We start from the raw sequence: 72,089 nt of genomic DNA on the forward strand, positions 1-72,089 counted from the left end.
GAGATGAGGACATCTCGAGTTCTTTTAGTAGGGAAGGATGTAACATACCCATTGTAAATAACAATGTACTTGCTTCAGAGTCGAAAAAGATGTAACATACCCATTGTAAATAACAATGTACTTGCTTCAGAGTTGAAAAATATAACTTAGTTTGTCATTTTTACGATCAAAAAACTTCTATTTTTAGAAAATGAGCCATTTTTGCTTAGAAACTTGTAATTTTGAATCCAAATTTGGAATCTACGCGTAATTTTACGCTTAAAATAGTTTTTTCTGAACTAAAAACGGATACCCGGAATGGGTTTAATTAAGCTTTTAAGCCTTTAATCTGCGAACTACCGACCTAAAATAGTAACTATCTAGGCGTCTAATCAACGAATGAAACACGCCCCCATGGTCACCGGGCAAGGCCGGACATTTCCGTCAAAAAATATTTTTGACCCCCCCGGACGACGGCGGGCGGGCGGCGTGGGCCCCACCACGGGCGCCGCCCGTAAAAAAAACCGACAATCCGCCCGAGACACCCAAGCGTGTACACGACCTAGACGCACCCTCCAGCACACCCCTACACGTACCCCCTCCTCCCAGAACCCTCTATCCACAGGTGTCGCGCTCTCTCTCTCTTGGGGACACCTCCACCCCCATGTGTCACACTTTCTCTCTCCTCGAGACACCTCCACCCCCAGGTGTCTCACGCCCACACTCTCTCCCGAACACCTACACCACCCAGGTGTCACCTTCCCGCACCCGGACGTCCACCCTCTAGCACCTATAAAAGGACCCTCCCAGCCCCCCTTCTCCAGACAAGCCCCCAGCAAGCCCCTACGCGCAAGCCCTCTCTCAAGCTCGAGGACATGTCCTACACTCTTCTCCCCCCCGTGTGAATAGACTTAAAGTGTGCCTCTCCTCCAACCCTTGCCTTACTCTTCCCTAGGCCTCCCTAGACGTACACTCTTCTCAAGAGCTCTCCAAGTTAAGGACACCCTCTCAATTCCCTCCCCCCATATGCGGCGACTTAAACTTAGGCTAAGAGGTCGTTCCTGCCCATAAGCCCAACAAGCTTTTCCTACCCCAAACGGACTCCGTTTTCGAATCCGTTTGAACCATTAGAATTCTCTCTTTTCTCTCCACGCTCCCAACCTCTTATATTCACCTCGTTTTCTCTCTATCCTCTTAAAACTCTAGTGCTCCTATGGCGCTGAAACGCCGCCGAATTGAAGAACCACGCGCTGCCCAAGGAGGGAATGAGGCGAATCGCATCCCTGCAATCGACTTCGCCCCTCTTGAAGTGAATAGGCATGAAAACGATAACCAGGTTGGTCATTTAACAAGTTTAAGTAAAAATTCTCTCTTATGAAGCTTAATGCTAAGATTCGAAATAATAGGAAAGGAACCAAGGTTAAACCCCTAGTATAGATGGCCTAAAGTACCTTATGGTTACTCTTAAGTAAAGTTATAGGAAAATAATCTTGTTTTTGAATCATTGTCTCTCCGAAACGATGGTTTTTGTTAATGTGTGAATTCATTGAATAAAGGCTATGTCTCTTTTTATTGGATATACTGCTGGTTTATTGCTAACATGCAGGTACAGCTTCTTCCCCCCTTAGCTAACTCCGTGCTTGCCTGTGTAGTCGGGCGGAGGATATAGCGAGGCCGGGAGTCGGCCCAGGGAAATCCCCTCCTATGCCACTGGGAATTGGTTTTCACCACCAGGGTGATGTATATATGCTACCTAGTTCTGTGGGTCCAGGCTAGTGCGGTGACTTAACCCCCACCTCATGAGGAGACGTCCCCTCCGAAGAGCGAGAGGGTTTGGTACAAGCGTCAGTACCTGAGGGGGTGACAGGACGGCTTGGCCCTCATCGGCTGGCTGACGACGAGGGGAGACGGTCCGTGAGGTTTACCCAGCTGGTTGAGGCTGGAAGATCGAATTCTAGATCATCGATGTGGTTGTGGTTATGGTTATGGTTTGGACATGAAGTTTGGATTGGAATATCGGCCCGGTTTCAGGGTCTTTGTAAATATTTTTCACTGTAAGTATGTTCGTTGATTTCAATGTTGTGCTAAGGAAGATTTTCTTTAAGGAATCAAGTGTAATTAATTAACAAAGGAATTTGTTTTTAAGTGTTTCACAGTGTGGTAGGACTTAATTAGAAAATAATTGAACGGGTGAGTGCGTGGAAAGTGGGAGAATGGATGCCCTGACGGTACCATTCTAAGGATGGGTGGACCCGATCAGTCGGGTAGCTTTCTACTAGTCGTAACTTACGATACTTAGGGAATAGTAGAGCCACGAACAAGACTTGTTTTAGGGGACCGAGCCAGCGGCCGTGCCTCTTGAAATACGAGGGAAAAAGGCGTTGGCTTCCTTGAACCAAGTGTGGGTCTTGTTCCATCTCCACGCACATTCCGTGCTGGAGGTTAGAATTTCCTTTAGGATGACTACGCTTCCCCTGCGAGATAGAATTAGGTCCGTCCGTTTGCTCGTAACCTCGTATTTCTACGAGATCGAGGTGTCGTCAATCGGAAAATAACACGAGACTTAACTGCCTATCAAAAGGATTCCCCCGCCCTACGGGTTGGGGGCCTTACATGTGATTAGGGTCGTTGAGACCTAACTGATAAAGTTGCAATAGTTGACAGAGAGTCAACGGAGGACATCTCGCGTAGTAGCAAGGTCAGCTGAGGTCTTTTGACCAGCCTCGGTTCGATTTAAATGGTGAGCTTGTGATACGGTGGAAGAGGGACCAAGGAAGCGGCCTATGAGTGAAGCGCTAGGTGACCTACGAAGGATCCTAGAGGGTGCTGACCATACGGTGCTCGGGCTCTGGGTCGTCGAAGATACCCACACGTGTGTCGGGGAAGATATTGTGGAACAAGGAGTAAGTGTTGTTTTTTGAAATCGAGCATGGATCTAGTTGATTGACCTTGCTGGTCCTCAACGGATGAGTCCATGGCCTTTTTATATGGATCTGTCGGTTGATCTTGCTGATCTTCAACAGAGATTCCATCTTGATTTTTATAAGTGATTATATTGTCGGGTACTACGAGCTAGGAACTATCGAAAAGGCCCCTGAGGGACAAGTGGTGAGCGTTCTGGTTTCCAATGATGCCATAGATACACCGATGAAGGAATGATTGGAAATTAGGATTCAACCACATATTTTGGAGGATTATGATCAGTGACACTATGGTTTCATTAAATGATTGTTTTAAAGATAACTGAATCTGTGAAAAAGGTAATTTCATATTGGGCGTGTAAGTGATGTGACTGGCGTTAAATTTGCATGAATATCTGGCTAGGGGGCCTGGGAACTCTTTTCCCTAGTACCCGGAACAAAACCTAGGAACTCTTTTCCCTGGTACCCGGGACAAAACCTAACCAAATTCTTAATTGGATCCCATCACTACAATGGTTGGGGCAGTTGGCTAACCCATGGGACTAGGGTTAGGCTGGACTGATGGATCCGTAAAATGAGACTCAATTCTGTTATAGTACGATAGATGAAGTAAATCCCGGATAGTAATTGTTCTATGGAAAAAGAATCAACGGCTATGGCTCTCGATGGAAAAAAAAGCGTTGGTTTTTATGATCCAAGTGCAAGTTTCTTCCTTGATCTGACCAAGAGACTCACAGGTTCGGTCGGATTAGTTTGGTTAGTAATGACTCTGACTACGTTAGAGTAAAAATATCCTGGAGGAATCGCCCGTGTTTTCCGAGCGAGGGAAGTTTTTTCGGGTTCAGTTTTGGAAGAACCGAGGGATTAGTCTCTTGTCCGGATATCCATGGGCGAGGCCCCGAGTGAGGGACCCTGCACCGCGCAAGGAGTGCTTATTCCGCTGCTAGCACCCTCGAATCCGTTGCGCGGAGGGGACAGGGATCTTTCAGCTCTGGTATCAGAGCGAATTGACTAAAGTGGATCAACCGAGAAGCCAAAAATGTCAAAAATTTATGAAGCAACAATAAAAGGTTGGAATTGTGTGATGAAATTCATACAAATTAATATTCAGACTGAAATTCATAAATTGGTAATTGGGTCTTCAGATGGAAGTACCGCAATTGTATGGAATCCCTGACTTGCTTGAGGCCTATACATGATGGTATTTACCTTATAACTCCAAGAACCGTGACTACCCTAGTGATTGAGAAGTGAGAACATAGTACTTTTATAGTTAGGAAGCACTTAATAGGGTAAGTATAGTGGGACATATCATCAGAATATCCCCCCTCATCCTCTTTAGGTGGTGGATTTTGAGAGTTAAAAAAATGTTTCTAGGGTAGCCCACTCACTCTGATCAATATGTGTAGGATATTATAGATGCTCTAAGGTTTTAAAAATGCATTATTAAAAAATTATGGCAGTTAGATGATTATAAATGTATTGATATATCTTAAGGATGCCAGGTGGGGGATAAGGAGATCTTTCATGCAACTTAAAATATTCATTTGCGTTGTATTCCTCTAACCACCCTTGTATACTACTCAACATTGCTTGGATGATTTTAGCTTTCATGAAGCTTAAAATGTGTATTTGTGTTGTATGCCTCTTACCACCCTTGTAGACCACTCAACATTGCTTGGATGATTTTAGTTGTTGTATTCCTTCAAAGCATTCATAAGATATGTGATCATCTATTTGTGTAATTGGTTATGGTCCATAAGGTATGTTTATAGGATACCGTATTCTGCCACCCAATTTTCATTCCTCTTGTTCACTTACCCCATGAGACCCCTTCCCAGACTTCTTCTTTATCAACATGGCTATTAGGCATATCCGCATGTGTGGCTTGGCTTGCATAGATGCCATGGATAGTTAGAAGGCACATAATAGCAATAGACTCCATGATGGCAAGTATCTCATAAAAGGAAGCAGCATTGATGTAACCTCTTTTAGGGAGAAAGTTGTGTGGCTTTTAATAAAATTTTAATTTTCAAAATTTTGGTTTGATGCTCCTTTATATGTTCCAAACCCTCTCTTGTTTTTTATTATTATTTTACAAAACCTCATTAATGTTGACTCATGTTTTCCTTTTTGTGTTGGTTTTGATATGCCACACACGGAAGACAAGGCTCCTTTTTCTATTGGCTTTGATTGCTCCTCGGGGGGGTCACTATATGTAAATCCTCTATATCACGTGCGTTCAAGGCCTATTTAAAAAGTCCCTTATCTGTGAATTTTTTAGTGAATATAATGTATCCTTTCCTATTCAAATCTGTAAATTTTTTTTTAAAATACAATAAATAAATCCCCTCTGTAAATATATTTCTGTGAGTTTTAAATATTTAAAATGTCCTTCTGTTGAACCCACGTGATACTTACATATTTATACGAGTGACCCCCCCGAGGATTGCTCTCTATGTGTCTCTAGGATTATGTGCAATAGAGAGTCCATCTGGATCTTTCTTATGTGATTATATTTTCGGTAACTATGAGCTATCGAAAAGGCCCCTAAGTGAGCAGGTGGTGAGCGTTCTGGTGCCAATGATGCCATAGGTACACGGATGAAGGAATGATTGTTGGAAATTAGAATTCAAGCTAGATATTTTGGAGGATTATGATCAGTAATACTATGGCTTCATTAAAAGATTGTTTTAAAGACAGCTGAATCTGTGAAAAAGGCAATTTCATATTGGGTGTGTAAGTGGTGTGACTATCTTGAACTTTGCTTGAAGCGCTGGCTAGGGGCCTAGGAACTCTTTTCCCTGGTACCCCCGCAGGGCAAAACATAACCAAATTCCTAAATGGATCCTATCATTACAGTGGTTGGGCGGTTGGCTAACCCATGGGATTGATGGGGTTAGGCTGGACTGATGGATCCCTAAAATGAGACTCAATTCTATTAAGCTAACGATAGTTGAAGTAAATCCCGAATGACCCTTGTTCTATGGAAAAGAATCAATGGTTGTGCCTCTTGATGAGGAAAAAAGCGTTGGACTCTATGATCCAAGTGCAAGTCTCTTCCTTGATCTGACCATGAGACTTACGGGTTTGGTCGGATTAGTTTGGTTAGTGAAGACCTTGACTGCATTAGAATAAAATATCCTGGAGGAATCGCCTATGTCTGCGGGCGAGGGAAGTTTTTCGGGTTCGGTTTTGAAAGAACCGAGGGATTAGTCTCTTGTCCGGATATCCATGGCCCCGAGAGTGAGAGGCCCTACCCGGCACAAGAAGTGCTACTTCCGCTGCTAGCACCCCAGAATTCGATGCACGGAGGGGACAGGGATCTTTCAATAGTAATACCAATCTATGCTTATTTCATTTTGATTTCTTTGCCAACCTCTCTAGTTCCCCCAATCTCTAGAGTGGCCTCTTCCACCTGTATGAGACTCATTTTTGTGTAGCTATTGTTGCTTTTGGTTTTAATTTACAAATTGACCACCATCACATCCTCTAGATGATGATCTGCCTCTACCTCTACATGTATCTGTGAGTAGAAGGCCTGCTCATGTAAATTTTTAAAATATTCAGCTCCTCATGGATGAGAAGATGAATATTGCTCTCCTCACGGTGGATGAGGAGAGTAATCAGTTCCAAAAAATCATGAAAGTCTTCTTGAACTTCAATGGAGATCTGAAACTGACTATATTCCTTACCGAGACCATTTAAGGTCATCGACCCCACCATTGTTATCTACTGGTGATCCAATAGAAGCAAGGCCATCTACAGGCCCTTTAACCTTAATTGAGTAATCACTTATACTCAGCTTCCCTCTAGTCACATTATGTAGCTCCTGCTTTAGCTGCACCTTTTGAGCTTGAGAGTTTGTACTGTGTATATCTTTACCAAGGTGTCCTAAGCCTCCTTAGACATTTATGCATTCTATATATGCACAATCATAGAGTTTGTCACACTGATAGATAACCAGTACATCACCCTTCTAGCTCTTAAATAGCAAATAATTTTCTTCAGCAATCTCTAGCTCCTTTTTATCACATGTGATGATGAACTCCCAATATCCTTTTCCTATAAGGAAATTGGTCATCCTGAATTTCCAAGCTTGAAAATTATTCTTATTCTAGTGGATGCATCGTAAGGTGGACTCGAAACCTATGTCCTGGGGACGACTTTTAAATTGGTTTTTAGACATTTGAAAAAGTCATTTTCCCTCATTTTCTCCCACATTTTGTACGTTTGAGAAGTTTGAAAACAAAAAATAGTTACAAGTAGCTCGTGGTGCACTCATTTTGCCACCTCTCGCACGTCTCTCTCTCTCTCTCTCTCTCTCTCTCTCTCTCTCTCACCCACTCTGTCTCTTTCCATCTCCTCTGTATCCTAAACCTATTGCCGCCTTGTTGTTTACCTCTCTCTTTCTCTCTCTCTCTCTCTACATATTGCAGCCCCCTTACTTGTTGTTTACCTCTCTCTCTCTCTCTCTCTCTCTCTCTCTCTCTACATATTGCAGCCCCCTTACTATTGTTTCACCGACACACACACATACGCATGGGACTTTCACCCATCATAGATTCCCAAGAATTTAGAGGTTGATGTAGAAGTTCAGCACGTGTAGAGGGTTTGCGAGTCATGTGTAAAGTTTCCTACCAATGCAATCAAGGATTATCATGCAAGGAGGAAGCAATAACAACGTGCAAGGATGAAGTCTAAGGTACAAGAAGAATAGGAGCACAATGAAAGTCATGGTGCAAACAAGCACGACGTTGTTCAGTACTTTAATCAACGGACCAAGGGTCTAGACGAGAAGACCATGTTTGATATATTAGCTCAGGTTCTCTAACATTGCTCCATGAAGGAAATTTCTATTAGTTTTCCACTATGGAACGAGACAAGTCTAATAGAGGGCATACGAAATACACTTGAAAGCAGTGAAAGCAGTGAAAGTGCCTAGAAACTCTGAGGAGCTATTTATTAAAAGGTATATTCCAATGATTCTTATGAATGGTGCCACACAAATACATCCTCTTTTAACATTGTAGATGCTTCAAGGCAGTTGAACATACACAAATGTAATTTCTATGCAGCTAGAGAGCATTTGATGGTAGGCATAATCATTGATGAGGTGAAAGATCTTGTTTTCAATTTTTGGTTAAGCCATACTCGTGTTTCACCCAACAAAAAGGATGTATATCGCAAGCGCCTTGGCAGAAAATCTTTTGTTAAGCATCAAACACACCTTCTCGATCAATCTCAGGTAACAACAACAACCTGTGCTCCCAACACCTGTGCTAATTTGGTTTGCTTTTATACATTGCATATTCTTTCAGTATAGATTTAGATACTAGATTAGATGTTTCCAACCGGTACACAAACAAATGCCAAATTCTCTACTCTTCTATGATTTTATCATCCTTGTATGTGCGTTGTTTCCTTTTTTTATCATGTTCTATACGTATTAAATTTGATTGTCGGATTTCCAGCCATTCAACCTATAGCTCTTGGACTACTTGGGAAAGTTAAGGACTGAAAAATCTAGCAAATAACAAGAAACCATCCTCCCTCACAAGGCAGGGCATGGTTTAAAATAGTTTTAAACTTGGGGTGGCAATAAACAAAACCAAGAAAATCAGTAAGAGATTTGTGTTAAACTAGTAAGATACCTAATAAACTAGTAAGATACCTAATCGAAAATAACCTTTATACACTTAGGCTATAGCAAAAACAAGCTTAACAGGATTTTCACCAGTATCACACCACTCCCAAACCAATATGATACTGGTTATGGAATGATAGTTGTGTACAACTAACACTACTAATAGGGAAACGACTAGCTGCCAGTTAAACAATGCTAAAATACTGGCTTTGTTGAGATATCGAGCTCATCTAGTGAGGCGGTAGACACTGATGACCCGCTTGGGGGATAGGCCCCACACTTATACCACTGGCATGGTTGGTGAGATCATGGGTGATATGCGGCCAGTGGGATGACAGGCTGTGTGATAGCCATTCTAGAGACTGGCATAGTTATGGCGCCAGCTCATTTAGTTGGGTTCACACTATAGAGAACCCTTGTATGTATTTGGTTGAGTACCTTTCATATTGAGTGTACTCTTATCTTTGTATATGGTGTGTTGAGTGAAGGAGAAGAAGATTTTCAGCCTCTCACCTTGTGTGTTCTCTATTAGGGTTTTGTAAGTGTGTGTGTGTGCTTGCAAGAGCTCAAGCTCTCTTCCCCCCCACATCTTTTCATGGTATCAGAGCCTGGTTCATGCTAAGGGCTGAGCTGCAAGCAAGAGAACCACAGGAAGAGGTACGAGGATAAGAGCTTCAACTACTCTTCCCTTTTTGTGTTGGTGGACTACACCCTTGTCGGGAGCTCTACGGGAGGCACTGGCAAACAATCTCTAATTGAGAAGCTTTCTTTGCGGGAGTAAAGCTATAGGGCAACTATTTCGTCCTATTGGACAAACTTTTCTTGGCCGAAAACGCGTTTCGGGCACGTCAGGACCTCCATTTTTCAGAAAGTAGGCAATTTCATAGCATTTACTGTTACCTCCTTTGTAGTATCTTTGAGTCGTTTCTTGACTCGTCTTTGTGGTCATGGATTCTCTGCAGAACTCTGCTTTAAGAACTGCAGGAAGACAGATTGGCTGTGCAGACACAGTGTGTGCGCTGCAAAGAGGTCAACAATTGCCATTGGGTGTATGTATCCATATTGAAGTCACTGGTTGTGACATTTGAGAGTACTACAGTACCGCTGCAGAAAATACAGCAGTTTGTGCAGGACAAACCAGAGTGTTGTTTCTGGTAAAATTGTGTGTCTGGCAAGATGTCAAATGATGGCATAACATAGATTGTGGGGCTGAGAAGCTTGATAAGAATAACTTCCATGCTTGGAGGTTCAGGTTGACGAATTTCCTGATGGGAAAGGGCTATTGGGACTACATAGAAGGTGAGCATGAAGAGGCACCAGAGATACCATACATAAATTTGATTGCTGCAGATGTGAAAGAGTTTAAAGACTGGAACCAAGGAAAGTTATGTATTGGCTCTCCATTAGTATACAGGACACCATGATTGGGCACATTCAGGATGCCAAGTCCCCCAAGGAGGCGTGGGACACCTTGAATAAAACTCTATGAAATAAATACCAAGGCACGTAAGATACAGTTGAAGAATGAACTTCATACTGTGGAGAAAAAGAGCATGTCTGTGAATGACTATGCATTGAAAATAAAGGGTATTGTGGAATCCCTTGCATCTATTGGTGTGTCAGTAGATGATGATGATAAGGTGGAAGTCTGTCTACGTGGTCTCGGGCCACAATACAAGGCATTCAAGACGTATATTTAGACTCGGGAAAACATTCCCAACTTTACAGATTTTTTGTCTATGCTGATTATAGAAGAGAAGAGCTTGGGTGAAGACCAACAATCTTCACAAAACAAAAACAGTTCAGAGCAACAGGCCTTCTACACAAGTTCACGAAGAGGACGAGGTAGAGGAGGCCGTGGATGCGGTCAAGGAGGTGGCCGAACAGGTAATCAGAATTATGGCCAGCAGCACAGCAACAACAACAGTCCCAGAATACACAACAACAATATCAACAACACATAAGTGGAAGAGGCAAATTCAGAGGCAGGGAGAGTCAAAGAGGCCGTGGAAATTGGCAAAGGCAGTATAATGATGCACGTGTGCTTTTATTGTGGTAAGCCTGGACATGTGCAGGCAGAATGTTATAAGAAGCAGGCTGACATGTAAAATGGGAAAGTGCAGCAGAACAACTATGCATCCTCAAGCAGAAACAATGAGGATAATGAAAGGTTGTTTGTTATGCAGCATGTCGTGAATGCCATGTCTGAAAATGATGAAGTAGCACAAAAAGATGTTGTATGGTATGTGGATTCAGGTGCTTTGAACCACATGACAAGTCATGGGGAGTGGTTCAAGGAGATGAAAAACCTTGAAAGACCAGGTTTTATGGAAACACAGGATGACACTACTCATCCAATTGCCCATGTTGGAGATGTGCCATTGTCTATGCAGCAGGATGGAAAAGTGAAGTACCTTGCAGATGTACTTCACGTTCCGAACATAACAAAGAATCTGGTTTCAGTTGGCCAGATGATTGAGCAGGGTTTGTTGTAGGTTCGGTTTAACCCTGATGGTTGTTATGTTGAAGACTTTAAAGACAAGTGCTGGTTGGTTGCAAAAGGCAACAGAGTGGGCAGAATGTTTACGTTGAATGTAGACATGCCTGAAATGAGTGCTGCGATGTTTGCAAATGGTTCAGGAATTGTTGCAGACACAGACATTTGGCATAAAAGAATTGGACATGTGAATGTGCAGAGAATGAAGTCTATGCAGACTAAAGGAATTGTGACAGGGCTGCCAAAGTTTAAAGTGGAAGGTATGCAGAGAATATGTGAAGCATGCCAATTTGGAAAGCAAACAGAGCATTTATTTCCATGTATCAGATATGTGAGTAGAAATGCACTAGATGTTGTGCATTCAGATGTATGGGGTCCTACGAAGACCATGTCTATGGGAGGCTGCAGGTATTATGTGACATTCATTGATGACCACACAAGGAAAGTGTGGGTATATTTCATGAAGGAGAAGAGTGAGGTGTTCACTCACTTTCAGAATTTCAGAGTTTTGGTTAAAAAGAAAACAGGGAAATATGTAAAGTGCCTAAGGTTAGATGGAGGGGGAGAGTACTTCTCCAATGAGTTCTCTGAATTTTTGAAGAAGAATGGTATTCGGAGACAGTTTACATGCAGATACACTCCGTAACAAAATGGAGTTACTGAGCAAAAAAACAGGCACATTGCTGAGATTGCGCGAGCATTGATGGAAGAGAAGAATATGCCACATAACTATTGGGCTGAGGCTGTTTCTACAGTAGTTTACATCATGAACAGGACTCCAACTGCATCCATACATGATGTAACTCCACCCAGAGTAGAGGTTTACTGGCAAAACACCTGTTTGTCTCATTTGAAAGTCTTTGGATGCATTGCATATGTGCATGTGCCAGATGAGCTAAGAACTAAGCTAGATCCAAAAGCTGAAAAATGTGTGTTTATTGGATATTCCCTTGAGCAAAAGGGATACAGGTGTTATAACCCTGCTACACATGAGTTGAGGGTAAGCAAAGATGTTGTCTTTGATGAGATGAGCAACTGGTATGTTGCTAAAAAAGAAGCTATTGGGGCTGATGTGAGTGGAAGTGTGGTTGCACAGAATGCAAGTCAGCAATCACAGTCTTTGAGTGGACCAGGAGAGTCCTCATCTAGTGGGTCTGTTGATAGACCATGGAGTGGCAGGCTGCGTCATAATACCAGTCCTGCAAATGTGATTAGTACATCACGTAAAGGAAAAGAGAAAGTGGTTGAGCCCCTTGGTATGCCTGACATTTCTGCAGGGCATTCTCATGTTGATGGAGAGTCTAGTGGCTCAGAGATGAGCCTTGATGAGGAGCTTGGGATCCCAGCTATGAGAACACCTGGTGTAAAGAAGGCTATGGAAGCCATGAATGAAAAGCTGCGAAGATCTGGGAGAGTGAAAAACCATGTGCAGAGATTTACATATGATGGTTATGTGGCACATCACTATGCATATATGGCAAAGGTTGTGCAGGTTGTAGAGCCCACATGCATTGATGAGGCTGTTGGAAATGTGTGTTGGGAGAGAGCTATGGATGAGGAGATGGATGCACTATATGGAAATGAGACTTGGGATTTAGTGAAATTACTTGAAGGCAATAAAGCCATTGGATGCAAGTGGGTGTACAAAGTAAAACATAACAGTGATGGAAGCATAAACAGGTACAAGGCTAGATTGGTAGCCAAAGGATATGCGCAGACATATGGCATTGATTATGAGGAAACTTTTAGCCCAGTTGCCAAGATGGCAACAGTGAGAGTTGTGATAGCAGTGGCTGCATCAAAGCAATGGTCTTTACATCAGATAGATGTAAAGAATGCATTCTTGCATGGGGATTTGCAAGAAGAGGTGTATATGCTGTAGCCACCTGGTTATGAGGATGTGAGTCACCCCGAGCATGTTTGCAAGTTGAAGAAAGCCTTGTATGGCTCAAAACAAGCACCAAGAGCATGGTCTGACAAGACTTCTGAATATCTTATCACTATTGGCTTTCATGTAGCCAATGCAGATTTCTCGCTGTATGTGAGACATGGTGATAGAGAGGTTGTGCTTGTTGTCATCTATGTAGATGACTTGATCATTACGGGGGACCATGATGCAGAGATCTTTGATGTAAAGATCTTGCTTTTGAGATGAAGGATCTGGGAGAGCTTAGATATTTCTTGGGCATTGAGGTGATTAGGTCACCACACATGGTATTGGATTACTGCAGAGACAGTATGGATTGGACATGTTGTCCAAGTATGGTATGACAGGTTGTAAGCCTATTTCCGTGCCATTGGATCAAAATGGCAAGTTGAGTGTAGATTCAGGAGAGATTTTGAAGGATCCTACTATGTATAGGCGCATAGTAGGAAGCCTGATCTATATGACGATCACCAGACCAGATTTGAGCTATGCTGTTGGGTTGGTGAGTTAGTTTATGCAGGTTCCACAGAAACTGCATTTGGATGCATTGAGACGCATACTGAGGTATGTGAGGTCTACTTTGCATTGTGGACTATTCTATGAGACTGGGACAGAGATATGCGTACATGGGTACACAGATGCTGATTGGGCAGGTAGTATCTCAGATAGAAGATCTACCAGTGGCTTCATGTTTTCTTTGGGGAGTGCTGCTGTGACTTGGAGCACCAAGAAGCAGCCTACGGTTTCTCTATCCAGTACTGAGGCCAAGTATAGAGGAGCTGCTATAGCATGTGAGGTAGCTTGGTTGAGAAAGCTACTTGCAAATTTGGGTCTATCAGTGGATAGACAAGTTGTCATTTTTTGTGACAACATTAGTAGTATACAGTTGGCCAGGAACCCAGTCTTTCATGCTCGCACGAAGCATATAGAGATCCACTACCATTTTGTCAGAGAGAAGGTCTTGGCAGGAGACCTTGACCTTGTTTATGTCAGCACACAGGATCAAGTAGCTGACATCTTCACCAAAGCATTGGGTACAAAGAAGCTGACATCTTCACCAAAGCATTGGGTACAAAGAAGCTCCACAGATTCAGGGTGTCGCTTGGTGTACATGAGATGGAGTTGAGCTCGAGGGGGAGTGTTGAGATATCGAGCTCATCTAGTGAGACGGTGGACACTGATGACCCGCCTGGGGGATAGGCCCCACACTTATACCACTGGCATGGTTGGTGAGATCATGGGTGATATGCGGCTAGTGGGATGACAGGCTGTGTGACAGCCATTCTAGAGACTGGCATAGTTATAGTGCCAGCTCATTTAGTTGGGTTCATACTATAGAGAACCCTAGTATGTATTTGGTTGAGTACCTTTCATATTGCATGTACTCTTATCTTTGTATATGGTGTGTTGAGTGAAGGAGAAGAAGATTTTTAGCCTCTCACCTTGTGTGTTCTCTATTAGGGTTTTGTAAGTGTGTGTGTGTGCTTGCAAGAGCTCAAGCTCTCTTCCCCCCTGCATCTTTTCAGGCTTAAGAGCTTGGTCTCCTCTAATGTACTATGTATTTATGTACTCTTATCTTTGTATATGGTGTGTTGAGTGTTGAGTGAAGGAGAAGAAGATTTTCAGCCTCTCACCTTGTGTGTTCTCTATTAGGGTTTTGTAAGTGTGTGTGTGTGCTTGCAAGAGCTCAAGCTCTCTTCCCCCCTGCATCTTTTCAGGCTTAAGTGCTTGAGCTCAAGAGAGCTCAAGCTCTCTTCCCCCCTGCATCTTTTCAGGCTTAAGAGCATGGTCTCCTCTAATGTACTATGTATTTAGCAAATTTTCTAAGCAGTATTATACTGGTTGAACATTGGTATGATATCGGATAAAGACCGGAAGGAGAACTTGGGGTGGCCATATAATACTAGTGTTTTGTACTGGTGTGATACCGTTTGGAACATTAGCTCTATGCAACATGCATTAGATATAAGGTAAAGATTAGCTTTTCTTTAGACAACACCAGTTTTGAAACAATATGATACCGGTGTTAAACCAATAAGATACCAGTTGGTGAACCAGGAACACCTAGGAACCTATAACTACAAACCAGTTTCAAACCAAATGTTTAACTTGCTACGATGGTTTTGTGTTGCAGGTTGAACTATATTTGTTGTTTAAGGAGGTGCATCCATAGGTCCAGCTCATCAACGAGCTTTTGAGAAATTAAAACCATACTTTGTGCACAAGCTTATGAATCGACACACTTGTTGCTACATAACACATGTTCAGATGTCATTCTTAAAAGATGCCTTGAACTAGATTAGAGGATCTACTTTTGTGTTGTGTAAGATTCCTCCCTCCAGCCTTTGAGATATAAAGATATACGAATCTTCCCTTTAGTGTCTTGTAATCATTCCCCCCCTTCAGAATGGATGTAAGGTTCTTCCTCAGCCCCAAAAAGATGTATAAGTTCTCCTCTCAGTCCCCTGTAATCATCCCCTATTTCAGAATGTAAGAAAACATTGTTTTCCTTTGTTTTTGGCCTAGAGAGAGATAATACAGTTTTAATATATTTTTGGATATAAAGTTATCTCTTTTATTTAAGATGAATTCCCCTGAAATAGAAGTTCAAAAAGAGTTTTCTAATATGCATTAGAATTTAATTGAATATGTGCATTAGACACCTTAGCCTAAGGGTCCACATTTTCAGAAAATTATGGATTAAGGTCTAAAGAGTGTTCTAAAGGGCCAATGGGGTCAATCCAAGTGTTGAATAAGAAAAATGCAAGACTAAAAGAAAATCCCCCAAAAAGGAGTAAATTCTCACATAAGATAAAGAGTTGAGTACATGACTTAATAGTAAAAAAATGGAGATTTATTAGTAAAAAATGGGGATTTATTAGTAAAAATATAGAATTTTGACACCTCAGGAGGGTGAGTGGAGATCATGAAGGAGGCGCCTAGAATCCTCATGATTACTCCAAATTTTTAATCAAAAAAATGAGATTTTTCATCTCTTCTCTCACCTCTTTCAAACTAGATCAGAAAAGTGGGTCTAACTTGTCCAAATTGGATCAAACTGAAGCTAGAAACCTCTAGATTCTAGTTGGACTTGGTTGGTGGCCTCCCTCACCTATAAATAGATCCCTATTCCTTTGTATTTTCATCTTAGAGTAATTCTATACTAGTGTAATTTTTAATTTAGTGTATTTTCCTCTTCCCTCTTCATTGGCCCTCCATTGTGAAGCTTTGGTGCTTCACTAAACCTCTTCTTCTCTTGAAGATTACCCTTTCCCCTTGGTGGCCAAGCCTTTTCTTTGAGGACTACATAACTTTTGCAAGGTAAAGAATCAAGAAAACCAAGGGTAAGCCTAAACAATGATGTTTATGCTCTCTTTTTAATGCTAATCTTCTTCCCAACCTCCCTCATGCTTGGGAAGCATTTTATTTTGTGGTTTTTCTCTTAAAACCATGCTTTTCTTGAATTATGATGAATTAATGTTTATGTTTAAGCTTAGGTTTATGCATAAACTAATGCTTTGGTCACCTAGTAGGACCAACATAAAATTCGGATGAAAGTGTCCGATTGGGTTAAAAAGTAGTAGGCCAAAGAGGCATTGCGGAAAGAGGAGCCGAAAAAGTTCATGCAGAGCTGTCGACAAGAATCACAATTGAGTGTCCTGGAAATAAACCCAGAAGAGGCAGGCAAAATATCCTCGCGAACAACGAGTGAAGATGCAAAGGCCAAAACAAGGTGCGAAGACACCATGGCCAAAAGGATGTGCGGAAGGACACCAATGGGCAGCTTGCTCGAGTAGGCTCACAGAACTCAGAACCCAACAGTACGATCTATGGGAAGATCTGAAGTGACAAGCGCTTCACATGTCCTTGTTGGAGCAGCTCCTCACATTAGTACCAAGTTTTCGGGAGCAACTAATGGGTTTCTTGAAACCTCAGGAGGAAGAGAAGACTCCGCCCTTGCAAACAACCACTAGAAGCCTTGAATATTGAGAAGGCAGATACCCCAGCACGGGAAGCCCATGTCTATGATGAAGCCATCCACGTCAAGTTGGCTGGAGTGGATATAGCAAAAGTTCTACTAGATGACAGATCCAGAGTCAACATCCTATCGAATGCAACATACCGCATGCTCGGATTGAGCAGACAAAAACCCGCACCATTCGCTGTCAAGATGGTAGATCAGTCGTGCAAGTGCAACCACTCGGATTGATCCATGAGCTCACACTTAAAGTATCCGTACAGCAATAGTGGTACTCCAAATGGAAGATATTGAAAGCACTTACTCGATGCTTCTCGGGCAGACCCTAGCTCCGACAAGCACATATAAAGCAAGATTGGGCTGCGAATATGATCGCTATGGAAAGAAGAAATTAAGGATCTCTGTCTCACCAGTAGACGGAAGGGTGGAGAAACTGTCCCGACTGAAAGTAGCCGAGGGAGCCAACATGCCGCAAGGATTAGACCTCGATGAGAAGGAAGATTATCTCCAGAAAAACACAAACGTGATCATCCTGTTCGAGGTTGACGTAGTCCAGATAATGGACAGATACTGCCCAAGTTCTCCACACAAGGATGAAGTCACCAAGGATTGGTCTAATTTGCAATGCATAGGGCAAAGTCTAGAAGAAGCTGAAGATTTCTATGAGGCTCTGGCCGATGATGGCCGTACCTGGAGCCTACAAAACAAATCATTGCAGTAGAAAAAGCTTTTGGACAAGTACCTGAAACACTCCAAGTAGGTCAAGGAAGATGAGTTGATGAAGATGAATCTAGGAACTGTTGATGACCCCAAAATGGTCCGGGGGTCAACCAGACTGGATGCTGAGTTCCAAGAGGAAGTCTAGTTGTTGCTCACATCCTTCAAGGATGTGAGCAACACCGAGATGAAAGGCATTTATTCTAGGTTGTTCTACCAACATCGGATCAACCTGAAGGAGGATGTCATCCCTATCCGGCAACAGAGGTACCGGATGAATCCCAACTATGCCAAAAGGTAGAAAGAGGAACTGGACAAGTTGCTTCAAGTCAGATTCATATAGATAATTGATCGAGTGACCTGGTTGTCCCCAATAGTGATTGTTTTGATGAAAAATTAAAAGTTATGGATCTGTGTGGATTACCAAAAACTGAATGCCGCAACCATCTTAGATCCTTTTCCTTTACCGTTCACGGATTCCTTGCTTGATGTTGTGGCTAGCCATTCATGGATGGGTTTAGTGGATATAATCAAGTTTGAATGGCCCCGGAAGATTGGCAAAAAACTACTTTTATCACAAAATGGGGAGCCTTTGCATCCAACGTCATAACCTTTGTGCACAAGAATGCTCCTGCAACATTTCAGTGCATTGTCTAGGAAATTTTTGTTGATTTTTTGACCACTTTCATGTGGGTATTAATTACTGATTTCAGTGTTTCTGGGAAATCATCTCAACATTTGATGCACTTGCAGTTGTGATGGAAAAGTGCCGAGTTTCCAAATTAAGCATGAATCCGGCTAAGTGTGCCTTTGTCGTCCAAGTGGTATGCTTATGGACCACATCGTCTCCAAGGAAGGAATTACAGTCCATCCAGCTAAGGTAGAGGTAATCCGAAAAGCTCCAATTCCAACAAATGGGAAAGAATTGATAAGGTTTTTGGGATAGACCAGATGGCAGAGCCACATGCTCCGATATCTGGCTCACATAGCAGTTCCCTTGAACCAGCAGATGATGCAGATCAAAGCGTCGTTGACCCAACAACTGTGCAGGGAGATTTCCACTGGACCGAAGAATGCAACATTGCATTCCGGCATCTCAAACTCATGCTGTCCAAAGCACCTGTTGTTTGCAAGCACCGAATTGGGAATTTCCCTTTCATGTCTTCGTGGATGCCTCTGATGTGGCCATTGGCAGTGTTTTAATGCCTATCGGATGCTAAAATGTTCACAGGTGCAGCAATCATCCCAACTCCCAATACTTGTTGTTATGATCAAATACTAACATTTTTTGCCATAGGTCTGCTGGAGGACAATCTTCCCAGACACGAGCAGAAGTGGGTAGATAGAATCTTCCTAGCTTACGGCACATAGGCTATCGTACCGATAGAATTCCTAGTGCCAAGCCTTAGAATTACCATTGCAGAAAAGTTAAGCCCAAAGGAGTCCTTGCAACATCGCTTAGACCAGCTTGAGCTGGATGAAGAACGCTTCCCTGGTTTCCTTGGTGGGGGTAGCTGTTGTGTGACGGTGGGTGCTGCTACTTGTGTTGGCCTATTAGGTTGTGCTTGTTCTTGGAACTCTCTGTTATATAGCTGGATGAAGCGTTCTTCATCTAGCTCCTTGAGCTGGATGAAGAACGCTTCCCTGGTTTCCTTGGTGGGGGGTAGCTGTTGTGTGACGGTGGGTGCTGCTACTTGTGTTGGCCTATTAGGTTGTGCTTGTTCTTGGAACTCTCTGTTATATACCTGGCCCTCCTCGATAGGTCGCATGTTGGAAACAAAGGGGCATGGATTGAGGTAAGCCATTGGAGGATTGTCCTCTAGTTGATCTTAGCATTCTCAGACCAACTCTTGGGATGCCATTAGACTCTCCTTTTTTTCAATGGGATTAGGTTATTCCGCTAGCTTTCTGGGAAGTTGATTAAGTTCAATTGGCTCCCTAGAATGGGTGGCTGAAGGTAGTAGTTGTTCCTCTTTAGTTGAAGAGGTTGACACATGGGTGGTTGTGCCATCTTCCGAACCACTTTTAATGACTCCTGGCTATCCCCTTTTCCAATCTTTGTAGCCTTCTTTGGCGACAAGCATCTAGTCGTGCGTATTTGTTCCAAGAAATTCTTTTGAGATAAAACTTTTGTGTGTCCCTAGTTTTGCGAGGTCGATGCCTCCGCTGCCCTTTGTCTATTATTTAGTTTGGTTGCTATGTTAAGAGGGACTGTGTGGATGATGAAGCCATGTCTTACACTTAGCAAGTTAATGCAGGTGATGGGATTAGTTTCACGAGTGTTTCTTGCTATGCTTGCTCTCAATGGACAGTCCTTATACATGTAGTCAATTCCACACCTGATGCATAAAGGGCAAGCACTTGCCATTTTTTGATTGGACACTCAGCTACTCGATAAGGTCCTGCACAATGGTAACATTGCATGGGTGGTAATTTAGCCAAAGTGTTCATGTCCCATCCCCATGGAGTTGAGGTGGCTAAGTATACAAGGTACATCTGGTCACCCTCCATCACGTAGTGGCTTAAAATCTGGGAGGGTGGACTGTTTGGTTCAAGAGGCTCATAAGTGGGTCCTTCAACCATCCCCCTAATCCCCTTCTTTGAAAATTTCCATCCAGGTTAGCTGACGAACATGGGTGACTCATGGTAATGGGGGTTGAGGTGGAAGTACAAGGGGTGGTAAGGGCATATCTGGTACCTTAAGGATTCCTCTTTGGGTCTCTTCCTAGCCTGGTTGAGGTGCGTTATGAAGTGAAGGTGCTGGCAAGGCAACCGGTTGCTTGGGGCTTGAGACAGGGCTTGGGCTTGTTGAGCTGCTTTTGGCTGATAGCAATTTGTAATTTCATGACTGCCCCATCTTTGCAATATGGCGGTAGAGGGTTGGACAGGGTCGTAAATGTGGACACTTCGTGCTACTATGGTTAGCTTGATAAATCGGGCACCACACTAGCTCCCTCGTGGGGTAGATATGGGGTTGACCAACTTTATCCCAACCTTGGCTGGTTCTCCAATGTTGGGTCATTTGCTACATTAATGAGGTGGCCAGCTATTCGACTTGTTGTCCTGAGGTGGACTCCTTTCTTTTTCTCTCAAATTTGGTGTTGGTTATTTTGAAGGAGGCCTCAGATGTACCCTCGTGAAGTTCTTGTGAACGTGTTTCCTTGAAGTTATCCTTGAAGTCCATAGTACTCCTACAACATTCCTCAACGGAGGTATTGGCCAAGGCATAGAAAGAATTATATAGGGGTACATCGTCTAGGCCTTCTAGAAATCTCCCAATTAGCCTTTTGTTAGAGAGCTTATCTCTGGCACTACAACGAGAGTGGGGATACCCTACCCTATCGGATGGTTTCGCCATGCTTTTGTTTGACGTTGTGTAATTGCTTAACGAGACTCCATCAGATTCCTTGACGGGAGTATCTAACTTTGAAGGCATCTTTTAAGGCGTTGAAAGTGGCCTTATCTTCTATCTTCAAGGAACTAAACCATTGGCTAGCTTTGCCATCTAGGGTGAGACCAAAGACACTCACCTTGAGTTGATTGTCCACATGGCCAAATGGTTCGCAGATCTAATTAAACATCTCTAAGTGCGGTATGGGATCTCCAGTTCCATTAAACTTGGTGATCTTCTTAGAGATGTTAGTAGGATTGTTCCACTCCTATTTGGACCCTTGTGTAGGCTGAGCTGGTGTTGGTGGGGGCATGATGCTGCCAGCAGAGCTACCCCCTCCCTATTGTGCTTAGAGATGTTAGCGGGTTTGTTCCACTCCTATCTCGGCCTTCTGCAGGCTGAGCTGGTGTTGGGGGCATGATGCCGGCAGCTACCCCCTCCCTATTTCATGGCTATCCTTAACATTTCAAGGGTTAGCCCTGCCATGGCTAAAGAGGGTGTTGTTTGAGGAGTAATAGGTGGGGGAGCTAGGCCGGGTGGATAATAGACCATAGGGGATCCTTGTCTTATGGGAGGACCATGTTGTGCTTCATATGGCCCTATATGGTACCCTAAGTATGCCCCTCGAGGCAGGTATTGCTGGTACATTGGTGCCCTAGGCTGATATGATGGGGCTAGGTAGGCCATCTCTCTTTGATAGGACGTCTTAGGCCCCTGGAGAGATGGTTCATGTCTTGGATTTAGCACTGGTCTTTGGACTTAGTATGAATCGACAATTCATGTGGCGGGCATGGCTCTCTAGAGACTGGTGGGTTTGGGATGATTCTAGGTTTGGTTACTTTCACTTTTCCCTATCTCCATTCTAGGATCTAGAGGCGACGTGGGCTCTCTTTTAGGTTGTTTTTCCATACCTCTATCCCTAGGATGTGGCTCATCTGATTGTGTGTTTTCCCAGGATAAAGCTTCGAGGTCTCGAAGCAAGGCTTCTTTTTGAATGGGTAGGGGATGTTGGGTCTTTCTCCAGGACAGGTGGTCTGTCCATGCACTTAGCCTCTGGTCCTCTTGTCTCTAGGTCAAGAGTAACTCATCCTGTGCTGGGATGCTCCTCACTCTCATTAGTGCTATCAAAGACTAACACCATGTGGCTCCAAGCTTTGTTGACTGATGGGTTTGATCTTATGAGTGAGGGAATGCGAGGAGAATTTATATCATCGAATAGAGTTTCACACCAATTTTCTGGAGTGTAAGTGCATGAATGTGGAATAGTAGTGCTAGACCCCTTGTGGATAGTGTCTCTATCTATTGTTTTTTTTTGTGTGTGTAGAAGGTACAGACGTACACTTTCAAAAGAAGGTATAGGTGTACGCTCAAATGAGGACACACGAGCGTACGCTACCTAGCAAGATAATGGAATGGGCGTGGCAAAGAAGACACAGGTGTATTGTTAGCTCATGTGCGTGCACTACATGTGAACCACCCTTAGCTACCATAAACCTTCACCTACCCTTAACGGCCACCCTTCACCTAAGGTAGGCGAAGGGCAGCCGTTAAGGTTAGGTGAAGGTTTATGGTAGGTGAAGGACGGCCATTATGGGTAGGTGAAGGTGTATGGTGGCTAAGGGTGGTTCACATGCAATGCATGCACATGAGCTAACATGTATGCTTCCAAGAACAAGGGCAGCGCTATAGGAAGGGTACCGATGTGCGCTTGTGGAAACTAAAGGAACGGGCGTACGCACTGATGAGGACGCGAATATGTCTTGAGGGAAAGAAACGGGCATGCACTTGTAGAATAGGAAGACTTGGCCATGGCAGGAAATAAGGAACAAGCATGTCTACAAGAAGGAACGGGCGTATTCTCCGGATGGTACGACCGTACGCTCTTCAATTCAAAGAGATCTTTAATTGTGCAGGTGTTGATGACAACCCCCCACTGAAATTACTTGATAGTACAATTGTTCCCAACTTGTACCCCTTGTTGAATGCTCTTTATGCTTAGTCAATGCAATTTATTCCTTTTTAAATGCCCTCTGCTCAATTTAATACAGTAGATATAGTAGATACTTGAAGATATGCTCTATGGAATAGGCATGGCAAAGAAGACACAGCCATGGCACTGAGAAGGGTACAGTCATGTGGTTCTTAGAAAACAATCGAGAGTGAGAATTTTGCCTCTTCTCGTCCTCAGATTTTTGATGATTTAAGCTCTTCCCTTATTATTTTTTGAGTTTTTCTTTTGTAGGAGGCTAGAGCTCTAGCTACCCAATGATGCCTAGAATGCCTAAGAAAACTTAATTACTTGAGATTAATTAGAGAATTAAGCTAATTGTGCAAAACTTAACAAATGTTGAATAAAACCAAAAATTACATGAATCTCAAGAGCAAGGTTTAAGTGCCTACTTGTGTCCTCCTGCATTCGATGAAGACTTTGATGCTCCTCATGCTCCATTGATCTCCATTGCTCCATGGCAAGAGTAAACAAAATCAAACAACAAAAGCAATCAAACACTGGTGGATTTGCACTCCAACCGGGCAATGTGATGGCTCTAGCAAGTGAAATGTATGGGGAGGACCCTAAGCTAAATCAAACACATCCAACATTCAACACTGGTGGATTTGCACTCCAACCGGGCAATGTGATGGCTCTAGCAAGTGAAATGTATGGGGAGGACCCTAAGCTAAATGCTAATCCCTGGCAAAGGCACCAAAGATGTTAACCAAAACATACTACATTGCACAAGAGAAGGAGAGAATGATGCCATGCAAGGGTCGATTTGGAGACTTGCATTTAGCCAACACTAATGAGGGTTAACTCCCCTATGTGAGGCCGCTAGAGGGGCTCACTCCACCTCCATCTGTGTCACTCAAATGGAGATCCACAAGTTAGGTAATGAGCAAGGAAGAAGGAAGCTATGGAAAGCTCTACCTCCACTCAATGCCAATGTGCATGCAAGTGCGATCTTGAGAGGAAGACAAGAGAAGGGAGAAGAGAAGAGAATCTTAGACTAACACCATCCAGTCCATACACATACCACAATCAATCAAGCCAGAATTCACAAACACAAGCATGCAACCATAAACGAGAGAGAGAGAGAGAGAGAGAGAGAGAGAGAGAGAGAGAGAGAGAGAGAGAGCAAGTCTCAATTGTGAGACAAATGGGATTGTTCCCTTTTTATATTCCACTTTTTACAATGGCCAGCTTCCCATTTACAATTGGAGGCCCAAAATTGGCTTCCTAGCTCTATGTACATCTAGCTCATTCCTACGACCGACATTACACAAGCCATAAGCTTGGTTATCCCCCATATATATCTTTTCTCAATTAGAGCTTACTGCGGTTACATAATGATGAATTACAAGAAGCATAACCATGCTTGAAAAATGATGTTAACCAGTGTGGTTAATAGAATGCTCATGTGCCTCTACACCACATGAATGGTAGCATCTCCAACATGAGTCATCTTGGATTGTAAGGGCATGCTCATGTGCCTCTATGCCACATGATGACATCTCCAAAAAGAGTCATCTCTGATTGTAAAGGCATGCTTATGCACCTCTACACCACATGATTCATCTCTCATTGTAAGGGCATGCTCATGTGCCTCTACATTACATGAATGGTTTGAATGGTGGCGTCTCCAACATGCTCATGGTATAAAGATAATATTTGATATTCATGCTAGTATGATGTCCTTGGTTGGTTGTTGAGAATGTGGCATAATTGGTGGTAGTAGGTTGACTTCACTCCTTGCCAAATGAGCATCTTCAAAGCTTACCCAAGGTGGAGGGATAAGACCTTTGTTGATAGGGTAGTTGAGGCCGGTAGGTGGTGCCATGAGTTTGAGGTAGTGCTTTTTCTTAGTAAAAATTGTGTAGTTGACAAAAAAGTGGCACCAAGTGGCAAGGTTGGACACGACCAAGTGGGATTCAAGATGGTGGAAGACTAAGTGGGATATGAGATGGTGGAGTAGAGGAGGGTGGTGTCCAACAAGGATACATAGAAGAAGAGGGTCACGAGCATTAATTTTTGCAAGGTGTTAATATAGCCAAGGGTGTTGGAGAAGGTGGGGGTGGAAGGTTGGTTCAAATAAAAGGAGGAGAGGGAAAGGGTGTAAATGGAAGTAAGAGTGTTTATGGGGTATCAACAATTTCTACTCTTGGTAAGGGAGTAAGAGTATCGATGGGCGACTAACAATCTCTACTATTGGCAAGGTAGTCACCCAAGAGAATAGTATATCCATATTTTTTTGGTCACATAAAAGGATTTTGTTGCCTCCCTATTGTCATGGAGGTCTTGTTCACATTCTTTTGTGTAAACTGATTAGTAGCTTGGATTGCTTGGGCTTCTTCTTCTTTTTCTTTCTCGACCTCTTCCACGAGAATTTCCTTGTGACCATGTCTACCTCATCCTTAGCTACTTTCCAATTCCTTGTATTATAGCTAAAAGGCATCTATGTTCTATTTGTGAGAGTTGGTTGTGTGGCCTCAGTGTTGCTAGAAGGTCATTCTCAAGCTTGCAGAATTCTTCTTTCACTTCTTTGCGCTCAACTTCTAACTTGCCAACCTTCTCATTAGCCTCATAAGGTAGTTGTTTATAATGATTGAACTTCCTGACCTCCTCCTAGATAAACTCATCGTCGTAGCACTAGAGTTCATATTATTCCAAAGTATGTGTGTTGGATGGCAGCTAAGGGATCCTTAGGGCATGTGTTAGCTTTAGAGGTGTCTAGGTGAGCCTCCATGAGATCCTCGGTTCCTACATCTCATAGGATGATAAAATTAGAGGGAATACCAACAGCTTCCTTGAGAATTTTTTAGGGGATGATCCTAATGGTAGGAGGACCAAGTAATGAAAAAGTTGTTGGAAGTTAGCATGATGTGGAAATGGGTGAGGGATTTGTAGAGGGTGGATCCTGCTCTTTAAATTTATCGGTGGTTGGCGTCCTTGACCACACTAGCCTCTCCTTGGGGTGATCCCTATGTAAAGCATTCATGTGGTTGAAACATATCAACACCCAAACTGGGTCTCCTTCTTAAACGGGTTGCAAACATGGGACTACTTCTATTGTGGCATCTCCTAGATGTTTTTCCATGGGCACCTTGGTTAACCATGGTTATAGCCTTTGAAAGGGTCGTGGGGCCGTGGCTTATCTCTAGCTTATGAATTTTGGGGGGATTATTGAGCTTGGTCAAAGAGATTAAGCTTCTCAAGGTCATTAATGTCTGGCCAAGGAAATTAGGTGGTGGCTACTCTTTGAGGGCTCTTTCCTTGCCACTCTGGGGGGAGGTGGCCAATTGCATGACAAAAGATTCTTGTGAGCATGTAGCCTAATTTGCTAGTCTGTCAGTATGTAGGGATCAAACCTTTATTGATAGGGTAGGTGGTGCCATGAGTTTGAGGTAGTGGTTTTTCTTAGTAAAAAGTGTGGATTTGACAAACAAGTGGAACCAAGTAGAAAGGTTGGACACGACCAACTGGTATTCAAGATGGTGGAGTAGAGGAGGGTGAAAGACTAAGTGGGAATTGAGATGGTGGATAAGAGGAGGGTGGTGTCCAAAAAGGAGATGTAGAAGAAGATGGGTGGCGAGGATTAATTTTTGCAAGGTGTTGATGCAGCTAAGGGTGGTGGAGAAGGTGGGGGTGGAAGGTTGGTTCAAATAAAAGGAATTAGAGGGAAAGGGTGTAAATGGAAGTAAGAGTATCGATGGGGTATCAACTATTTCTACTCTTGGTAGTAAGGGAGTAAGAGTATGGATGGGGGACTAACAACCTCCACTAGTGGAAAGGTGTCAAGGTTAGTCACCAAAAAGAAGAGCATTTTTTGGTCACACACAAGGTCTTTGTTGGCTATCTCATCCTTAGTTACTTTCCAATTTCTTGTATTGTAGTTGAAAGGCATCCATGCTCTATTTGGTTGTGTGGCTTTGGCTAGGAGCTCATTCCTACGGAATTCTTCTTTCACTTCTTTCGACTGAGCTTCTTATTTTCCAACCTTCTCATTAGCCTTATAAGGTAGTTGTTTGTAACAGTTGAACTTCTTAACCTCATCCTAGATAAACTTTTCATCGCTCATAGCACTGGAGTTCATCTTATTCCAAAGTATGTGCCTTGGATGGCAGCCATGGGATCCTTGGTGCATGTGTTAGTTTTAGAGGTGTCTGGGTGAGCTTCCATGAGATTCTTGGTGCCTGCATCTCATGGGATGCTAAAATTAGAGGGAATAACAACAACTTCCTTGTTGAGAGTGTGTCAGCAGATGATCTTAATGGTAGGAGGCCCAAGTGATGAAAAATCTGTTGGAAGTTAGCATGATGTGGGAATGGGTGAGGATTTGTAGAGGGTGGATCTTGATTGTTAAATTTCCTGGTGGTGGGTGGCCTAGACTGCACTAGCCTCTCCTTGGGGCGCTCCCTATGTGAAGCATTCATGTGGTTGAAACATATCAACACCCAAGCCCGGTCTTCTTATTGAGCGGGTTGCAAATGTGGGACTACTTCTTCTATTGTGGCATCTCCTAGACAATGGGCTAGTGGGGAGTCAGTTGTGTCAATCCTTAATGTTTTGGTGGGTGAGGAAACTTAGTACCCTAGATGGGGGTATTAAATATAGAATAATGATATCATTGCACCATTGGCAAGAGTCGATACTTATTTTTGGCCATGGCACCTTTCCTATTATGGAATCTACATGGGATGGTGGAAGGTAGAGAGCTTTTGTGATGAGATCCTCATTGAGAGTGATCCTCATTGAGAGTGATCCTTTTGTGATCCATTTGACATCTCTACCTCCTCTATGTTATCATGATTATTGTAGTAGGACTCTATGAAGTGAAATTATGGTAAGAGGGAGATCTAGGCCCCCAATGGTGGTGGGTCACTCTTCGAAAGTCTTTGATGCTGACTTTGTCAAGGCAGGGGGCTACTTCTGGTAACAAAAGGACCTCAAGACAACACGTCGATGGGTAGTTTACCTTGTAGTGGTTCACTCTTCGAAAGTCTGATGCCGACTTTGTCAAGGTAGGGGGATACTTCTGGCCCGGTGGGTCACTCTTCAAAAGCCTAAAGTTTATGCCGACTTTGTCAAGGCAGGGGGCTACTTTTGGTAACCGAAGGACCTCAAGACAACACATCGATGGTGGGTAGTTTACCTTGTAGTGGTTCCTGGGGTTGGTATTGACCTAGACCTATTGGATTATGGTGGGGAATCAGTGAAGTAAAGGGTAAGAGGGAGATCTGGGCCTAATAGTGGTGGTTGTGTTTGGAAGTCTTTGATGTAGACTTTGTCGATATAGGGGGCTACTTCTAGTAAAACCGAAGGACCGTGCCAATGGGTAGGTTACCTTCTTCTAGTGATTCCCAAGGTTAGTATTGACCTCTTGCACCTTTGGATGATGGTTCCCCCTAGATCTTTGTGCATTGTGTTTGTGTAGGGAGCAAGAGTCTTCTTTAGTAGTGACCTTGGTTTTGGCAAATTGATTAAGAGGATTCTCAAGATTCTTCTTGGACTCCTTCTTGATCTCGCTTCTTGGCCTCCCATTGCTTAATGGGATAAGATGGAGGTAGCACCTTTTCGGCTATGGTTGGAGATCCTAATTTTCCTTGTGCAAGGGTTAAGTTCTTAATCTTGGTAAGTGTTAGCTTAGAAAATAGCCCATAGTATTACATTTTAGTTTATATATTTATACCCTACTTGCAGTCTATTTCATTCATTCTAGTCTAGATACCAACTGCAACACCAAATAAGTGATGATGCTTTGTATCACAACTAATGTAATCTTCAATGTAGCTACGACGAAAGTGAGAGCTAATCCTACGTAACTGTATGGAGGAGAGAAAAGATCATCAATCCTCTGGTCTTCGAATCACTCAAGAGGGCTCCTAAGTGCTTGATTTGTAAATAGCTACCCTCCCACGCTAACAAGTTACCAAACTAGGCGTGCAAGTATAGAATCGACCGATGCGAGAGAGTAAGGGAGAGGGAGAGACCTCGCAACTTGATTCACAAGGGGGAGAGAAACATGTGGACCATAAGAATAATGAGCTGAAAGCTCTTCAAAATGACTTACATACCAAGGAGGTATTTTCATACTATAGCTGATGATCGGTTATATCTTAAAAATGCTTCTCGATTTTATTGTACTAGCTCCTCAAGCTCTTTTATATGTGTGGTTACAACAAAGTCTAACATGACTTCCCCATTGGCCATTAGCTCAATGAGATGACTAGTCATTATTTCAGTAACAGTGCGCTAGGATACAAAACAAATGGTCAAGTACAAAACTAGTGGCTTACAAAAAGTGGAAGACAATGTTAACAAGAGTGGTTAACATTGTGTGCACGCACGCATGCAGCTAGAGTGTTTGACGAAAACCAAGTGACTGACTAGAAACTTGTTGTCCAATGAGAAAAACCATGTGCAAAGGCGCGGCAAAGTGCTAATTTTGCCTCAGTCCTCCATTTATTGCTAAATTTTACGCATTTTTAGGAATTTTGTGCAACGATTCAAATAATGAAGCACAATTCTTTTGATGTCATCACACTCGAGAATGCGCGTTCGAATGCAACTAGAGTGTTTCACAAAAACCAAGTGACTGACTGGAAACTCGTTGTTCGAATGCGCGTTCGAATGCAACTAGAGTGTTTCACAAAAACCAAGTGACTGACTGGAAACTCGTTGTTCGAATGAGCAAAACCGTGTGCAAAGCATGGACTGAGGCAAAGTGCTAATTTTGTCTCAGTCCTCCACTTATTGCTAAATTTTGAGCATTTTCAGGAATTTTGGGCAACGATTCAAATAATGAAGCACAATTCTTTTGATGTCATCACACTCCGAAATGCGCATTCGATAAAATGTGGTGTACTTAAAATAATAATGTGGGGTACATTTAAAATAATAATGTGGTCTACCATATTCTAAAGTACTGCGGATCATTCGGCACACTACAAGCAGGAGACGCAGTGAGCGCCTATGGAACGCCTACCGTATTGCTGCTGCTTCCATCTTCATCCTCGTCTGCAGGGGGTGTCTTGCCCAGGGGCAGTGAGAAGAGGGGGTCGTGTTGGCTGTCGAGGAGCTCGGCGAGGGCGTTGTACCAGGCGGCGGCGGAGGTGAGAATGCCCACGAAGCCGCCTGCACGGTGCACGCGGCTGAACTGGCCAAACTCGGCCGTGGTGAGGAGTGTCAGTGTGAAGGCCACCAGGCAGAAGAGGAGGCAGAGGGCAGTGGAGGTGCGGGCGCTACCCACCAGCATGATGAAGGTGAAGATGGTCCAGCCTAGAAGATAGGTGGCTTTGGCGAGGGAGAAGACGTGGGCGGCATCGGCCAGGCTATTGTAGCCGTCGGCCACGCCGAACCAGGGGATGAAGAGGGCGCCGTAGGAGAGCCAGAAGGCGCCATAGGAGGCGAAAGCGGTGGCGGCGAACGTGTCACCGTAGGCGAACTCCCACATGCCGGCCAGGGCCTGGGCGGCACCGCCGTAGAACACCGCCAATGTTACCGCCACGTTGATAGGGTCGGCGGCGCCCACTCCCAGCACGCCCGCATTGTAGCAGGACAGCACAAACGTGGTGAGAGCAAAGGCGAAGAGACCCAAGGGGGCCGGATTGGCCATCCGGCAGCACGCAGCGCGGCTGCGCTGGCGGCGGGGAGCCATGAGTAGTGCGAATGTCTACTAGTCTATCTAGGTAGTGATATCAGCGTGTGTGTGTGTGTGTGTGTGTGTGTGTGTACTTGGGTGATGCGTCGGCGGCAGAGAAGGTAAGCAAAAAAGGAAGGTCGAAGGAAGGATATCCAAGTGGCAAAGAAGAAGAACTCAGAAACGAAGGCAGAGAGTGTCGGGGCTGACTCGTTTCTTTTGTAGCTCCATAGGGAGTGGGGCCGGGTGTTCTTCTTTTCTGTGGGCGCAATGCAAGAAAAGAGTTCTATATATCGCATTCCGCCTACCGCCAGCAGTTGCATACAGCCCATTAAAAAAATGATATTATTTCATTTATTTTGACAGGAAGTTCAGCCCTTGTATGGAGTGAGGGGGATGGGGAATAGAACCCAATCCACCATTATTTATTCAGGGACGACTCCCTACTATAGCTAGTGCCTTCTCCCACGCTGATGGCTGATATATCACACATGCAAGCCATCTATTTGTTGTTAACACTATTGGGGTGTCTCTCTCTCTCTCTCTCTCTCTCTCTCTCTCTCTCTCTCTCTAAGGGGTTGGTGTTTGCTACTCGGTCAGTCTCCCCGCTAGAAACATGCGTGAGTTATGTATGGGGGGGTCTTATGGGCCAGTTGATTGGCTATACGAGCGATAGTAAGAATGTACAAATCTACCTTCCCTTGCTTTTTAGGGTCCGGCGATTGAGCGTCTATAGAGAATGATGCTCCCATCTCAGTTTCCTATGCATCCTCGTACCTACACGACACGGAGACTCAAATAAAACGTAAACAAGCATCACATTACACACTTCAAAAACATCTGAACTGGGCATGCTTAGTAGTGTGATCGGATCACCATGCTTGTAAAAGATGTTAATAAGTGAACCATTTCTTAAAAACATAATTTGTTGGGTGAAACATCGATCCTCATCTATCAATCCTCGCATGCCTTTGTTGACAACTAGTCTCAAATGAAATGCCATTTGTTTACGAAAATTTGATAAGGGGTCTAGATACAACGAAGCAAAACAACCATAAAAACTTCCTTTAAATCATATTACTCTCTTTATGTGTCCATAGAGTCCACAAGACACCAAGGAATAAACAAATTGGATTTCCATCCCCACACAGCATTCGTTGTTTATACTTTTTAGCTCTACATTTTTCGAAGCCACAAAATCAAACCCTTACCATTCTAGAACGTCAAACCTGCCCTTTTGCAACAATGACACTATTTCACGTAATGACTTAGGGGGTGGTGACGTTCATCAAGATCCCCCCTCTTACATTTGTACCCATTTTCAAGGAATATTTTAAAGAAGTATGGTGAAGTTCTAGATGTTATGCTAGTAAGCTTGCATCATGTGTATCCACAAAATATTCTTGAAGAAGTTGTTGTAAATGGTATGGTGAAGCTCTAGGAGTTCCACTGATGGTGGGCATCATCGAGAGAATTCACAATGTGGCTCAATACATTTCTAAGTGGCCTACAAAGATTTTATTTGAAGGCTTCAGATGATTCATTCTCCGTTCATATAGAACTATCTTCATAATAAGGCAAACTTTTACAATGTTGATTATGCATCCTTGGGAGTATAAGCTTTGTAAGGTTCAATATTTGGCCATATATATATGTACACCTTTCCGTTCGTATACTTATCTTCATAATAACACAAATCGTTTTATTACGTGATCGTTAGAGCCTTTGCATCCTTGGGAGTATAAGCCTTATAAGGTTCAATATTGGCCAGATATATATGCACACCACATATTTACTATGTTGTGAATATAGCTTCTCATTGAGGAATTCAGCTACTTTCAAATTCAAAGTTCTAAATAAGCAGTTACTCATTGAGGATTATTATAGTTTAGTATTCAAATTTGTTGGTTTTAATGTAGCTTATCAATTTTAACATTGAGAAGCCAAACAATATTCAAATTTGTTGGTTTTGATGTAGCTTATCAATTTTAGCATTGAGAACCCAAACAAGCTTGACGTGCAAAAGTAGCTTTGGTTTAAAACTAACACTAATGTAAACATGTTAAGAGTTACATAAGTAAGCCAAGAATTTATGGCAACACCATAGGTTCAACACTATAACCAATAAGATCAAAGCCACACAGTGAATTCTCAAGGTCTGGTTAGATTTAGAGTGAAAGTGATTTATTTGAGCTGAATTCATGTCAACTAATTGTAATTGAATACTAAAGTAGTTAGAAGGGTGTCTCTTAAAAAAACCTTGGCTATCTACGCTTACATAGCACCTATAAAGATGTTTTCCCTGCCATAAGCCTTCTACCGGCCTACTATCATTTAGAACAAGCTTAAAAGTATGGGTGGTATTTAAAACATCCTACACTTGTACAATTAGCACCATGCAATGAAAATTTTCTCAAGATTTTACAGCTTTGATTATGACATGATAAAACACTTGAAAATACAAGTCAAAGAACAGGATGAGAGGAACTACAAACATCGCAACCTAAAATAATTTGTAAATACAAAGAATAAGATGAGAGGAGCTACAAACATTTTTAGGTTCCTCGTTTATTACTGACAAAAATTGGACGCTATTTTTCATCACTTGCAACCTAAAATAATTTGTAAATACAAAGAAAGGAGTATACACCCTATTGAATATCGAGGCTAATAGATTACGTTTTATAAAATGGATTCAAAAAGGTGAAAGTTAATGTCCTCAAGCAAGGTGCACTTGCTCCTTTGAGAGAGTATGCATGCAAACTCTCTCTCTCTCTCTCTCTCTCTCTCTCTATATATATATATATATATATATATATATAGAGAGAGAGAGAGAGAGAGAGAGAGTATGCATGCAAACTCTCTCTCTCTCTCTCTCTATATATATATATATATATATATATATATATTCTTTCTCTCTCTCTCTCTCTCTCTCTCTCTCTCTATATATATATATAGAGAGAGAGAGAGAGAGAGAAAGAATATATATATATATATATAGAGAGAGAGAGAGAGAGAGAGAGAGAGAGAAATTGCATACATACTCTCTCAAAGGAGAAAGTGCACCTTGCTTGAGGAAAATAACTTTCCCCTTTTTGAATCCATTTGGGGAAAGTTAATTTCCTCAAGCAAGGTGCACTTGCTCCTTTGAGAGAGTATGTATGCAAACTCTCTCTCTCTCTCTCTCTCTCTCTCTCTCTATATATATATATATATATATATATATATATATGTATATATATATTATGGGTTAGATAAAATTCAAAACTACAACATTCCATAATATATAGTAGTTAATTACTTAATAAATAGCTATACATTTTACACACGAAAAAGTAAATGAAAATTAGCATGACTTTCTTCCCCGTTCTCCTACACTCACCCTCCTTAAAATGCATCAAACACCATATTAGAGAATTTGGGAATCTCCCAATTCCCATTTTTTAATACTAAAAAAGGGGGGACATGGATAACATGTTTGTAAGTTTCTCAAAGCCCTATCATGTGACCTATCATTGGAAAGCGCTTGAAAAATGGGATCTAAAGAGCCATAAACCACTCATTTTGGATTAATGGTGTTCAAGTTATGGAAAATCCAAAGTTTTGACCACATGTCCCAAACTTGTGGGAAATTCCCATATTCCCCAATATGGTGTTATCAGACCTCCCTTGCACCCTTACAACATTTCGAAAGGTAGCAACCCCCCATGCTCAATCACTATATTGGGTTAGCATATAGGAGAACCAAAACTTTGACCTTTTGCACATCAAACTTTGATGGTCAAACTGTTATGCTAGAAGTAACATGAAATATAGAGTAGGTTAGTATACATAAATAATAGTATCCCAAAAAATTAAGCATATGAATTTTGAGATTACCACATTCCATAATTATGGAAATTGTTTTTTTAAAAGCAATATTTTAGACACAATTTGTCATGTGTATGGGCTATTTTGCTTCCTTTGTGCCATCGGCATGAGTGCATTACTAGTGTTTGATGACATGATGGTGGATCAATATTGATTTAAAAGACATAAGACTATGGGTGAATCGTTTTAACATTGAGCCTTATCCCATGTTACCGTTGGAAAATGCTAATGTAGCAAACATAACCAAATTCCTAAATGGATCCTATCATTACAGTGGTTGGGCGGTTGGCTAACCCATGGGATTGGATGGGGTTAGGCTGTACTGATGGATCCCTAAAATGAGACTCAATTCTATTAAGCTACGATAGTTGAAGTAAATCCCGAATGACCCTTGTTCTATGGAAAAGAATCAATGGTTGTGCCTCTTGATGAGGAAAAAGCGTTGGAATCTATGATCCAAGTGCAAGTCTCTTCCTTGATCTGCTGACCATGAGACTTACGGGTTTGGTCGGATTAGTTTGGTTAGTGAAGACCTTGACTGCATTAGAATAAAATATCTTGGAGGAATCGCCTATGTTTGCTGGGTGAGGGAAGTTTTCCAGGCTCGGTTTTGGAAGAACCGAGGGATTAGTGTCTTGTCCGGATATCCGTGGCCCCGAGAGTGAGAGGCCCTACCCGGCACAAGAAGTGCTACTTCCGCTGCTAGCACCCCAAAATTCGATGCACAGAGGGGGCAGGGATCTTTCAATAGTAATACCAATCTATGCTTATTTCATTTTGATTTCTTTGCCAACCTCTCTAGTTCCCCCAATCTCTAGAGTGGCCTCTTCCACCTGTATGAGACTCATTTTTGTGTTGCTATTGTTGCTTTTGGTTTTAATTTACAAATTGACCACCATCACATCCTCTAGATGTTGATCTGCCTCTACCTCTACATGTATCTGTGAGTAGAAGACCTGCTCATGTAAATTTTTAAAATATTCAGCTCCTCATGGATGAGAAGATGAATATTGCTCTCCTCACGGTGGATGAGGAGAGTAATCAGTTCCTAAAAATCATGAAAGTCTTCTTGAACTTCAATGGAGATCTGAAAACTGACTATATTCCTTACCGAGACCATTTAATGTCACCGACCCCACCATTGTTATCTACTGGTGATCCAATAGAAGCAAGGCCATCTACACGCCCTTTAACCTTAATTGAGTAATCATTTATACTCAGCTTCCCTCTAGTCACATTATGTAGCTCCTGCTTTAGCTGCACCTTTTGAGCTTGAGAGTTTGTATTGTGTATATCTTCACACCAAGGTGTCCTAAGCCTTAGACATTTATGCATCCTATATATGCACAATCATAGAGTTTGTCACACTGATAGATAACCAGTACATCACCCTTCTAGCTCTTAAATAGCAAATAATTTTCTTTAGCAATCTCTAGCTCCTTTTTATCACATGTGATGATGAACTCCCAATATCCTTTTCCTATAAGGAAATTGGTCATCCTGAATTTACAAGCTTGAAATTATTCTTATTCTAGTGGATGCATGGTAAGGTGGACTCGAAACCTATGTCCTGGGGACATGGCTTTTAAATTGTTTTTTAGACATTTGAAAAAGTCATTTTCCCTCATTTTCTCCCACATTTTGTACGTTTGAGAAGTTTGAAAACAAAAAATAGTTACAAGTAGCTCGTGGTGCACTCATTTTGCCACCTCTCGCACGTCTCTCTCTCTCTCTCTCTCTCTCTCTCTCTCTCTCTCTCTCTCTCTCTCTCTCTCTCTCTCTCTCTCTCTCTCTCTCTCTCTCTCTTACCCACTCTGTCTCTTTCCATCTCCTCTGTACCCTAAACCTGTTGCCGCCTTGTTGTTTACCTCTCTCTCTCTCTCTCTCTCTCTCTCTCTCTCTCTCTCTACATATTGCAGCCCCCTTACTTGTTGTTTACCTCTCTCTCTCTCTCTCTCTCTCTCTCTACATATTGCAGCCCCCTTACTGTTGTTTCACCGACACACACACATACGCATGGGACTTTCACCCATCATAGATTCCCAAGAATTTAGAAGCTGATGTAGAAGTTCAGCACATGTGTAGAGGGTTTGCGAGTCATGTGTAAAGTTTCCTGCTAATGCAATCAAGGATTATCATGCACAGAGGAAGCAATAACAACGTTCTAAGGTACAAGAAGAATAGGAGCACAATGAAAGTCATGGTGCAAACAAGCATGATGTTGTTCAGTACTTTAATCAACGGACCAAGGGTCTAGACGAGAAGACCATGTTTGATATATTACCTCAGGTTCTCTAACATTGCTCCATGAAGGAAATTTCCAGTAGTTTTCCACTATGGAACGAGACAAGTCTAATAGAGGGCATACGAAATACACTTGAAAGCAGTGAAAGCAGTGAAAGTGCCTAGAAACTCTGAGGAGCTATTTATTAAAAGGTATATTCCAATGATTCTTATGAATGGTGCCGCACAAATACATCCTCTTTTAACATTGCAGATGCTTCAAGGCAGTTGAACATACACAAACGTAATTTCTATGCAGCTAGAGAGCATTTGCAAACCTCTACTGATGGTATTTTTCCATTATCTTCATGCCATCGGCAAGCCCGTGGAGTAGGCATAATCATTGATGAGGTGAAAGATCTTGTTTTCAATTTTTGGTTAAGCCATACTCGTGTTTCACCCAACAAAAAGGATGTATATCGCAAGCGCCTTGGTAGAAAATGTTATGTTAAGCATCAGACACACCTTCTCGATCAATCTCAGGTAACAACAACAACCTGTGCTCCCAACACCTGTGCTAATTTGGTTTGGTTTTATACATTGCATATTCTTTCAGTATAGATTTAGATACTAGATTAGATGTTTCCAACCGGTATACAAAGAAATGCCAAATTCTCTACTCTTCTATGATTCTATCATCCTTGTATGTGCGTTCTTTCCTTTTTTAATCATGTGTCTGTATGTATTAAGTTTGATTGTCGGATTTCCAGCCATTCAACCTATAGCTCTTGGAATACTTGGGGAAGTTAAGGACTGGAAAATCTAGCAAATAACAAGAAACTATCCTCCCTCAGAAGGCAAGGCATGGTTCAAAATAGTTTTAAACTTGGGGTGGCAATAAACAAAACCAAGAAAATCGGTAAGAGATTGGTGTTAAACTAGTAAGATACCTGATCGAAAATAACCTTTATACAGAAAAAACAAGCTTAACAGGATTTTCACCAGTATCACACCGCTCCCAAAAACCAATATGATACCGGTTATATGGAATGATAGTTGTGTACAACTAACACTACTAATAGGGAAAAGACCAACTGTGCCAGTTAAACAATGCTAAAATACTGGCTTTGTTGAGATATCGAGCTCATCTAGTGAGGCGGTGGACACTGATGACCCGCCTGGGGGATAGGCCCCACACTTATACCACTGGCATGGTTGGTGAGATCATGGGTGATATGCAACCAGTGGGATGATAGGCTATGTGACAGCCATTCTAGAGACTGGCATAGTTATAACGCCAGCTCATTTAGTTGGGTTCACACTATAGAGAACCCTTGTATGTATTTGGTTGAGTATCTTTCATATTGAGTGTACTCTTATCTTTGTATATGGTGTGTTGAGTGTTGAGTGAAGGAGAAGAAGATTTTCAGCCTCTCACCTTGTGTGTTCTCTATTAGGGTTTTGTAAGTGTGTGTGTGTGCTTGCAAGAGCTCAAGCTCTCTTCCCCCCTGTATATTTTCATGGTATCAGAGCCTGGTTCATGCTAAGGGTTGAGCTGCAAGCAAGAGAACCACAGGAAGCAGTACAAGGGTAAGAGCTTCAACTACTCTTCCCTATTTGTGTTGGTGACTACACCCTTGTCGGGAGCTCTATGGGAGGCACCGGCAAACAATCTCTGATTGAGGAGCTTTCTTTGCGGGAGTAAAGCTATAGGGTAACTATTCCATCCTATTGGACAAACTTTTCTTGGCTGAAAACGTGTTTCGGGGGCGTCAGGACCTTCGTTTTTTAGAATGCAGGTGATTTCGAGCACTGCAGGTAAGTCATCGATTCTCTATAGAACTCTGTTTTAAGAACTGCAAGAAGACAGATTGGCTGTGCAGACACAACAGTGTGCGCTGCAAAGAGGTCAACAGTTGCCATTGGGTGTATGTATGCATATTGAAGTCATTTATTGTGACATTTGAGAGTACTACAGTACCGCTGCAGAAAATACAGCAGTTTGTGCAGGATAAACCAGAGTGCTGTTTCTGGTAAAATTGTGTGTCTGGCAAGATGTCAAATGATGGCATAACACAGATTGTGGCTGAGAAGCTTGATAAGAATAACTTCCATGCTTGGAGGTTTAGGTTGACGAATTTCCTGATGGGAAAGGGCTATTGGGACTACATAGAAGGTGAGCATGAAGAGGCACTAGAGATATCAGTCATAAATCCGACTGCTATTGCAGATATGAAAGAGTTTAAAGACTGGAACCAAGGAGCCAGGAAAGTTATGTATTGGCTCTCCATTAGTATACAGGACACCATGATTGGGCACATTCAGGATGCAAGTCCCCCAAGGAGGCATGGGACACCTTGGTAAAACTCTATGAAACAAATACCAAGGCACGTAAGATACAGTTGAAGAATGAACTTCATACTGTGGAGAAAAAGAGCATGTCTGTGAATGACTATGCATTGAAAATAAAGGGTATTGTGGAATCCCTTGCATCTATTGGTATTGTGGAATCCCTTGCATCTATTGGTGTGTCAGTAGATGATGATGATAATGTGGAAGTCTATCTACGTGGTGTCGGGCCACAATACAAGGCGTTCAAGATGTCTATTCAGACTCGGGAAAACATTCCCAACTTTATAGATTTGGTGTCTATGCTGATTATAGAAGAGAAGAGCTTGGGTGAAGACCAACAGTCTTCACAAAACAAAAGCAGTTCAGAGCAACAGGCCTTCTACACAAGTTCAAGAAGAGGACGAGGTAGAGGAGGCTATGGACACAATCAAGGAGGTGGCCGAACAGGGAATCAGAATTATGGCCAGCAGCAACAACAACAACAGTCCCAGAATACACAACAACAACATCAACACATCAACAACACATAGGTGGAAGAGGCAAATTTAGAGGCAGGGGGAGTCAAAGAGGCCGTGGAAATTGGCAAAGGCAGTATAATGATGCACGTGAATGCTTTTATTATGGTAAGCGTGGACATATGCAGGCAGAATGTTATAAGAAGTAGGCTGACATGCAAAATGGGAAAGTGCAGCAGAACAACTATGCATCCTCAAGCAGAAACAATGAGGATAATGAAAGGTTGTTTGTTATGCAGCATGTCGTAAATGCCATGTCTGAAAATATTGAAGCTCAGCACAAAAAGATGATATATGGTATGTGGATTCAGGTGCTTCGAACCACATGACAAGTCATGGGGAGTGGTTCAAGGAGATGAAAAACCTTGAAAGACCAGGTTTTGTGGAAACACGGGATGACACTGCTCATCCAATTGCCCATGTTGGAGATGTGCCATTATCTATGCAGGATGGCAAAGTGAAGTATCTTGTAGATGTACTTCACGTTTCGAACATAACAAAGAATCTGGTTTCAGTTGGCCAGATGATTGAGTAGGGTTTGTTGCAGGTTCGGTTATGTTGTTATGTTGAAGACTTTAAAGACAAGTGCAGGTTGGTTGCAAAAGGCAACAGAGTCAGAATGTTTACTTTGAATGTAGACATGCCTGAAATGAGTGCTGCGATGTTTGCAAATGGTTCAGGAATTGTTGCAGACACAGACATTTGGCATAAAAGAATTGGACATGTGAATGTGCAGAGAATGAAGTCTATGCAGACTAAAGGAATTGTGACAGGGCTACCAAAGTTTAAAGTGGAAGGTATGCAGAGAATATGTGAAGCATGCCAATTTGGAAAGCAAACAAAGCATGTATTTCCACGTAACAGATATGTGAGCAGAAATGCACTAGATGTTATGCATTCAGATGTATGGGTCCTACAAAGACCATGTCTATGGGAGGCTACTGCTGCAGGTATTATGTGACATTCATTGATGACCACACAAGGAAAGTGTGGGTATATTTCATGAAGGAGAAGAGTGAGGTGTTCACTCACTTTCAGAATTTCAGAGTTTTGGTTGAAAAGCAAACAGAGAAATATGTAAAGTGCCTAAGGTCAGATGGAGGAGGAGAGTACTTCTCCAATGAGTTCTCTAAATTTTTGAAGAAGAATGGTATTCGAAGACAGTTTACATGCAGATACACTTCGCAGCAAAATGGAGTTGCTGAGCGGAAAAACAGGCACATTGCTGAGATTGTGCGAGCATTGATGGAAGAGAAGAATATGCCGCATAGCTATTGGGCTGAGGCTGTTTCTACAGCAGTTTATATCATGAACAGGACTCCAACTGTAGCCTTTGTTTGCTTTTGTTGTTTGATTTTGTTTACTCTTGCCATGGAGCAATGGAGATCAATGGAGCATGAGGAGCATCAAAGTCTTCATCGGATGCAGGAGACACAAGTAAGCACTTAAACCTTGCTCTTAAGATTCATGTAATTTTTGGTTTTATACAACATTTGTTAAGTTTTACACAATTAGCTTAATCCTCTAATTAATCTCAGGTAATTAAGTTTTCTTAGGCATTCTAGGCATCATTGGGTAGCTAGAGACTAGCTCTAGCCTCCTGCAAAAGAAAAACTCCAAAAATCACAAGGGAAGAGCTTAAATCATCAGAAATCTGAGGAGGAGGAGAGGCGAAATTCTCACTCTCGATTGTTTTCTGAGAACCACATGGCTGTACCCTTCTCAGTGCCATGGCCGTGTCTTCTTTGCCATGCCTGTTCCGTTCCCCAGAGCATATGTTCTAGTATCTACTGTATTAAATTGAGCAGAGGGCATTTAAAAAGGAATAAATTGCAATAACTAAGCATAAAGAGCATTCAATAAGGGGTACAAGCTGGGAACAACTGTACTATATCAAGGAATTTTAGTGGGGAGTTGTCAACACCTGCACAATTAAAGATCTCTTTGAATTGAAGAGCGTATGGTCGTACCATCAGAAACATACAATCGTACCATCCGGAGAATATGCCCATTCCTTCTTGTAGCCATGCCTATTCCTTATTTCCTGCCATGGCCACGTCTTCCTTTTCTACAAGTGCATGCCCGTTTCTTTCCCTCAAGACATATTTGTGTCCTCATCAATGCGTACGCCCGTTCCTTCATTTTCCACAAGTGCACATCGGTACCCTTCCTATAGCCATGCCCTTGTTCCTGGAAGCATACATGTTATCTTGTGTGCATGCATTGCATGTGAACCACCCTTAGCCACCATACACCTTCACCTACCCATAACGGCCGCCCTTCACCTACCATAAACCTTCACCTAATCTTAACAGTTGCCCTTCACCACCTTAGGAGGTGAAGGGCGGCTGTTAAGGGTAGGTGAAGGTTTATGGCAGCTAAGGGTGGTTCACATGTAGTGCAAGCACATGAGCTAATAGTACACCTGTGTCTTCTTTGCCACACCCATTCCATTATCTTGCTGGGTAGCGTACGTTCGTGTCCTCATTTGAGCGTACACTTGTACCTTCTTGAAAGTGTATGTCTGTACCTTCCACACACAAAAAAAACAATAGATAGAGACACTGTCCACCACAGGGGGTCTAGCACTACTATTCCACACATTCATGCACTTACACTCGAGAAAATTGGTGTGAAACAACCCTCTATTCGATGATATAAATTCTCCTCGCATTCCCTCGCTCGACAGTTTACATGCAGATACACTCCGCAGCAAAATGGAGTTGCTGAGCGGAAAAACAGGCACATTGCTGAGATTGCGCGAGCATTGATGGAAGAGAAAAATATGCCGCATTGCTATTGGGCTGAGGCTGTTTCTACAGCAGTATACATCATGAACAGGACTCCAACTGCAGCCATACATGATGTAACTCCAGAGGAGAGGTTTACTGGCAGAAAACCAGATTTGTCTCATCTGAAAGTTTTTGGATCCCTTTTGCTCAAGGGAATATCCAATAAACACACATTTTTCAGATTTTGGATCCAGCTTAGTTCTTAGCTCATCTGGCACATGCACATATGCAATGCATCCAAAGACTTTTAGATGAGATAAATCAGGTTTTCTGCCAGTAAACCTCTCCTCTGGAGTTACATCATTTAAATGGTCAAGTACAAAACTAGTAGCTTACAAAAAGCGGAAGACAATGTTAACAAGAGTGGTTAACATTGTGTGCACGCACGCATGCAGCTAGAGTGTTTGACGAAAACCAAGTGACTGACTAGAAACTTGTTGTCTAATGAGCAAAACCATGTGCAAAGCCTGGACTCAGGCGCGGCAAAGTGCTAATTTTGCCTACACATTTTTAGGAATTTTGTGCAACGATTCAAATAATGAAGCACAATTCTTTTGATGTCATCACACTCGAGAATGCGCGTTCGAATGCAACTAGAGTGTTTCACAAAAACCAAGTGACTGACTGGAAACTCGTTGTTCGAATGAGCAAAACCGTGTGCAAAGCGTGGACTGAGGCAAAGTGCTAATTTTGTCTCAGTCCTCCACTTATTGCTAAATTTTGAGCATTTTCAAGAATTTTGGGCAACGATTCAATAATGAAGCACAATTCTTTTGATGTCATCACACTCCGGAATGCGCATTCGATAAAATGTGGTGTACTTAAAATAATAATGTGGGGTACATTTAAAATAATAATGTGGTCTACCATATTCTAAAGTACTGCGGATCATTCGGCACACTACAAGCTAGAGCCCAGTGAGCGCCTATGGAACGCCTACCGTATTGCTGCTGCTTCCATCTTCATCCTCGTCTGCAGGGGGTGTCTTGCCCAGGGGCAGTGAGAAGAGGGGGTCGTGTTGGCTGTCGAGGAGCTCGGCGAGGGCGTTGTACCAGGCGGCGGCGGAGGTGAGAATGCCCACGAAGCCGCCTGCACGGTGCACGCGGCTGAACTGGCCAAACTCGGCCGTGGTGAGGAGTGTCAGTGTGAAGGCCACCAGGCAGAAGAGGAGGCAGAGGGCAGTGGAGGTGCGGGCGCTACCCACCAGCATGATGAAGGTGAAGATGGTCCAGCCTAGAAGATAGGTGGCTTTGGCGAGGGAGAAGACGTGGGCGGCATCGGCCAGGCTATTGTAGCCGTCGGCCACGCCGAACCAGGGGATGAAGAGGGCGCCGTAGGAGAGCCAGAAGGCGCCATAGGAGGCGAAAGCGGTGGCGGCGAACGTGTCACCGTAGGCGAACTCCCACATGCCGGCCAGGGCCTGGGCGGCACCGCCGTAGAACACCGCCAATGTTACCGCCACGTTGATAGGGTCGGCGGCGCCCACTCCCAGCACGCCCGCATTGTAGCAGGACAGCACAAACGTGGTGAGAGCAAAGGCGAAGAGACCCAAGGGGGCCGGATTGGCCATCCGGCAGCACGCAGCGCGGCTGCGCTGGCGGCGGGGAGCCATGAGTAGTGCGAATGTCTACTAGTCTATCTAGGTAGTGATATCAGCGTGTGTGTGTGTGCGCGCGCGCGCTTGGGTGATGCGTCGGCGGCAGAGAAGGTAAGCAAAAAAGGAAGGTCGAAGGAAGGATATCCAAGTGGCAAAGAAGAAGAACTCAGAAACGAAGGCAGAGAGTGTAGGGGCTGACTCGTTTCTTTTGTAGCTCCATAGGGAGTGGGGCCGGGTGTTCTTCTTTTCTGTGGGCGCAATGCAAGAAAAGAGTTCTATGGGCGGGTTCACATTGGAGCGGCGGAAAACATACTCTCAAACACACTTTTCCAGGTGGAACTCTTACAAAATGCACACTTCCGCCGTCCAAGTGTTCACATAGGGAGGGGGAAGTAAAAGGGAGCCTGACTTCTTCCGCCGCCCACTGTGAACATTGGGGGGCGGCGGAAGAAAGAGTAAACACCATACCAAAAACCATAGAACAAAGCTATATTATGTCCACAAAGCATAGTGTAACTACAAAAATAAAGAAGCCACACTACAAACCACAATAAGCCAGACAAAAGACTTGTATTACAAAGGCTTAATCGGAGTTGGTAGGTGAGTCCAGCTCCTCTAAAGCCGCCCTTCCAAAAACTTGTAGGACATTCATCCTTGCTTGCTCTCTATACATTGTTCGGGCAAGACTATCTCGCCGCTCCAAGCCAACTCCAAGGTCACTCGCACCCCCTTCATTGCCTCCTTGAGCGCGCTCCATTGCATCCTCTATGTCAACTTCACGTATTGCTTGAAGCTCCCTCATGGAGGTAGCTATTGCTCTTCGATCCTCTTCTACACGTCCAGAGCATGCTGACAATTCTGCTTCCGCCTCACGTACCCACTCCATATCAAAAGACTCTCCATGTTGGATACAAATGTTGTGTAGCACAAGACAAGCCGCAACAAGATCTGGGACATGACGTAGATTCATGTCACATCTTTTTAGCAAGATGCGAAACCTTGCCTTGAGCATACCAACCGCTCTCTCAACTGGCATCCTTGTGCTCGATTGAATGAAATTCCAATGGTACTTTAGACGTGTCAACCCTTCCTTGCATCCTTTGAAAGGCACTAACATGTATGGCCGTGCGGGGTAAGCACAGTCGCCAACCAAACAATAGTTACCCAGCTCGCCCCTTGCACATGCTTGCCCTATATCACTTCTGGAGGAGTCATGCGGCGCTGATCCGGCCCAACCGACATCATAATTCCATACTGAGCAATTGGCTACTGTTAGTTATAGCAAAATAGAGTGGAACCCTTTCCGATTGAAGTAGTCAACATGGTTGTCACGGGGTGCAATGATGGGGATGTGAGAACCATCTATCGCACCAACGACGTAGGGAATTCCCCTAAGTGCCTCAAACTCTCGTGCTAAAGTTGCAAGCCGAGATCTTGAAGGCCATCTTATGTACATATTCCGGAGACCCGATTTCACAATTGCCTTGGAAAATGCAAGGATTATTTCACAACATGTGCTCTTAGCGCAACCATAGGTGTCACCAAGGCCCAGTAGTCCATCTCCTGTAGCAAGTCTGCTTAGAGCAATGGCTACCCTATCTTGAATAGACACAGGCACACGGAAGTTTGTGGTTTTCTTTTGCATGAATGGTGCTAGACTCCCACAAAGGTAATGAAAGGTTTCTTTGCTAACCCTAAGACGCCGCTTGAACATGGTAGCACTATAAGCACTTTGGAGATAACATTTTACAAAGCCTTGAGGCCGTGGATATGCCCACGCTTGTCTGTGTTCATGACCCCTCCTACGGTTCGCAATCTTCCTCAACCTCACAGATCGTGCCATGCATTCGGTAACATGCAACCAAGTCTGCACTATGCACTCAGCATTGTGCATGCTTGGTTCTTTAAGCAATTCATAGATCGCTATAGAACACAACCACGCACAATAGAGTGCAATGTCTTTGGACATGCCCATTGTCACCTGCAAATCCAAAACAAGTTGATACATATTAAATTCTCCCCTTGCAAAAGTTATGTAGTCCTCAAAGAAAAGGCTTGGCCACCAAGGGGAAAGGGTAATCTTCAAGAGAAGAAGAGGTTTAGTGAAGCACCAAAGCTTCACAATGGAGGGCCAATGAAGAGGGAAGAGGAAAATACACTAAATTAAAAATTACACTAGCATAGAATTACTCTAAGATGAAAATACAAAGGAATAGGGATCTATTTATAGGTGAGGGAGGCCACCAACCAAGTCCAACTAGAATCTAGAGGTTTCTAGCTTCAGTTTGATCCAATTTGGACAAGTTAGTAGACCCACTTTTCTGATCTAGTTTGAAAGAGGTGAGAGAAGAGATGAAAAATCTCATTTTTTTGATTAAAAATTTGGAGTAATCATGAGGATTCTAGGCGCCTCCTTCATGATCTCCACTCACCCTCCTGAGGTGTCAAAATTCTATATTTTTACTAATAAATCTCCATTTTTTACTAATAAATCTCCATTTTTTTACTATTAAGTCATGTACTCAACTCTTTATCTTATGTGAGAATTTACTCCTTTTTGGGGGATTTTCTTTTAGTCTTGCATTTTTCTTATGCAACACTTGGATTAACCCCATTGGCCCTTTAGAACACTCTTTAGACCTTAATCCATAATTTTCTGAAAATGTGGACCCTTAGGCTAAGGTGTCTAATGCACATATTCAATTAAATTCTAATGCATATTAGAAAACTCTTTTTGAACTTCTATTTCAGGGGAATTCATCTTAAATAAAAGGGATAACTTTATATCCAAAAATATATTAAAACTGTATTATCTCTCTCTAGGCCAAAAACAAAGGAAAACAATGTTTTCTTACATTCTGAAATAGGGGATGATTACAGGGGACTGAGAGGAGAACTTATACATCTTTTTGGGGCTGAGGAAGAACCTTACATCCATTATGAAGGGGGGGAATGATTACAAGACACTAAAGGGAAGATTCGTATATCTTTACATCTCAAAGGCTAGAGGGAGGAATCTTACACAACACAAAAGTAGATCCTCTAATCTAGTTCAAGGCATCTTTTAAGAATGACATCTGAACATGTGTTATGTAGCAACAAGTGTGTCGATTCTTAAGCTTGTGCACAAAGTATGGTTTTAATTTCTCAAAAGCTCGTTGATGAGCTGGACCTATGGATGCACCTCCTTAAACAACAAATATAGTTCAACCTGCAACACAAAACCATCGTAGCAAGTTAAACATTTGGTTTGAAACTGGTTTGTAGTTATAGGTTCCTAGGTGTTCCTAGTTCACCAACTGGTATCTTATTGGTTTAACACCGATATCATATTGTTTCAAAACTGGTGTTGTCTAAAGAAAAGCTAATCTTTACCTTATATCTAATGCATGTTGCATAGAGCTAATGTTCCAAACGGTATCACACCGGTACAAAACACTAGTATTATATGGCCACCCCAAGTTCTCCTTCCGGTCTTTATCCGATATCATACCAATGTTCAACCAGTATAATACTGCTTAGAAAATTTGCTAAATACATAGTACATTAGAGGAGACCATGCTCTTAAGCCTGAAAAGATGCAGGGGGAAAGAGAGCTTGAGCTCTCTTGAGCTCAAGCACTTAAGCCTGAAAAGATGCAGGGGGGAAGAGAGCTTGAGCTCTTGCAAGCACACACACACACTTACAAAACCCTAATAGAGAACACACAAGGTGAGAGGCTGAAAATCTTCTTCTCCTTCACTCAACACTCAACACACCATATACAAAGATAATAGTACATAAATACATAGTATATTAGAGGAGACCAAGCTCTTAAGCCTGAAAAGATGCAGGGGGGAAGAGAGCTTGAGCTCTTGCAAGCACACACACACACTTACAAAACCCTAATAGAGAACACACAAGGTGAGAGGCTGAAAATCTTCTTCTCCTTCACTCAACACTCAACACACCATATACAAAGATAAGAGTACATGCAATATGAAAGGTACTCAACCAAATACATACTAGGGTTCTCTATAGTATGAACCCAACTAAATGAGCTGGCACTTTAACTATGCCAGTCTCTAGAATGGCTGTCACACACAGCCTGTCATCCCACTAGCCGCATATCACCCATGATCTCACCAACCATGCCAGTGGTTTGGTAGGAAGTCCTCTTTTAGCATTATGCATAAAAATAAAATATGTATTATTTTTTAAAAATTTTACCATAGCTTCGCTGCTATTATTGATAATTTTTAATATTTCTAGAAAGAATAAGACTTTGTAATACAATTATGATAGAAGATCTATCCATAAACTTAAATCCAATTTACGGAATTAAAACATAAATTTAGCCATAATCATAATCTTAATTATGATTAATCTACTAGATTAGGCTATTTCTACTATTCTTCTTTTCCCACAATGATAGGAATATCTCTTTTACATTTAGAATCACTTAAAGTAGTTTTTTAACAAATTATAAGAATTTACTATAATTTTATTATCATAAAAGCATAAAAAGCCATTTTCTTAACCTCTAGCTTGACAAGCTTAGAGTATGGTTTTGAATTAAGAATTTATCAATGAGAAGCATTCATTTGCTAAATAATTAGTCATAGGAATGACTATTCTTTTGGGAGAGAGAGATATACATAAAAAGCATTGCTTCTTTATCTTAGAAGGAAGCCCCCAACCAATCAATTGGTTTAGTATGTTGAGAAGAAAGCTCCAAGGATTGTTGAAGCAAGAGAGAAGCTCCAATCTCTCCAAAAGTAGAGGATTTTTAAGGGATAATAGGAAATATCATTATTTTAATGTAATACTGGCAGGTATAGTTCACAGATTTTTTAACAAAAGAATAAGGATCTATTTATAGGTGAGGGAGGCCACTAACCAAGTCCAACTGGGTTCTAGAATTTTCCAGGTTCAGTTTGACTCAATTTGGACAAGATTTGGACCAGTTTGGCTCTCTTTTTTATTTGGTTTGATCCAGGAGAGAGGAGAGATAAAAATATCACAATCTTTTTGAATTAAAAACCCATCCACATGTGTGAATTAGACGCCTACCTCAAGAGTCCCCCTCTCCTTACCAAGGTGTCAAAAATGCATCATAATTCCAAAATATCTCATTTTTTTAGTAATATCTCATAGTTTTTAACTAATAAACCTTGTTCTTAGTCAACTCCATCTTATGTGAGAATTTAGTCATTTTTGGGTTTTTTTGTTATTCTTTGGATTTATCTCATCCCATTGGATTAATCCAATTGGCCCATTGGAACCTTAATTGGACTATAATCCAAAAATTTCTGAAAATGTAGACCCTTAGGCTAAGGTCCTTTATACACATTTTCAATTAATTCCAAATGCACATTGGAAAGTTCTTTTTGAATTTCTGTTTCAGGGGAATAAGAGGATTTTTATATCCAAGGATATCTCAATTTCTGTTTCAGGGGAATAAGAGGATTTTTATATCCAAGGATATCTCAATTTTGGATTATCTCTCTCTAGACGGACAAAACAGGGTAAAACAAGATCTTTCTTCTATTTCAGAGAGGGGAATAATTACAAGAACAGAAGGAGAGGTTTTTACTCCTTTACACCTCAAAAGCTGGAGGGAGGAATCTTACATTGACCATGTAAACCATAGCTAACCCTTCCTTCTCAATGGTTGTATAATTTCATTCTGCCTTGTTGAGTTGGCGGACTAGCAAAGCTGATAGGGAAATCCATCTTATGTTCACTTGGTTGATCTAGCACACACCCAACTGTACAAAGGCGGAGGCGTCAATGTGGACATAAAATATGATGTCCCAGTTGGGGGACCTCAAAATACGAGCACGTGCCAAGGCTTTCTTTAGGGTGTTATTCGCATGTTGGCATTCCTCTGCCCACTCAAAGAGGATTAGGAGTCCAGGGGTGTGCTATATCAGCATACATGAAAATGAAACGCCGATAGTACCCAATGTGTCCCATGAAGCGCTGGACTCCCTTAAAGTTGGGTGGTGGTGGCAGCTCAAGGATGAGCCGCACCTTGCTATCATTAGAGGAGATTCCTTTTTTGGAGACAATATGTACTAAGATGAATCTATTATAAACCCAAAATTAGCATTTGAGAGGGTTCAAGGAAATATGGTAGAGCCTACCTCTTTCTATCACCCTTCATAAACATTTGAGGTGTGCTTTACACGTGGAACTTACAGAGAGGTCATCCATAAAGACTTCAAGGTATTTTCAGAGATACTCCTTGTAGTAGGCGCTGTGCACATCAGACGTGTGCTTTCTACGTGGAATTGACAAAGAGGTAATTTATAAATACTTCAAGGAATTTTCAGAGATACTCCTTGTAGGCTGTGCACATCAGATGTTGGAAGGTGTCGAAGGCATTGGTTAGCCCAAAAGGCATGACACGATATATGCATAAGTTCTCCACTCGATAATAAATGTTGCTTTGTGTTTATCTTTTGGATCAATCAATACCTTATTGTATCCAGACAACCCATCGAGGAAGCTGTAGACTTCCTTACCTACAACTCTTTTGTGAGCACATGCTCTATGAAGATTAAGGGGGGATAGTGATCCTCTATAGTGGTGGCATTAACCTTTTTGAGGTCCACGCACACTCACACCTTCTGGGATCACTGACACCCCCATGGTTCAAGTAAGCAAACTTGGACAATATTTGAAAGGTGATGAACTTAATGAGTCATTATCCATAACCTTCCATGACCTTCAGGCCACTACCATCTTGGATGGGGGGCAGGAGTAAGCATTGTCACCAAACAATGTTGGGAGAAAAGGGGGTCACCAACCGTGGGTGGATGACACGACCTTGTTTGTGAAACTCGCTGATGGATCCACCGCTAGGCCCATAGGTCTTTTTTGAAGGATTTAAAAATCAAGATCCTTGGGACCACCTTCTGCCACACCTTTGTGGGACAAACTTCAATAGATTAGCCAGTTTTGTACGATTGCATCCTTGGACAACCCTTTATGATGGAGGAAAAAATGATCCATGACTAGGATACCAACCATATCTATATTTAGAGAAAAGACCAAATAGTCAAGATCAACCTACGCACTTGGAAGGTTCATCCCATTAGAAGCCGACCCTTCGTAAAGGACTCAATAATAACCACTCGATCTACTGCAGTCCACCTGTGCCAAATCTACCATAAAACAATAGATGAAGAAAAGGATAGTGAGGAATGTGCACACCTCTCGAAGCCAGAAGACTCTAAGAATCGGATGCATATCCTTGCTACCTTGGACATACTTCCAAGGCACACAGGAACCTGGTTCGCAACATCCAATGGGCAAGAGATTACATCTCTATACATGCTTAGCACTACATACTTGCTCAAAGTCACCACTCATGAGCCCAATAAGACCAATACTGCGGAATCATCATCACGGGGAACACGCTCACATAGAACTCGCAAACCTGATGGATTCCCCGGACAAGAATGCTATGTCTTCTCTACTGACTCAGACACCCATTGGCTTAAATACATAGGGACAGTTGAAGCACATGAATACTTCAACCAAGTTTGGAAAAAAGAGTTCACCAATAACTCCCTCCTGGTCCACACGACCACCCTCAAACCAATGGAATCCGTTGATCCCCAAATCGAATCCCAAAAGCTTTACCTCTCTACGCGCAAAAGCACGTAACAAGAAGTTAGCACTTGTTGAGAAAGAGGTCAAAATTTTACAAAAGAGGAAAGCGCTAATATAGAGGAGACTAAGCAACACTTCAAAACCTTTAAGATGTCCGTCGATCGATTTGTACAATATGACTCGGCCCAAAGGTCTCAAAACGGAGAGCCAGGGACCTCGTATGATGGTCCAACAAAGGTGAAGGAAGTTAACTTAGTAGGTCGGGGCAGAGACCCGAGGCTAATTTACATTGGGAATGACCTCTTGACCAAGGAAGAAATCGAAATCATCACTCTCCTCACTCAATTCCAGGATTGCTTTGCCTAGAAGTACACAAATAGGAAGGTTGTACCTCCCGAAGTGGTCAACAAACACACAATTCCTATGGTTGATGGAGCAAGACCAGTCAAGCAAAGAGCTTACCCTAACCATGAATCAAAAGTACTCCAAGATGGTCTGGGAAGAAATTGATCAACTCATAGACGCCGGATTCATCTATGAAATTGAGCACATAGAATGGGTCTCGCCCATAGTAATAGTGTCCAAAAAGAATGGTGGGGTTAAATGAGTTCATCTTTCTCAATCTCATTAGAGCTATCTAACTCCATGGATTCTTGTGTCCCTGCTCTAAAGCGTCCTTGCTCCAAAGCGTCCGTCCCTCCCTCCAATCTTTTAGATCCTTCCATAAGCTTGAGCTGCCTTAAAGTAAGGTGCCAATGGGGATCTGGATCTGAGAAGAGAGGAAGGAAGAGAGACCTGCAATGTGTCTCTAAGAGTAGATGTGGTTCCTTGAGGAAGGTCACCTTGGCTTGTCCTCAAGCTCTTGTTCGTATAGGGTATTGGGATTTGGACTTTTGTGTCTATCCTTTTGTGGCAATCATCCCCCAAGTTTTTGAGGTTCGTCACCATAGTTGTTCAAAAAAGAAGAAAGAAGTGGGTTGACCGCCACTCTAAGTTTTGCTTATTCAAGGATAATGATCCGATTTTGTTATTTCACTCTTGCATGGGTCCGCATCATCCCAAAAACTAAAGCTCCGGTGGATGAGACCATTCTAGATAGTGGAAAAATTCTACGATGATACTTTCTTACTCGACACGCTCAATGGAGAACGGTTCCAGAAGCCCATCAAGGCCTACTGCCTCCGACCCTACCACGCGTGAATGCCACCAAATCCCTTCATTAATGATGCGACAGCACCACTAACCCACTACCTAAGTATCCATCACCTTGATGAGATGGCACCTCTCCAAACCATCATGAAAGATTCGTCTCGAGAGTGTCGAGCGATGTGATGGCAGCCCCATCAAGAATTGTCAACCCCTACGTGCCAGGTAACTCATTTTAAATCCTTGCACACTCCAGTTATTTATTGTGTCTCTATATGTTTGCATGCAAAACCTCTTCTTGCTCAAAGCATCAACCTTTCGACTACAACTACCTTCTACATTTCCTCTCAACAACCACCTGCTCTGCACACCCAACCATGGTGACCTTTACACCTTTCAACAATGCCGACGCACCACAATGGTGGGACACCACCAATAACCTCTGCTTCGAGTAGAGCAACACACATGAGAAGAAGGACCAGCTACTAACCCAAGAAAACCTCACCCCAACTGTCGAAGCCGAAGTACCGACCGTTTGTACACTTGCACCGCATGAGGCATATCACAATCTAAATGTCCCAAAGAGCTGAGTTCCTCTTTCTAGTTCTAGGTACAACAACAGAGGTTTCCATTACCCTAAGGAGGAAGGTGGCACCTATGGTGGCTTCCAAGGTCCTTGGACGATTTTCTACTCAGTGCATTTTCTTTACTAATTTTGTCTATGTATATTCATCTCCGTTCATATACTATTGAGTAAGGTTGTCTATTAAGTCATCGTGTCTTTGTATTTCTTTTAGTAGGTGATCAATGTAGCCTATGAGGAGTGCCTGTTTTATGTTGTGTTTGTATTTGCCTTGTTTGTATGCTGTGCGCATAACCAAAGACTCTGAGCAGGTTGCTCAAGGGAATAAGCGGTCAATTCCCTTGCAAACAACTGAATAGGGTTTGGCAGCAGCCAAGGATTAGGGCAAGAAATTTTAATGGCAGAAGACTAGTTCAAACAAAACTTCTATGGCTAAGGGTGATTCGAATAGCCAAGAAGGTGACTTGCCAGTATTGCTGCAAAGAAGCCCGATCATGCAATTGAAAATTGCTTTAAACTTCAAACAAGGAAAAACAGAAAAAGAAATCCAATAAAGGTTTAGGTAGTTTTGCTTCTAACAATTAGAGTTCAAAGAAAGAGGACTCTACTAATGTCATTATCTCTAAAGACTTCTCACTAATGGACTATTTGCAATTATAATGATGAATAGGATACATGTCTCAATGCAACTATCTCTAACAATTGGTTTCTCGATAGTGGTTCTTCTAAGCACATAACTTCTCAAAGAAGTTTATTTTTTAATATATGGAGATTATGCAAGGTGGTCACACTGTTAGGTGTGCTAGCCTCTTACCCCATTAAAGGTATTGGTAAAATAGTTGTCACTACTATTAGTGGTAAGGATCTTTGTCTTCAAAATGTACTTTTTGTTCCAAAAATTTAAAAGAATATGCTTTTTGTGCCGTTATAGAGGGGGAGGTCTTAATGTTAAATTTGCAGATAATAAATACATTATCCATGAACAAAGAACATGAAAAATAGATTTTTCTTTCTTGATCTTTAACCACCAATGGTTTGCATGAATGTATGACAAGTGGGATGTTGCTTATTCTAATATAATAAAAGATGCCCAGTTGTGGTATGCCTAGGTTTGGTTGCACTTCTATTGGTGATTTAATGCTTTTGCAAAAACTTGAGATGTTAGAGGATCTTCCTCAACTTGATCCAGCTGTGGTATGCCTAGGTTTGGTTGCACTTCTATTGGTGGTTTGATGCTTTTGCAAAAACTTGAGATGTTAGAGGATCTTCCTCAACTTGATCCAGTGCTAAGATATATTTTTGAAGAACACATCCTTGGCTGAATTTCTTGCCAACCTTTCCCCAAGAATGCAATAGATACAAATTGCATCTCATACACAGTGATATGTGTGGTCAAATCGGGACTATACTTTTGGGAAGAGACTTATATTTTGCTACAGTCATTGATGATTACAACAATTTCTACTAGCCTTACCTCATGAAAGAAAAATCAGAGGTATTTTTTGATTTTCAATACTTTGTTGCTATGGTTGAAAATGAAACTGGCTTAAACGTTTAAACTCTTTGTTCCAAAAAAGGGAGGGAATATATGTCTAATGTATTTAAAGTTTTTCTAGCACAAAAAGGCATTAAGAATCAGCACCACGACAAGTCCTTATACACCATAGAAAAATGATGTTGTTGAGAGACGAAACATGACTCTTATGGAGATGGTTAGATGCATGGTTACAGATCAACAACTTCCACATAAGTTTTAGATAAAAGTAATTTTTTGTGCTACGTATGTGCTAAACAAGTGCCCCACTAAAGCTTTAAAGAGGATCACTCCTTATGAATCTTGGTTCAATTAAAAACCTAAGGTTGAATACATGCATATTTTCTGTTGTTTGGCATATGCACATGTGCCAAACATGCATATGCACATGTATGTTTTTGGTTTTTTGGCATATGCACATGTTCTTGCAAAAAGATGACAAGGCCGTGAAATGCATTCTCATTGGTTGTAGTGCTGAAATCAAAGATTATGATCTCTACAATCCTTTCACTAAGAATATTATTGTTAGTAAGGATGTCATTTTTATTGAAGATTCTAACTATCCAATGATGGAATTAAAGAAGCATGCAATTCCAATTTTCTAGACATGTTTGATGGGTTATTACCTATGTCAGTATTTATTGATTCTGAAAAGATTTTATCTATTGATCCGTATTTGTTTACAAGGGAAAAATGCTCAAGAATTTGATGCACCAACTTTAGATAAGCTGGAAGATGCAATAAATGCTAAAAGATCAGCAATCAATGAGTCTAGGCTTATGTTAGAAGCACCTTGCAGGATAGCAAACTGTTTGTTCCAAAGTATAACAAGATCTGGTGCTAGAATCAATTGCCAAGTATGCATTTCTTAGTTCTCTTGAACCTGAGTTTTTTGAAGAGGCTTAAAAAGATCCAAATTGGATGAAAGCCATATAGGATGAAATTCATACCATTCAAAAAAATGGTACTTGGGATTTAGTGGATCTACCACTTAGCAAGAAAGTTATTAGTACTAAGTGGATTTTCAAAGTTGAGAGAAATGCAAATGGATCTATTGATAGAACCAAGGTCAAACTTATTACAAAAGGTTATTCCTAGTAGAAAGGGATTGATTATGATGAAACTTTTTCTCCCACTTCCCGTATGACTACTATCTAATTTGTTATTATTTTGGTAACCCATCATGGATGGAAAGTGCATTAATTAGATATCAAAACATCATTCTCGAATGGTAATTTTCTAGAAGAATTTTATGTGAGTCAACCAACTGGATTTGCCCAACCTGGTCAAGAACAGAAGGTATGCAAGCTTAATAAAGCTTTATATGATTTGAAAAACAAGCTCCCAAAGCTTGGTACCAAAAGATTCATGCCTATTTGACTAGATAGGGATTTCAAAAGAGTCCTATGGAAAAGCATTTTATATGTGAAAAAGACAAGTAGGATTGTTGTTATTCTCTATGTAGATGACATGCTAGTGGTGGCAGGCACTAGTGAGGATTTCATTACAACTTTCAAAGCTGAACTTGCCTCAAATTTTGAGATGATAGATCTTGACCTTTTTCACTAGCACTTGGGTATGCAATTATATAGCAAGATAATGGAATAGTCATTTAGTAGTCATAGTACATCAAGGCACTGTTAAATAAAGAGGTTCATTGTATAAAGTGTAAACCAATCTCTACACCGATGGAACCTGGTGTAAAATCGAGTTTGTAGGATGCTAGTGAACCACTTACGATCAAGTTGTAAAGGCTACCTACTCTATTTGTGTAGCTCACAACAAAACATCCAGTATGGCTATGAGCTGCACAAAGTTTATGCAGCATTGCCCAAGCACTAAGCATTGGTGGGCAATTAAATGTATCTTCAAATACTTGCAAGGCAACTCGAGATCTTGGATTGTTCTATGCTAAGGGGGTGATTTATAACTACACGTCTTCAATGATTTCGATTGTTGGGCTGATTACGAAACACAACAGTCCATATCTAGGAACTATTTCTTTCTTGGCAATTCATGCATATCTTGGCTAAGCAAGAAACAACCAATTGTGGCAACGTCATCCTGTGAAGCTAAATACATAGTAGCATTCACTATTATAGTTGAATGTGTATGGTTAAGAAGATTGATGGAGGAATTTGTGTCCCTTCAAACACCCCTACTCCTATTCTGACTGACAACAGTCAGAGTGTACTGGCAGTAGCCAAGAATCATGTCTTCCATGCCAATACTAAAAGCACATTAAAGTGCCACTAAGTTAAAGAGAGGTTCCATGTACAGGAGAGATAAATCTGATCTATTGTGGCACATCTTTTCACTAAAGCCTTATCCCATGAAAAGTTTGATGTGTTCCACAAAGCATTGGGCCTCTTCCCTTTTAAAGACTAGTCTGTAATGTCTATAAACCTCACATTTTTACTATAGGGGGGTTTACTAAATATTTGGTAGTACTACACTGTGAGGTCATGCACTTATGCCATGGGCACTTTTATCCCACTGGGTGTCCCCCATGCCCATCCAGGTGTAAACGAGCACCTGTTACTAGGATTTCTTGCTCATTTGTACTTTTTATTTGTACTTGTAGAGAGCTTTATCTCTCCCTTGTGAGTTAGCCATTCTATCTCATGCTTTACACATGTGGTCTTGTGAGTTAGCCATTCTCTCTCACACTAGACACCCTTGTGTTCTTGTCTTTGATTATTGTGTGTGTGAGAGTCTAACTCTCCATTCTATGTGAGAGTTGGTAGCACACACACACACACATATTTGGCACATCAACATGTAAGCTTTCCTTCCTATAATATTTTAATAAATTTTACATTTGCATTCTACGTGAGAGCTAGTAACACACATATACACATATTTGGCACATCAATATGTAAGCTTTCCTTCCTATAATGTTTAAATAAATTTTACATTTCCATTTTTAGTACATTAATAGTTGGTATTTTTTTCAAAGATGTGCATGGTAGTTTCTCTTTTGCAAAATCCTCTTGTAATCCATGAGTTATTATCCACTAGCCTTGTAATAACACTTTAGTACAAAGTATTGTCACTATTTCATCAATTATACATATTTTAAAACCTAAACCTTTACATTGGAAAATTTTCACCAAACCCTATGCATTCCATAAATAACTTAATTCTCTAAAATACTCCTTGTAAGTGGTATTTTTATTTAAGATTTATTGTTAATAAAGGTGTCCTACATTAGCATTTTCCAACGGTAACATGGGATAAGGCTCAATGTTAAAATGATTCACCCATGGTCTTATGTCTTTTAAATCAATATTGATCCACCATCATGTCATCAAACACTAGTAATGCACTCATGCCGATGGCACAAAGGAAGCAAAATAGCCCATACACATGACAAATTGTGTCTAAAATATTGCTTTTAAAAAAACGATTTCCATAATTATGGAATGTGGTAATCTCAAAATTCATATGCTTAATTTTTTGGGATACTATTATTTATGTATACTAACCTACTCTATATTTCATGTTACTTCTAGCATAATAGTTTGACCATCAAAGTTTGATGTGCAAAAGGTCAAAGTTTTGGTTCTCCTATTGCTAACCCAATATAGTGATTGAGCATGGGGGGTTGCTACCTTTCGAAATGTTGTAAGGGTGCAAGGGAGGTCTAATGCATTTTAAGGAGGGTGAGTGTAGAAGAACGAGGAAGAAAGTCATGCTAATTTTCATTTACTTTTTCGTGTGTAAAATGTATAGCTATTTATTAAGTAATTAACTACTATATATTATGGAATGTTGTAGTTTTGAATTTTATCTAACCCATAATATATATATATATATATATATATATATATATATATATAGAGAGAGAGAGAGAGAGAGAGAGAGAGAGAGAGAGAGTTTGCATACATACTCTCTCAAAGGAGAAAGTGCACCTTGCTTGAGGAAATTAACTTTCCCCAGATGGATTCAAAAAGGGGAAAGTTATTTTCCTCAAGCAAGGTGCACTTTCTCCTTTGAGAGAGTATGTATGCAATTTCTTTCTCTCTCTCTCTCTCTCTCTCTCTCTCTCTCTCTCTCTATATATATATATATATATATATTCTCTCTCTCTCTCTCTCTCTATCTCTCTCCCTCTCTCTCTCTCTCCCTCTCTCTTTCTTTCTTTCTCTCTCTCTTTCTTTCTCTCCCTCTCTCTCTCTCTCTCTCTCCATCTCTCTCTCTCTCTCCCTCTCTCTCTCTCTATATATATATATATAGAGAGAGAGAGAGAGGGAGAGAGATAGAGAGAGAGGGAGAATATATATATATATAGAGAGAGAGTATATATATATATATAGAGAGAGAGAGAGAGAATATATATACTCTCTCTCTTTCTCTCTCTCTGTCTCTCTCTCTCTATATATATATTCTCTCTCTCTCTCTCTCTCTCCCTCTCCCCCTCTCTCCCTCTCTCTCTCTCAGAGAGAGAGAGGGAGAGAGAGAGAGAGAGAGGGAGAGAGGGAGAGAGAGAGAGGGAGAGAGAGAGAGGGAGAGAGGGGGAGAGGGAGAGAGAGAGAGAGAGAGAGAATATATATATATATATTCTCCCTCTCTCTCTCTCTCTCCCCCTCTCTCCCTCTCTCTCTCTCTCTCTCCCTCTCTCTCTCTCTGAGAGAGAGAGAGGGAGAGAGAGAGAGAGAGAGGGAGAGAGGGGGAGAGAGAGAGAGAGAGAGAGAATATATATATATATAGAGAGAGAGAGAGTATATATATATATATATATATAGAGAGAGAGAGAGAGAGAGAGAATATATATATATAGAGAGAGAGAGAGAGAGAGTATATATATATATATATATATAATATATATATATATATATATATATATAGAGAGAGAGAGAGAAAGAGAGAGAGAGAGAGAGTTTGCATGCATACTCTCTCAAAGGAGCAAGTGTACCTTGCTTAAGGACATTAACTTTCACCTTTTTGAATCCATTTTATAAAATGTAATCTATTAGCCTCGATATTCAATAGGGTGTATACTCCTTTCTTTGTATTTACAAATTATTTTAGGTTGCAAGTGATGAAAAATAGCGTCCAATTTTTGTCAGTAATAAACGAGGAACCTAAAAATGTTTGTAGTTCCTCTCATCCTGTTCTTTGTATTTACAAATTATTTTAGGTTGCAAGTGATGAAAAATAGCGTCCAATTTTTGTCAGTAATAAACGAGGAACCTAAAAATGTTTGTAGTTCCTCTCATCCTGTTCTTTGACTTGTATTTTCAAGTGTTTTATCATGTCATAATCAAAGCTGTAAAATCTTGAGAAAATTTTCATTGCAATTGTACAAGTGTAGGATGTTTTAAATACCACCCATACTTTTAAGCCTGTTCTAAATGATAGTAGGCGGATAGAAGGCTTATGGCAGGGAAAACATCTTTATAGGTGCTATGTGAGTGTAGATAGCCAAGGTTTTTTTAAGAGACACCCTTCTAACTACTTTATTATTCAATTACAATTAGTTGACATGAATTCAACTCAAATAAATCACTTTCACTATAAATCTAACCAGACCTTGAGAATTCACTGTGTGGCTTTGATCTTATTGGTTATAGTGTTGAACCTATGGTGTTGCCATAAATTCTTGGCTTACTTATGTAACTCTTAACATGTTTACATTAGTGTTAGTTTTAAACCAAAGCTACTTTTGCACGTCAAGCTTGTTTGGGTTCTCAATGCTAAAATTGATAAGCTACATCAAAACCAACAAATTTGAATATTGTTTGGCTTCTCAATGTTAAAATTGATAAGCTACATTAAAACCAACAAATTTGAATACTAAACTACAGTAATCCTCAATGAGTAAATGCTTATTTAGAACTTTGAATTTGAAAGTAGCTGAATTCCTCAATGAGAAGCTATATTCACAACATAGTAAATATGTGGTGTGCATATATATCTGGCCAATATTGAACCTTATAAGGCTTATAGTCCCAAGGATGCAAAGGCTCTAACGATCACGTAATAAAACGGTTTGTGTTATTATGAAGATAAGTATACGAACGGGAAGGTGTACATATATATATGGCCAAATATTGAACCTTACAAAGCTTATACTCCCAAGGATGCATAATCAACATAGTAAAAGTTTGCCTTATTATGAAGATAGTTCTATATGAACGGAGAATGAATCATTTGAAGCCTTCAAATAAAATCTTTGTAGGCCACTTAGAAATGTATTGAGCCACATTGTGAATTCTCTCGATGATGCCCACCATTAGTGGAACTCCTAGAGCTTCACCATACCATTTACAACAACTTCTTCAAGAATATTTTGTGGATACACATGCAAGCTTACTAGCATAACATCTAGAACTTCACCATACTTCTATAAAATATTCCTTGAAAATGGGTACAAATGTAAGAGGGGGGATCTTGATGAACGTCACCACCCCCTAAGTCATTACGTGAAATAGTGTCATTGCAAAAGGGCAGGTTTGACGTTCTAGAATGGTAAGGGTTTGATTTTGTGGCTTCGAAAAATGTAGAGCTAAAAAGTATAAACAACGAATGCTGTGTGGGGATGGAAATCCAATTTGTTTATTCCTTGGTGTCTTGTGGACTCTATGGACACATAAAGAGAGTAATATGATTTAAAGGAAGTTTTTATGGTTGTTTTGCTTCGTTGTATCTAGACCCCTTATCAAATTTTCGTAAACAAATGGCATTTCATTTGAGACTAGTTGTCAACAAAGGCATGCGAGGATTGATAGATGAGGATCGATGTTTCACCCAACAAATTATGTTTTTAAGAAATGGTTCACTTATTAACATCTTTTAAAAGCATGGTGATCCGATCACACTACTAAGCATGCCCACCACTTAGTTCAGATGTTTTTGAAATGTGTAATGTGATGTTTGTTTACGTTTTATTTGAGTCTCCGTGTGGTGTAGGTACGAGGATGCATAGGAAACTGAGATGGGAGCATCATTCTCTATAGACACTCAATCGCCGGACCCTAAAAAGCAAGGGAAGGTAGATTTGTACATTCTTACTATCGCTCGTATAGCCAATCAACTGGCCCATAAGACCCCCCCCATACATAACTCACGCATGTTTCTAGCGGGGAGACTGACCGAGTAGCAAACACCAACCCCTTAGAGAGAGAGAGAGAGAGAGAGAGAGAGAGAGAGAGAGAGAGAGAGACCCCAATAGTGTTAACAACAAATAGATGGCTTCCATGTGTGATATATCAGCCATCAGCGTGGGAGAAGGCACTAGCTATAGTAGGGAGTCGTCCCTGAATAAATAATGGTGGATTGGGTTCTATTCCCCATCCCCCTCACTCCATACAAGGGCTGAACTTCCTGTCAAAATAAATGAAATAATATCATTTTTTTAATGGGCTGTATGCAACTGCTGGCGGTAGGCGGAATGCGATATATAGGGCGGGTTCAGATAAGGCGGCAGCCAAGCTGCCGCCAGCCTGCGATGCAATCGCAGAGTGCCCCATGGCACTCTGCGTTCACAGTGGGCGGTGGAAATCCACCCCCCCCTTGCCACGTGATGGAAGAAGGGGGTTGATATTGTGCCGACCCCCCCCCCTCGCCCAAAACGGATTCCACCCTCCACGTGCAGGAGGAGCCCACGAATTTCCCAACGGCCATTTTTCCCAACGGCCATTTTCCAACGTTCATTTTCGAACGTTCATTTTCCAACGTACAAACCCCCCCTCCCCCCCCCAACACCCTTCAATTTCCTATAAATTAAAGGGTTTAGGGTGAGATTTTGTACCCTCTAGAATTTCTAGAGAACATAATAAGCTTCATAAGTTCCATTCTCCAAGGTGCTTTTACATGCACTTCAATCATGCTTTCTTTTTATCCACCCATTTACCTTTCTTTTAATGTTTTTGTGGTACACTTGCCATGCCTTTGACATTGTGTGCTTTTGTTTCTCTTTTAGGGGTGTGCGAAAAGGGCGGGAGGCAACGTGAAGCGAGCGCATAAGGTGACCCCTCACAAACCGCATTTCCATTATCATGACTTATCTATGTGTTTTTAATTTATGTGGTGCTAATATTCTCTTCGTGTTTGATGTAGGTACTATGGATTCCAACACGAGCCATGAATTTGATTCATCGCAACAACGAGGCGACGATGATCCTATTTTCTCCCAAACTTCTCTCCCGCACTCTAATTTCTATTCATTTCCCCATCCTCCTTTTCATGTGCCACCTCATGGCTTCCAAGCCATGCTCAATTCTCCTTCCTTTTCTCCAAACTCTCCCTTCATGTTTCGCCCCCCCCATTCACCTATGGTAGCGCAACCTCCTAATCGATCATCCCCCCTAGGTATCCCAAACATGGGTTCCATTCCCAATTCCCCAGGAAGCCAACCATCACCCAACTCACTCAATAACCCCCCTTTATCTTCTCAACCAAAGCGAGTTCGTGGCATGAGGAAGGAGCCTAGCAATGAGGAGATTGTGTCAGAGACCCAACCTGCGCCAAAGAAACCCAGGAACTCCAAAAAGAAGGTGGTGGTGGACTTGGGGGAAGATGGCGACAACGACAATAAGAAAAGCAAGTGGCAAGACTTTTGGGTTGACCAACTCATTCATGTCAGGGGGGGCATGAGTGAGGAGTTCAACAATCTTGGGAAACAAGGGGTCAACTTGTGGGCAAAGGTGGCCACAAAGCTAGCCGGCATTTACTCTGATTTCAATAAGGATAGTGAAAGTTGTCGCAAGAAGTGGCAAGCGGTGCTAGCAAAATATAGAGTGGACAAAGCTCACAACTCGGTATCTGGCAATGACAGGAGGCACACATGTAAATGGTTCGATGTGGTGGATGAGTATTACCACGATAGAGCCACGGTCACTCCTCTTAGCCACGCTTCTTCATCAACAATGGATGATGCTACTTTCCCCGGCCATGACAAGGATGAAGTAACTCTAGCACTAGATGACGAGAAGCCACAAGCACCCATGTCCTCAAGTCGTCGAGTGACTCCCAAGTATGAGGAATCTTTGGCCACAATGGCCGATACTGGGAAACATCTATTGGACCATCTCAAGGAGACCTCTAGCCAAAATGTTGCCTTGGAGAGGGAGCGACTGAAGATATTGGCAGGATTGCATGCCACAATGAGTGAATTCCTTAAGGAAGGAAGGGGGGGCAACAAGTAGCCTTGGCGGAGGAAATTCTTGTTATTATTCTTGTATGAGTTTATAAAGTTTGGGATCTCGACGTTGCTTTGTTCCTATGCGTTGTATGGATTTATGAATGTTTCTAAGCTCCTAAGAAGCTAGATGTTTATGCTCTCTTTTTAATGCTAATCTTCTTCCCAACCTCCCTCATGCTTGGGAAGCATTTTATTTTGTGGTTTTTCTCTTAAAACCATGCTTTTCTTGAATTATGATGAATTAATGTTTATGTTTAAGCTTAGGTTTATACATAAACTAATTCTTATTTTAAAAGTGTGATTTTGAACTGATGCGGATGCTCACATCCTACTTTTTGACATTGCATGGCACGTGAATGTATCCGGCTTGGTGGACCAACACCTCAAAAAGGCCGCGTTTGTCCCAACACTCCACAAGAGTGCTGCTCTCTGGGTTGCACGATATGAGTACAACCATTTTCCCACTTATGATACGGTCCGTGATGCCTTCCTTCAATGGTTCAAGGAAGACAAGACCTCCGTGCATGTGCAGGATAAGCTATACTAGCTGTGCAAGATGAAGCAAACAAGCCTCATAGTAGAAGATTATGCTACCAAATTCCGAAAGCATCTCTGCCTCGGCCAGCGAAAGAAATCATTGATTCTTGCTTCATGAAGGGTCTCAGCAAGCAACTCAAGTGCTCCTACCTAACTAAAATAACTCTAGAGTAGCTCATTGACTCGGCCCTTAGAGTAGAGCGATTGTTGGTAGGCTACGACAAAGGAAAAGGCAAGTCCAAGAGTAAAAGGAAGTCTAAAAAGTACTCATCTGAATCTTCAGATGAGGAGGATGATTCCGATGATTCCACAACAAGTGAGTAGGAGGAGGAAGATTGCAACGAAGAGCAAGAAGGTAGGAAAGACAACCAAGGAAATGGCTGCAGTCATGGCTAGATGACCATCAAAGGTGCGAAGCCCACTCTAACCATCCGGCCAGGCACTTAGTATGCAAGGTGTCGTGCGATCATGGACATAGAGCCAAAGAATGCAGCTTAAATGAACTCTGGTGCCCCATTTGCAGAACGACCACACATACAACTGAAGCCCACTGCTACAATGGCAAGAGAGCCCCTCCGCCAACTAGTGATCTCAGCTCCCATAGTGGCCGTTGTCAAACTTGCCCAGCTAATGGCTCTATTGGATCCATACCGCAAACCCCAGCTCTGCCTACGCAGAAATTTCCCTCTCTGGGAAGGTGTTTGTGCTCTAAGGATTACCTTCACATGCTTCTATTGCCATCATGGGCAAGGCCACCGGAAGTTAGACTTTGAAATCTAGAGGAAGCACAAGGCAGAAGTCAAAGGAGCCCAGGCCTCAGTATCCATCCCACTAGCCGTAAATGCCGTAGAAATCAAAGCTCTAGATGAGAACGCAGTAACCCGGTCGTCAACCACACAGGAGACCGAGTCATCCGCCATGGCAGTGACAAGATCCAAGCAACCCAAGACTCCAGAGGTGATAAAGGAACCGACCTTAGATATACGAAGGGGAAGTAGAACATGGTCACCTAGTAGGACCAACATAAAATTCGGATGAAAGTGTCCGATTGGGTTAAAAAGTAGTAGGCCAAAGAGGCATTGCGGAAAGAGGAGCCGAAAAAGTTCATGCAGAGCTGTCAACAAGAATCACAATTGAGTGTCCTGGAAATAAACCCAGAAGAGGCAGGCGAAATATCCTCGCGAACGACGAGTGAAGATGCAAAGGCCAAAACAAGGTGCGAAGACACCATGGCCAAAAGGATGTGCGGAAGGACACCAATGGGTAGCTTGCTTGAGTAGGCTCACAGAACTCAGAACGCAACAGTACGATCTATGGGAAGATCTGAAGTGACAAGCGCTTCACATGTCCTTGTTGGAGCAGCTCCTCACATTAGTACCAAGTTTTCGGGAGCAACTAATGGGTTTCTTGAAACCTCAGGAGGAAGAGAAGACTCCGCCCTTGCAAACAACCACTAGAAGCCTTGAATATTGAGAAGGCAGATACCCCACCCCACGGGAAGCCCATGTCTATGATGAAACCATCCACGTCAAGTTGGCTGGAGTGGATATAGCAAAAGTTCTACTAGATGATAGATCCAGAGTCAACATCCTATCGAATGCAACATACCGCATGCTCGGATTGAGCAGACAAAAACCCGCACCATTCGCTGTCAAGATGGTAGATCAGTCGCGCAAGTGCAACCACTCGGATTGATCCGTGAGCTCACACTTAAAGTATCCGTATAGCAATAGTGGTACTCCAAATGGAAGATATCGAAAGCACTTACTCGATGCTTCTCGGGCAGACCCTAGCTCCGACAAGCACATATAAAGCAAGATTGGGCTGCGAATATGATCGCTATGGAAAGAAGAAATTAAGGATCTCTGTCTCACCAGTAGACGGAAGGGTGGAGAAACTGTCCCGACTGAAAGTAGCCGAGGGAGCCAACATGCCGCAAGGATTAGACCTCGATGAGAAGGAAGAGTATCTCCAGAAAAACACAAACGTGATCATCCTGTTCGAGGTTGACGTAGTCCAGATAATGGACAAATACTGCCCAAGTTCTCCACACAAGGATGAATCTTTAGCTTCTTCTAGACTTTGCCCAAGTTCTCCACACAAGGATGAAGTCACCAAGGATTGGTCTAATTTGCAATGCATAGGGCAAAGTCTAGAAGAAGCTAAAGATTTCTATGAGGCTCTGGCCGATGATGGCAGTACCTGGAGCCTACAAAACAGATCATTGCAGTAGAAAAAGCTTTTGGACAAGTACCTGAAACACTCCAAGTAGGTCAAGGAAGATGAGTTGATGAAGATGAATCTAGGAACTGTTGATGACCCCAAAATGGTCCGGGGGTCAACCAGACTGGATGCTGAGTTCCAAGAGGAAGTCTAGTTGTTGCTCACATCCTTCAAGGATGTGCTTGCATGGAGCTACACCGAGATGAAAGGCATTTATTCTAGGTTGTTCTACCAACATCGGATCAACCTGAAGGAGGATGTCATCCCTATCCGGCAACAGAGGTACCGGATGAATCCCAACTATGCCAAAAGGTAGAAAGAGGAACTGGACAAGTTGCTTCAAGTCAGATTCATATAGATAATTGATCGAGTGACCTGGTTGTCCCCAATAGTGATTGTTTTGAAGAAAAACCAAAAGTTATGGATCTGTGTGGATTACCAAAAACTGAATGCCGCAACCATCTTAGATCCTTTTCCTTTACCGTTCACGGATTCCTTGCTTGATGTTGTGGCTAGCCATTCATGGATGGGTTTAGTGGATATAATCAAGTTCGAATGGCCCCGGAAGATTGGCAAAAAACTACTTTTATCACAAAATGGGGAGCCTTTGCATCCAACGTCATAACCTTTGCGCACAAGAATGCTCCTGCAACATTTCAGTGCATTGTCTAGGAAATTTTTGTTGATTTTTTGACCACTTTCATGTGGGTATTAATTACTGATTTCAGTGTTTCTGGGAAATCATCTCAACATTTGATGCACTTGCAGTTGTGCTGGAAAAGTGCCGAGTTTCCAAATTAAGCATGAATCCGGCTAAGTGTGCCTTTGTCGTCCAAGTGGTATGCTTATGGACCACATCGTCTCCAAGGAAGGAATTACAGTCCATCCAGCTAAGGTAGAGGTAATCCGAAAAGCTCCAATTCCAACAAATGGGAAAGAATTGATAAGGTTTTTGGGATAGACCAGATGGCACAGCCACATGCTCCGATATCTGGCTCACATAGCAGTTCCCTTGAACCAACAGATGATGCAGATCAAAGCGTCGTTGACCCAACAACTGTGCACGGAGATTTCCACTGGACCGAAGAATGCAACATTGCATTCCGGCATCTCAAACTCATGCTGTCCAAAGCACCTGTTGTTTGCAAGCACCGAATTGGGAATTTCCCTTTCATGTCTTCGTGGATGCCTCTGATGTGGCCATTGGCAGTGTTTTAATGCCTATCGGATGCTAAAATGTTCACAGGTGCAGCAATCATCCCAACTCCCAATACTTGTTGTTATGATCAAATACTAACATTTTTTGCCATAGGTCTATTGGAGGACAATCTTCCCAGAGACGAGCAGAAGTGGGTAGATAGAATCTTCCTAGCTTACGGCACATAGGCTATCGTACCGATAGAATTCCTAGTGCCGAGCCTTAGAATTACCATTGCAGAAAAGTTAAGCCCAAAGGAGTCCTTGCAACATCGCCTAGACCAGCTTGAGCTGGATGAAGAACGCTTCCCTGGTTTCCTTGGTGGGGGGTAGTTGTTGTGTGACGGTGGGTGCTGCTACTTGTGTTGGCCTATTAGGTTGTGCTTGTTCTTGGAACTCTCTGTTATATAGCTGGATGAAGCGTTATTCATCTAGCTCCTTGAGCTGGATGAAGAACGCTTCCCTGGTTTCCTTGGTGGGGGGTAGCTGTTGTGTGACGGTGGGTGCTGCTACTTGTGTTGGCCTATTAGGTTGTGCTTGTTCTTGGAACTCTCTGTTATATACCTGGCCCTCCTCGATAGGTCGCATGTTGGAAACAAAGGGGCATGGATTGAGGTAAGCCGTTGGAGGATTGTCCTCTAGTTGATCTTAGCATTCTCAGACCAACTCTTGGGATGCCATTAGACTCTCCTTTTTTTCAATGGGATTAGGTTATTCCGCTAGCTTTCTGGGAAGTTGATTAAGTTCAATTGGCTCCCTAGAATGGGTGGCTGAAGGTAGTAGTTGTTCCTCTTTAGTTGAAGAGGTTGACACATGGGTGGTTGTGCCATCTTCCGAACCACTTTTAATGACTCCTGGCTATCCCCTTTTCCAATCTTTGCAGCCTTCTTTGGCGACAAGCATCTAGTCGTGCGTATTTGTTCCAAGAAATTCTTTTGAGATAAAACTTTTGTGTGTCCCTGGTTTTGCGAGGTCGATGCCTCCGCTGCCCTTTGTCTATTATTTAGTTTGGTTGCTACGTTAAGAGGGACTGTGTGGATGATGAAGCCATCTCTTACACTTAGCAAGTTAATGCAGGTGATGGGATTAGTTTCACGAGTGTTTCTTGCTATGCTTGCTCTCAATGGACAGTCCTTATACATGTAGTCAATTCCACACCTGATGCATAAAGGGCAAGCACTTGCCATTTTTTGATTGGACACTTAGCTACTCGATAAGGTCCTGCACAATGGTAACATTGCATGGGTGGTAATTTAGCCAAAGTGTTCATGTCCCATCCCCATGGAGTTGAGGTGGTTAAGTATACAAGGTACATCTGGTCACCCTCCATCACGTAGTGCCTTAAAATCTGGGAGGGTGGACTGTTTGGTTCAAGAGGCTCATAAGTGGGTCCTTCAACCATCCCCCTAATCCCCTTCTTTGAAAATTTCCATCCAGGTTAGCTGACGAACATGGGTGACTCATGGTAATGGGGGTTGAGGTGGAAGTACAAGGGGTGGTAAGGGCATATCTGGTACCTTAAGGATTCCTCTTTGGGTCTCTTCCTAGCCTGGTTGAGGTGCGTTATGAAGTGAAGGTGCTGGCAAGGCAACCGGTTGCTTGGGGCTTGAGACAGGGCTTGGGCTTGTTGAGCTGCTTTTGGCTGATAGCAATTTGTAATTTCATGACTGCCCCATCTTTGCAATATGGCGGTAGAGGGTTGGATAGGGTCGTAAATGTGGACACTTCGTGCTACTATGGTTAGCTTGATAAATCGGGCACCACACTAGCTCCCTCGTGGGGTAGATATGGGGTTGACCAACTTTATCCCAACCTTGGCCGGTTCTCCAATGTTGGGTCATTTGCTACATTAATGAGGTGGCCAGCTATTCGACTTGTTGTCCTGAGGTGGACTCCTTTCTTTTTCTCTCAAATTTGGTGTTGGTTATTTTGAAGGAGGCCTCAGATGTACCCTCGTGAAGTTCTTGTGAACGTGTTTCCTTGAAGTTATCCTTGAAGTCCATAGTACTCCTACAACATTCCTCAACGGAGGTATTGGCCAAGGCATAGAAAGAATTATATAGGGGTACATCGTCTAGGCCTTCTAGAAATCTCCCAATTAGCCTTTTGTTAGAGAGCTTATCTCTGGCACTACAACGAGAGTGGGGATACCCTACCCTATCGATGTAGTCTTGGATGGTTTCACCATGCTTTTGTTTGACGTTGTGTAATTGCTTAACGAGACTCCATCAGATTCCTTGACGGGAGTATCCAACTTTGAAGGCATCTTTTATCTTCTATCTTCAAGGAACTAAACCATTGGCTAGCTTTGCCATCTAGGGTGAGACCAAAGACACTCACCTTGAGTTGATTGTCCACATGGCCAAATGCTTCGCAGATCTAATTACACATCTCTAAGTGCGGTATGGGATCTCCAGTTCCATTAAACTTGGTGATCTTCTTAGAGATGTTAGTAGGATTGTTCCACTCCTATCTGGACCCTTGTGTAGGCTGAGTTGGTGTTGGTGGGGGCATGATGCTGCCAGCAGAGCTACCCCCTCCCTATTGTGCTTAGAGATGTTAGCAGGTTTGTTCCACTCCTATCTGGGCCTTCTGCAGGCTGAGCTGGTGTTGGGGGCATGATGCCGGCAGCTACCCCCTCCCTATTTCATGGCTATCCTTAACATTTCAAGGGTTAGCCCTGCCATGGCTAAAGAGGGTGTTGTTTGAGGAGTAATAGGTGGGGGAGCTAGGCCGGGTGGATAATAGACCATAGGGGATCCTTGTCTTATGGGAGGACCAGGTTGTGCTTCATATGGCCCTATATGGTACCCTAAGTATGCCCCTCGAGGCAGGTATTGCTGGTACATTGGTGCCCTAGGCTGATATGATGGGGCTAGGTAGGCCATCTCTCTTTGATAGGACGTCTTAGGCCCCTGGAGAGATGGTTCATGTCTTGGATTTAGCACTGGTCTTTGGACTTAGTATGAATCGACAATTCATGTGGCGGGCATGGCTCTCCAGAGACTGGTGGGTTTGGGATGATTCTAGGTTTAGTTACTTTCACTTTTCCCTATCTCCATTCTAGGATCTAGAGGCGACGTGGGCTCTCTTTTAGGTTGTTTTTCCATACCTCTATCCCTAGGATGTGGCTCATCTGATTGTGTGTTTTCCCAGGATAAAGCTTCGAGGTCTCGAAGCAAGGCTTCTTTTTGAATGGGTAGGGGATGTTGGGTCTTTCTCCAGGACAGGTGGTCTGTCCATGCACTTAGCCTCTGGTCCTCTTGTCTCTAGGTCAAGAGTAACTCATCCTGTGCTGGGATGCTCCTCACTCTCATTAGTGCTATCAAAGACTAACACCATGTGGCTCCAAGCTTTGTTGACTGATGGGTTTGATCTTATGAGTGAGGGAATGCGAGGAGAATTTATATCATCAAATAGAGTTTCACGCCAATTTTCTGAAGTGTAAGTGGGGTTGTTGCAAGATCAGGGTGTCCAGTTTTATCCAGTTTATGCTGGACTGGGACAATGCTTGGAGAGCAAATTTTGGGGGTCCAAGGTACTTAAAATGAGATTAAGCAAATAATAGAAAATACGCTTATCCTTAAATTAACCCAATATAACTTAAATTAATATAAATTAGTCTAATTAATCAAAATTAATAAAAAAATATGATGAAATGATTAACAAATGATCTTTCCATACTTAGAGTGATCCAATTTATTTTTCCATAGATGCACTTTTATAGGTTTTAGATGATTCACATCAAAAATGTAATTTTACTAATTAGATTATTAATATTTGCAGGCCTTCTGATAGTCTGGAAGAATTTTAAAAAAGAGATCATTAAAAATCCAACCATTGGATTTGCAATTTTTACTAACCACCACATTCTACTAATGTCTCAGTATCTACCCACTCTTTTGATCTACAAGATTGAGGATTTTAAGTGGTAGCTATTGTGGGTACAAAAAGTGGCGTATATTATAACACTTTAAAGACCTTGAAATATTTAAAGAAAATAGACAAATATCTTAAAATTTTCTCAAAAAATCAAGTTAAGCTCCATATTATGTGAAGATCTAAGGTACAAAGTGG

At 42.1% G+C, this 72,089-nt stretch overlaps 2 pseudogenes; both read right to left on the bottom strand.

Annotated features, from left to right (window-relative positions):
* Nucleotides 1-29,908: 29,908 nt before the first annotated feature.
* On the bottom strand, nt 29,909-30,776 carry LOC147642428 (accumulation of dyads protein 2 pseudogene; annotated as a pseudogene).
* Nucleotides 30,777-43,370: 12,594 nt separating this feature from the next.
* LOC147642429 (accumulation of dyads protein 2 pseudogene) lies at nt 43,371-44,178 on the bottom strand (annotated as a pseudogene).
* Nucleotides 44,179-72,089: the final 27,911 nt, after the last annotated feature.

Source organism: Cibotium barometz, chromosome 1 (assembly GCF_041138505.1).
Source record: "Cibotium barometz isolate CiBa-2024 chromosome 1, ASM4113850v1, whole genome shotgun sequence".
NCBI classification, from domain to species: Eukaryota; Viridiplantae; Streptophyta; class Polypodiopsida; order Cyatheales; family Cibotiaceae; genus Cibotium; species Cibotium barometz.